The following is a 72,089-nucleotide window of genomic DNA, read 5'->3' on the forward strand; positions in this document are numbered from 1 at the left end:
ATGGTAATGAAGCTAAGGCCCAGGGATGCAAGATCCAAAAAAGAAAGCCACTGAATAAGAAGCAGGCAAATGAAATTGACAAGCAAGCCAACCAGTGGTAAGAGATGAGCTGATCCAAAATCCACTCGAAGTATGGGTGTTCTGCACAATATGCCTTTGACAACAGGCAGTAGGCAAGACCTGAAAAAGAGGTTAGCTATAATCTACTTGTTCAGTGGACTGTGATATAAGTGGGGTAGTGAGCAGGATAGGTCCAGTGCTTAATTTGATCCAGTGGTTGCAGGTGGTGGGCGCTGGAACGCAATTTTGAGGACCAGGGCTTATTTTTTAACATCAGACTCCGAGTACAGTATTAATAAGAGTGACATGTAGAAAAGGGAGAAAGGAAGAGATGGAGAAAACGGTGACTGATGCGATTGATTACTCCAAGACTGCAGGAAGGTTCCAATTATCTTTACTTGCAGCCCCATACGCTGTGTCTCATATTGTTCCCCGTCCAACCTCCTCCTTTAACAATCCTCTCTCGAATATCATCCTCATCACATTCCATTCCGGTATTGCACATATCGAAGCCTCATGAAATGCTGGAGCATAGGATGCAATTACATCTCACCGTTCTATAAAATGTATATATGTACATTATAACACCTCTCTCTTTCACCCAGTTAACATAAATACATATACAAAACATTTATGAAGCTGAATGTCAACTAATCAATAATGTTATCTATTCTGCCATAAGAGTGAACTGTAAGAAGAGTTATGAGTGGAACAACCAGTAACAAACAGTAATAAAACTCAGTCTATTTAAAATTTACAAAGTCTTCATAGTTTTTTGGTTTAGTGATAATCCTACCAAATCTTCCTGTTTTTATTGTATTATCAATAATCACATTTCTATTAACATTGGTTGCAATTGAACTGGTAGTGTCACCCATCCCTTCTGTGTGCTAATCATTTTCAAACTTTCTCTTCTCATCAGCATCAAGCCAATCATATTTGTATACTTCCTCTCCTTCAACTTGCTTAGCAATCCCACGCTTTGCAATTCTGCTCATGTGCCACACCTTCCCATCACTCAATTGAACCAAATTACGGAACATTTTTCAAATTGGCAAGGGTTTGGAAAATTACCCTTCTGCACCTCCTTTTCTTTCTTCACTTTGACCCAATCGCCACATTTCAACTTGAATTGTTTTGTACCAAATGTTCCATCACACCATGTTTTGTATGCTTGTTGTGTCTCTGAAATCCTCAACCTCACCTGCTCTGGTGACCACTTCACCTAAATAGCTCACAACAACCAGCCTAAGTCTTTGCTTATAGGTTCACATCCCATCATCAATCAAAATTGACATTTTTCAGTTACACAATGGGGGGTGATTCTATTTACCCATATCAATTTACTAATCTCATTTTCCCATTTTGATTTAATACTTTTGGATAATTGAATGTTTCCTTTTATCACCCTATTAAACCGTTCGAGCAAATCATTCCCTTCAGAATGACATCCGGAAGTAATTTTATGAGTAATGCCATTTATTTTCAAGAACTCCTTAAACTTTTCTGAAATAAATTGTGGTCCATTATCGTTTATAATATATTTTGGTAACTCTCCTCTCGTAAAACCTCTCATAAAAATGTTGTCCAAGAATGTGAAGTTCCCATCAGAATCAGCTTTACAGACAATTTTGATCTCTGACCATTTCGAGAAATGATCTATTAGTACAATAATATACTTGTAATCATCATCTAAATCAACTGGACCTATTATGTCCAAACCAATTCTGTGATATGTTCCATGGTATGTTTGTACACTCCATGGGACTCAAAGGAGGTTTGACAGTCTTGAGGCATTTATTGGAATTATCACATTCCACACACGCTCATTACAATACATCTATTTCTCTATCCAGACCAGGCCACCAATATTTACATTTTATTTATTGTTTGTTTTTTGCTACCTCCAGATGTCCTTTGTGGCACAAATTAAAATTTGTTTTCCCTACGTTTTACTGGTGGTACCACTTTGCCACATTTTACCAACATGTTATCTTCCACACACAATTCATTCCTCACTTCCCAGTACAATTTTTCATCATCTTCTAAATTTCTTTGGTTGGGCCAGCCTTTATTAAGGTATTCCTTGATCATTTTCAAAGTATCATCTTTTTCACAAGAGTTCCTCCATTCAGACAGTGTAATAGCTTCCAAACTACTATCAATCAATGCAGCCACACACATTTATCACATAATATGTAATCTTTATTTTTCAAATTGGTAACGGCATTCTGCTGAGGAAATCCACAACTTTGTTCTTAACGCCTGGCCAGTATTGAACATCATATGTATAATCCAACAGTTTAACTGGCATTCTACTTAAGCTTGGCAAAGCATTTTGTAAACCTGCATTTGTCAAAGTTTTGGTTAAAGGTTTATGATGGGATCTTAAAATCTGAAAATCCCATACATATTGAGGAAAATGATTTAAAGCCCACACACAGGGCAATCTCTTGCGTTCTATTACTGAATATCTCTCTTCAGCAAGAGTCAAGGACTGTGAAGCAAACACAACTACTCATTAATTTTGTTCTTCATCACATTGTGACATAACTTCCCCTCGCCCTTTATTACTAGTGTCAGTTTTGCATTTGGGATCGAAACTCTTGAGAAACAGCGCATTGCAGATATTATTTTTCAGATTTACAAAGGCTTCCTCACAAAATGCTTTGACCACACAAATTTGACTTTATTTTTAAGTAACTGATATATGTTGATATATGGGGTATGTTTTTGAAACTTTTCTTATGAATTTAGAATAAAATTCTGTCAACCCCACAAAGCCCTTACATCATCTTTAGTTGTTGGAATAGGGGCTTTTTTATTTGCTTCAACTAAATCTTGCTTGATTTTATACCCCCCTTACTAATATTGTGTCCTAAATATACTACTTCGTCCTGTGCAAATTTACGTTTGCTAAACTCAACAGTTAAACCTTTACTTTTCAGAACTCCCAACACTTGTTTTAAGCTGTCATCATGTTCTGTCCTGTTCTTGCAAACCACCAGGATGTCATCCTGAAAAAGCATTACCCCAGTGATGTCCCTGAAGATGTTGCTCATGATTCTTTTAAATAATGCAGGGGCTGATGCCAATCCAAATGGCCCCCTGGTGAACTGAAAACAGCCAAATGGTGTTACAAACGTGGTCAATTTTTTACTATCCTGGTCTAAGAGAACCTGATGGTATGCTGATTTGAGGTCTAACTTTGAAAACAAATGTGCGTCTTTGGTGGCAGCAAAAATTTCATTTAACCTGGGTAGCAGATACTGATCAATGAAAATGTTTTTATTAAGTTCCGTGAGATCCACACACAACCTAACTTTGTCATTCAGCTGACTTACTACCACTAATGGTGATATCCACTGCACTGATTCTACCTGTTCAATTATACTTTCCTTGACTTATCTTCCTAATTTCATCTGTACTTCTCTTTGTAAAGAAAAGGGTATTTGTCTAACCTTAGGAACAAATGGAACCACAGATTCTTATAATGTAATTGTGTGTCAAAATCTTTCAGTAATCCTACCTTACCAGAAAACACCCCAGGGGAAAGAATCTAATAATTTGTTGCTTACACCCTGTTTATCCCCTACTGTCATTCAGGTGCAGGACTGTTTGGATTTAAAATAATTCCCAGTTCTTCTTGATCTGCCCAACCAAGAACTGAAGGTCTCTTTTTTGATACACACGTTTTACAATTTGCCTTCCTTTCCTTCAGTTGAAATTCTAATTCATGATAACCCAAGAATTCAATTCTGTCTCCAATGTAACTTCTACCGATTTATCTAGATGAGTGCCCATTTTTTAAATAAAATTGATCATTCCAAATCTCTTCTCTCACAATTGTAAAAGGTGATCCCGAATCTGCCATGATATTAATGATTACTCCACCCATACTCACTTCACGCATGGGTTTTTTCTTTTTCACTTGAGTAATACCAAGAATGTCAGTCAATGCAGAATACACAGTTAACGTCATCATCATCCTCTGGAGCATCTAAATTTGTATTATCTTCTACTCTTACACACTTAATGTTACTTTTCTTAATTCCAGTACTTTTCCTACGTCCACTTGCATAATGACCTACAATTCCACATTATTAGCATTTTTGGTTTCTGGGGGGACATTTTTTATAAAATTCCAAGTGCTCAGCACTTCCACACCTGTAACATTTTCTTGTACCTGAACCTGAGTTAATTAGTCTATTCTCAGCTGCATCCTTTTGTTTTCCGTCTTTTTAACTTTTTTGCGCTTTATTAAATTCTTTACTTTTCTCGTTTTTGGAAGGAACAATTTTATTCATCACAGTAACTTCCTGTGCTTCGCCCATAACCACTTTAGCGCATCTTCCTGCGAGTTCTGTTTTTTTCCACTAAAGCGACTACTTCTTCTAAATGAGTTTCTCCATTAACCCATAATTTATCATGGATGTTTTGGTTACTTGTATGCATTATAATTTGATCCCTTATGAGTTCCTCCTGAAGATCACCAAACCTACGTCGTAAAGCTAGTGTGCGTAAAGCAGACCCATATGGTCACGGTGGCGGTCTGACCGCCACCAGAGCGGTGGTCTGACAGCCACATTATGACCATGGCAGTTGTGCCACAGTCGGACCACCAGCACCACCAATATACCTCTACAGGAGGGACTGGTGGTGCTGGCGGTCCTAATCCACCAGGGCAGTGCTGCAAGCAGCACCAACCTGGGGATTACAATCTTCCTCTCCGCCAGCTTCTACATTGTGGTAGCACAGTCATGTAAAGGCTGCCAGAGACGGGGTGCAGGGAGCACCCATGGCCAGCCCCATCACGATGTTCACTGTCTGCTTTGCAGACAGTGAACAGCGCGACGTGTGCTAGTGCACCCTACACACCGCAGCATTGCCGCCGGCTCGATTTAGTGCCGGCATCAATGTTGTGGGCCGTTTCCCGCTATGCCAGCGGGTGTAAACTCTGTTTCCACCTGCTGACCCAGCAGGAAACTCTTAATGGGGCCCGCAGGAAGGCAGCCGCACTGGGAGCAACCTGACCGCGGACGTTTGGCGGATGGCCTTTTCAGTCCGTCAAACTCTTAATGGCCCCCATAGTCATTCACACTCACTGATTTACCTTGCTTTCCTTTGAAAATATTTATTCCACCTCTACAAATACAATAGGAGGAAAAATTAGAGTCTAAATCTTCCAATGCATGCATGAATACATCCCTTCCTTGCTGAGGTTTCTTCTTTGCTCGGTTGTATACCTCAAGTCCACCTGGACCCAAACAATATAGTAAAACTTTTTTTTTCTTTTCTGGAGACAATTCTTACTCATCAAATGTATCGATGTATTTACAAAAATTTGGATTCATCTCCTACTATGGCATTGAAGGCTCACCTTTTATTTGTAAGAAAGGTTGTGGGGCGGTTAAGTTCAATGAATTTAAAGCAGACATATTTGAAATATTTTCCAAAATCTCTACTAATGTTATCAATAAATATATATCCCACGGATTCTGTTGAACTGTGTAATACAAATATACTATATTAGTAGTAAATATGAATACCAAACTGTGTAGATAAGTTTGAATAAATAACTGATATAAATGTGTAAATCCAGCTGTGCAGATCAGCGCAAACACCAACCCCAACAAAAGTACAATAAGCATGAAATAGGCTGTGCGGATCAGCGTGAAATCAATGACTACCAACTTGAATATGTAAATCAAGCTGTGTGGATCAGCGTAAAATAACATTGAACTGCACCAAATATTTTTGCTTCTGTTCTAAGAAATACTGTTGTGCGGATGAGCGCAAAATGCAACTAGTCCACCATCATCAATACCTGGATATCGCACCCAAAACTTCCTTTACATTATCGCAAATGAGAACATATGCCATGCAGTTCAATGAGTATGTTCGGAATAGCATAAGTGGTAAATAGTAGGGACAAATGCACAAAATGAATTACTCACAATGAACTTATCAATTGGTCATTGGTAATGTATTTAAATTGCAACAAACATTTTACAAATATCCAGGTCAAAAAAATCCTAAGCGAAGAACAAACTTGAAAATCTCTACATGAACTTATATACAAGTATTTACAACAACCTATATACACACTTTTTGTATCTTCATCAATCTCCATCATGCTTTAGAAGAGTGGTTAAAGATATATTGAAACTCTAATCCACATGGAAAAAAGATGGTTGCCAATGAGATCACATCCAATAGTCCTGCTTTTCTTAAGCACTTATTACTGGAGGAATGTGAACTGTAACCCTAGTCCATATGTTATTAATTTCTCGTTATATTGCAACCTCCTTATGTAAAGGTCAACGCGTTTTGGGCCCATATAAGTGTGGGCCTCCTCAGGAATTACGGAAAGATAAAGACCTATAAATATTATGTAAACATCAATTAGACTTAGTAAGCTGTATTAAAAAAGTCTGAAAATGAGACCCTTCACCATATCTGAAAGTTGTCTGTTGTGTAACACCACTGTGAATTGTTACCAGAAGACTATTCAACACGTCTACGAATAGAAGGAAGAGAGTACCAACTTAACACCGAGAGTGCTGTAATTCTGAGCATAAAACCGATATCTAGATATATGCCCGTATGAACCGAATGCTATTTACTGAACAGTCAAGATGTAGTAATTAGGTGTTTTAATAGCAGAGGCACACAAGTCAGGCAAATTTAATGTGGACCTACCTAATTATCCTGTACATTTCATAATCAAACTCATCTTGTAGTGTCACGTTTTACCATGTCGCCTCATGAATTCTATAAGTCAGACAAAGTACACCAAAAGGTATGTCAAACTGAATTCGACCGTCACTGCTTTGAAATGGTGTGCCTGCTGTGTAAAGTCTAGTATCCAATGAAGACCAATATCAAATGGAGACAAATATCTTAAAAAGCTTACTTGTCTTACTGGGGGAAATCTCGCTTGCGTCCTGTAGGCCGGAGTTTCATCCCGCGTTTCCTGTGTAGTAAAAGAAATGCGGCACCCACCATCTTTAAAAAGGGGGGAGCTGACTATGCGGTGGCCGTCTTTAGTATTGGCGCCAGTCTTAAAAAGGTTCCCGAATTAAAAGACACCGGTCACACCTGTGTCTCAGCTATATTATATACTAATGGGTCCACGAGTACCACATAGAGGCCAACGCCTCTTCAATGGAGAAAATATCAAAAGTATTCAAAGGAACTGCCATATAATAGCAGAGTCAATGTCTTGTTCAGAACAACCTTATATGGAGACAATGGCGGCCATCTTATGTACTGGCAAACTGGGGAAAGCCACTATTCCCAAACAACACGATGGAATAATAGAGTAGTTGACTGCCTGTCTACTCTAAACCAAATCTTTGTCACTTACTAAGTTAACTAACAAGAAATTGAGAAAATATCAAAAGTATTCAAAGGAACTGCCATATAATGAGGCCATGCCCAATCCCTCAAAATGGCCGCTATGTGTGCTCTGAAGGATTAAGCATTTTTCCCGGGTGCAGGTTGGGCTTGTTTTTTCCCCATAGCCCACGCTCTACTTCCGAGCTCTCTGCCTTCACTGAAATGCATTCAACATGTGTCATTGACCCGCATGAAACAGGGTAGGTGCCTGTGTCAATCCTATTTTAACCCTGTTTAAATTGTGTGCGCAAACCTGGCTTCTCTACCAACTAATAGGTTACTTGCTGAATGTGCCATCAAAAATTACCTTTAAATAGTCAGCTTCAAAGTTTATTAAAGTCTTTATATCCGCACGCTATACCTCCTGCACAGCTTTACTGCTTCTAGGGCTGCAACCAACTTTGTTGACAATTCTGTTGTGATTGATTACTCCAAGACCACTGATAGGTACCAATTAACTTTATTTGCAGCCCCATACAGAGTGTCTCATATTGTTCCCCGTCAAACCTCCTCCTCTAATTGTCAGAGGTATGGGACACCCAGGAAATAATGTTTGGGGTCAAGGACCACAAGTTTTCATGCTTTTTGTGTTCTTGGGACAAGTATGCCCAATCCCTTGCAGCACAAACCCTTTGGCTGCCAGTTTATAGTACCACATAATGAAGCAAGAAAGGGAATCGTGTGCGGTTGAAGTAATATTTCTGCCCATTTGTTAATGCTGTTCTAACTTGTATTTATTGTTCATTACTGGAAAGCTTTTAAGAGTGCTCAAAATTAAAGTTGTAAGCTCGGACTGCACTACTGATAGTGGTTCCTGTAAAAAAATGTGAACACAGGTTTGCAAAGTCTAACAATATGATGCTATGTATAATGCTCCCAAAATGCTCTCTGATTTGATGCAAATATTTGTATAAACTTGAAAGCAATATTGATTATTCTTTGCCTTCAAAATAAAATGTACTCAAAAAAATGTAACTATACAAATGTTTGGTTAAATTTCTGTTACATTTTAGGTACCATTTCTTTGAAGTATCATTTAATAAACTGTTAATGCATTCTAATGTTTTGCAAAAAAATATTCATAATGGAAAATCAGTGTAACCTGTTTCAACAAGATTATGGGAAACATAAATAAACAAACACTGGCAAAGCCAATAGGCCTGACACTGGTGGTCAGTCTTGGTTTTGTGAATGTGTGCCTTGTTTTGACATGGCTTTTGTAAAACTTTATCATTGTGGGAGCTGCTGAGCCTTTACCATTGTAACAAACATTGGCAAAAGCAAAAATATTATTTTTCCTCAAAAAGCAAACATTGCCAAAGTAGTTCCTGGCACTGAACAAAACTACTTTGTGTGCCGATATGCGCCTTGTGAAAGAGCAGATTGCTATCACTCACAGTGAAACCAGCCAACAGATTGATAGAAATAGAATTGTAATAAAAACAAAAGGTTTTGATTAACCCCAGACCTAATTAGAGGCTGAATTCTTAAAGAAGTGCATATTTACATGTTTCATGAATTCACAAGAATGTACACCCAGAGACCACAACATTGTACTCCTTGAAAATATTTGTGAACTGTATTTTAGCACAAGCAAATATGTGTGTTTAGATTTGCCATGTAAAAATCTGTCGAGCACTTGTAAGTTGGCTTTCCCTCCAAGCCCTGGAGGACATTTTACTTCTGCTCTTTCTCAGAAAGGAAAAGATTACCAAATAGCGAGTGGAAACCCTTAAAACATGCAAATTAGGTGTGCACAGACTCAAAAGGGCATTCTAACCCTGTAACTATTGTTTACTGCTACCCCCAGGCAAAGTATGTAATATGTAGATCTATGGAAGGGTGGCGAAGCAAGAGAAATGCTAGTATTCCAGCCCTACTATAGTAGTAGCCCTTGCATAATCAAAGAGCCTATTATCAGAGCTCTAATATAATACAATTGCTGCCATAATTTGTCGCCGTACTACAAGGACCATAGAGACAAGTAGATTTTTTTACTGGACAAGTAGATTCATGAAGCATTTTGTCACATGGACAAGTAGATATTTTATTAAATTCCACACCCATGAACCGTCCACTCAAGAATCCCCCCCTTCATCACATGCCATGCATGCATTGTACATATCGAAGCCTTGTTCAATGCTAGGGCTTAGAATGCAATTACATCTCACCGTTCTAGAAAATGTATATATGCACATTATAATAGTGACAAAGAGTGAAAGGTGGGATGAAAAAGAACTAAAAAAAAATTAATGAAAAGACAAGATGAGTAGGTTGATGAAGAAAAGACGCATGTGTTGGAATCCGGGAATTGCGGTCTTGGTGTAAAACAATCCCGCTGGACAGATCAGTGCATCACCTTGCACTCTCTACTGTATGTATACCTTCTCAACTCTCAGTGCATCTTCCACCACTATACCGTTTTCAGTCTTTGACCTGGAAGCGTGGTGGCTTTAGAACTTTGCTCCTTTTTTAACAAAAGAATTGTACAGGCATTTATTTTAATCAAATCAGTTGATCACTTTTTATGAATTGTCACAGAAATTCTTTTCACTTAGCTGTGACGTTTCCCAGAATTGTGTGCACTTTTCCATGGGCACTTCAAATGTAGAATATACATGTTAGTTACTTTCCACTGGCCTATAACTTTATTTCCTCTAGCACTGCAGAAGTGGATTTAGGCCCAGATTTATGGTGGACTAGAGCCATTCCAGCGCCACATTGGCATCATTTTGCTTACACTAATATGGCATTGGAAGGGCAAAAATGCCGCACCATATTTACAAAGTGGTGCAATGCATGCATTGCGCCACTTTGTAAGCCCCCGAGTGCCACATTATGCCTGTGCCAGGCATAATGTATGCAAGGAGATCATTCCGGCACTAGGGGGACTGCAAAAATGGCGCAAAGGAATCTATGAGATTCCTTTGCGCCATTGTTTTTTTTTGCATTTTTTAACACCTGCTAAGTGCAGGCATTAAAAAGAGGCTCCCATTGTGTTCAATGGGCCTCTGGGTGCTTTGCAGGATTTTTTACGCTAATCCTACAAAGAGCCCAACTAGTGTAAAAAATTATGATGCTAGTCCCCCTTACTCCCGCCATGGTGCGCCGTATTTTAAATATGGCGCACACATGGTGGCATAAATCTGGGCCTTAGTGCGTAGTGGTGTGGAAAATGAGTGTTTATGTGAAACAGTTACCCAAGTGAAAGTACATCTTCAGCACATAAACTGACTTTTGAATTTGACACAGAATGAGCACTGAAGTCAACGACATAGGTTACCTCCTATTTGCATTTTCTGGCATGACCGATGATATCTCTGAGAATCGGAAAGCTGTTCAAATTCAGACTTTTCTATGAAGCACACCTTGTAGTGTGTTTTGTTTACACCTGCGCTTTATCGTGACCAAAACCTTGAGTTGTGGAACATTTTCATGTGAGAAAAAGGCCATGCCTCGTTCCCTGATAAGAGTTCTAAATAAGGACTCCCAGTCTTGCATGCGGAAGGCTGGGTATATAAAAGGGAGGGAGCCAGGGACAGAGAAGCTGTGTGGGCTCTCAGAAGAACCTCCTAGATCGCCAAGATGTTCCAAGCCCTTCTTGCGGCAGTGCTGGTGGTCGGCGGTGAGCACCATATTAATCACAGACTTTATAGGGTGTGGTAAGGGGTTAGAGTGAGTGAGTGAGCAAGGATTGTGCCTAGCCCATGGAAGGAAGGCTTACAAACGGACTGGCCCTGTTGTGAAGGCACGGTGGGGACCAAGCTCGGGGGACGTATGACAGCAGCCATAAGGATATCATGCATGCCATTACTTAAGCAGAGGAAGGTGGGAGACTTGAACTAAAATCGGGAAAATGAATTTCCTCCATTGACTTCTATTTGTGTTTGGAAGGTCCTTTGGTTAATCTGAGGACAAGCTCTCCTGTGGTAGAGGGAAATACATGTTCAAGTAGCCAGTTCTAGATTCTGCAACAAATGGGGTAGTGAGTGGATACCAGGGCAGTGGCAATCTCTGTCTTAAGCATCCAAGAGGAATAAGGAAACAGTGGGTGTTGGAGAAACAGGTAGAAAATAAGCGAATGGCAATTCACCCATGTTTCAAATTACGGTGAATGGGGAATACACCCACCTGATGGTTGACTGTGGTGACAATAGTGGAATAAATAGGATCTGAAGTAAAAAATATAATATAACCAGAAAACTACGTTAAATTTCAGCCAGGGTTTCGAGGTGAAGCTTTGAACCCAGAACCCTGACTGAGGAGGTCAGGCGTGAGGAGGTCAGGCGTGAGGTTGCAGGCCTTCTGACGTCAGGTGACTTTCTCTGCTTCCACAGGGATGTCTGAGTAATATGGTTGACAAATAGTATGAGGAACACAGAGAAGAGATGTATTATTGTGACACCCAAGTAAAACCTATGACCTGCATTTAAGGTGTATTTGGTGTAAAAGTATCTGTTGCTTTATTCTCGTGTGTATGCCAAGAAAGCGGGGTCAGACATACCCCATTTGTTAAGTAGGCGCTGGGGTCAACCACTCCTTGAGTCTAATTTTCCCTGTTTGCTCTGCAGCGCTGGGCTGTGGGAAGCCGGCCTACCCACCCGCCGTCTCTCGAGTGGTCAATGGCGTGGAAGCAAAGGCGCACAGCTGGCCATGGCAGGTTAGTACCTTGGTTTGATTATGTTTTTATTGTCAAAATCAGTGCTTTAAATGGGCCGGAACTCTCCGGTACTGAGTACCGGCACTTTTTCTTTTGAGAGGGAGAGTACCTGCACTTCTTCAGAAAAACGTAACACTTCCAATTGGAGAGTACCGGGACTTCTCAGAAACAAGCAGGTACTCCGATACAGAGTACCTGCACTTCTATTTTTCAATGTCAAGCACTAGTCAAAATCGAGTAACGATTTTAAAGAAAGACTGTATTCAATGAGTTATTGTAAAGAGTATCTCCCAACTGCCCGTACAACCTTAAAGCGCAAATTCTAAGTCTCCAGAAAACTTGAAACCTCAGTTTTCCATAAACCCGCCACGCTTTTGAAACCCAAAGACGCTCTGTAGTCCGAAGACTTTTCTGAAACCCTAAGGCCTCCTGAAACACAAAGACACCTGTAGACTCCTTAGGCACCACCCGAAATCTAAGTGCTCAATGAAACGAGCTGTACTTACCCGAGGAAGAACAAAAAAAGGTTTTGTGTCAAAATCTATTTCCCGTCTTTTTCTTCTGGGTAACGTAATAGGCACTGCAAGCACACTTCTGTGTGGGGCGGACTGGCAGTATCTTTACATATTATTAAAAATTATTCACATAGAAACCGAAAAGCCGCTGGTTGTGCCAGAATATAGAGCACAAAAATATTGTAAAGGTAAACATATACAAGTGATCATAGATTTAATGTTCTTAACTCCAAGGGTGTATGTATGTGTGTGTGTGCATATATATATATATATATATATATATATATATATGTATATTGTTACGGTACTCATATGTGGAGTTAAGAAGAGTAAATACAGTTAATATGAATAACAAAAAAAGCACACGCAGAAATGTATGATATGCGCAATACTTTGAGTTCTCAACAATATATTATTTTATTATAACTGAAAACCAGCTAACATACGGGTATGTCAAATATGAATTAATATTTCTTAATACATTATAAAGTGCATCATATAATCTGAACACTTACAGATTAGCCAACGTCTTCTCAGCCACTCGTGGGAATCACTTGCAATTGTCTACTTCCACTGCAGATAGCAGAACAAGTTTAGTTCTTCACATACACATTTAAATCTTGCATTTGAGATTTTCTTAACACGTGTGTAACAGATTCCAAGGATTTCTGCAATGTGCCAGTGTAACACAAACGTAAAACAGGATCAGTGGGTAAATATCAATTACCCTACAGGTTTGCTTCTGGACATTTGGGATCTGATCACAGTTATGTTATTAAGAAAAAACATCTAATTCCCATCTGATTAAGAGGAGCAAACTGGACTGAAGTTGTAACATATAATTTGACCTGAGTTTACGTACTCCCACTGAAGCAAATACGGAGCTTTGCTCCTTCTGGGGTCAGAACTACATCACAATTACTGCATACTTTCATCTCCTTCCTGTCCAGTGACTAGCCAGCATTATTGACACACTTGTAACTCAGATACCATAGGCCCCCCGGTGGGTATATCTTGGATTCTTCAAGACAGGAGTCTAAAAGCTTGTCCAATCCCTCCAAAGGTAAGATAGGCGGCCTGTACTTCTTTGAGCCATGAAAATAGGAGCCTTGGCCCCTCCACAGGGGTAACATGAGGGGGCCCTGGAATCTTCCTTTAGTTTGTGGATCCTACACAGCACAACTGTCAGGTGAAATGGTCCTGCGCCTCCTGGTCTGTCCATGGCCACAGTCATCTCCAAAATATCACTTCCTCACTCAAAATACAGTCTACACTGAACATTTTAATGTGGTATTTGGAGGCATCATCCACATGATGAATTAAGTTCGTGGCAGAGGCATATCTTTGAAAGCTCTAACACAGAAAGCATGAATGCTGCCTCCTGGAAAGTGACTTCACATAAACAATATATCCAGCATTTGTACAGTGAAGATTTTGCCAGCAGAAAGTGCCCCCTCACTTTCACTAGAAATGCCCTTATGTTGTAGAATATTGCATCATCAGAATGGGAAATTCTGGGACTAACTGTACGGGGCGTTGAGGAAGCAATAGAACCTACATCTGCAATCCTAAAGACAGGGCTCCCTCCCTGGTACAGACAGCTCGTGGTTCTATAGCAGAAACACCTTGCACCTCATTGGGAGCCACAGAAAACTCACTAGTAGTAACAGGCATTGCCTCTTAAGTGGTGACACATGAAAACTTCAGACATTAACGGAAAGTACCTTTCTAAAGGTGTCATGCAATGCCTCTCTCTTAGTAACAACCTGAGACTGAGGCTGCCTACTGCTAACCAAATGTTGCTTACTGGTAGTGTCCACATAAGGCTTTCTGGTTGTGACACAGGAAGACTCCCTGATTTTAGCAGAATGAGGTTCTCTGCGGGTAACATATAAAGGCACTAATGGTAATATAGTGCAATCTGGTAGTGGCAATCGATCCCCTGCTGGTAAGAATTTCTTGTTAGTAGAATCATAAACACAGATTGTGCCTTTGTCTTTGTGCAGGTCTCTCTTCAGTATCTCTCTGGAGGTTACTGGTATCATACCTGTGGTGGAACTTTGATCGCATCCAACTGGGTACTTACAGCTGCTCACTGCATCAGGTAAACTTTCTCCTGTGTGTGGCACTATATGACATGAGTGATCGGCCTCCTGTGTGGTACTATGTAAAGTTAGGGCTCAAGCTCCTCACCTTCCTGTGCAGTGCTGTGCAAAGTTAGGCCCAGATTTACACACTTAGCCGCAAAACTGCGCAAATGCAGTTTTGCGGAAAAAGTATAGTGCTGTCCTGCACCATTCCACAGCGCCAGCCAGGCGCCACTTTAAAGGAATGGTACAAGCCGGTGCTAAACTTGGGCTAGCATCTTAAAAAAAGATGCTCGCTGAGTGGGGGTGGCGGTTGGGAAGGAGAGGGTTTTGCGTCAAAAAATGATGCTAGCCTGGTTAGAGGCAAAAAAATGCCTCTAACCAGACTAGCTCCATTTCCTGGCGCACAACCACCAAAAACATGACTCCTGTCAGAGGAAAGACAGGAGCCATAACCACCACCCCAATGTCAGCACAAGGGAAAGGTGTCCCCTGGGCATGGCCATTGCACCCTGTGCCATGAAGCAAGCCCCAAGTTAGGGCCCCCAAAGGCTCTTAAAAAAAAAAAAAAAAACATACTTACCCTACTCACCTGCGATGGGGTCCCCCATCCTCTGGTGTCCCTCTGATGTGGGTAGGGTGTTCCTGGGATTTGCGGAGAGATTCTGCTGACCCATTCCATGGAGTTTAACCATTGAAATGGGTCCACAGGTCCCCTAATGCCTGGTCTGAATAATTATTTAGCGCCTCCTCCCCTCCATGCATCATTTCAGCATGGGGGGATAAATATGGGGCTTTGGTGATAGCACCATCCAAAAAATGGTAGAAACTTCTATATTTGTATGCTAGACGTGTTTGACGTCAAAATATAAATATGGAGTTAGGTTTGCCGAATTTGCGTAAAAAAAAAAAAAGACGCAAATTTGGAGCAATTGAAGTATAAATATGAGCCTTAGTGCTTAGCCTCCTATGTGGTGCTATGAAGTTTTAGTGCTCATCCTGTTGTATGGTGCCATAGGACATGATTATTCAGCCTCCTATGTGGTGCACTGCACCTTTGGTGTTCAGACTGTTGTGTGATGTAATGTATGGGTTAGTGCTCAGCCTCCTGTGCAGTGCTAAGTAAAGTTAGTGCTAAAGCTTTTCTGATGAGCACTTTAAGGTTAGGGCTCAGCCAGCTCTGGTGCTAAGAAAAGTTAGTGCTTAACCTGAAGCATGGTTCTATGTAAAATTAGAGCACAGTCTATTGTGTGTTGCAATGTAGTTAGTGCTTAGCCTCCTCACTGCTGCTTTGCAAAGGTCAACCTGCTACATAGTGCTTTGTAAAGTTAGAGCTCAGTTTCTTGAGCAGCTTTAGGGTGGTGCGGCCGCACCGGGTGCTGACCTGGATTGGGGGGCGCTGTGTTTAGCAATAACTCATGAAACTTGTGATTTAAAAACACCTGCTGAAAAGTTCCTTGTACATCCAGACTTCAGGAAACAATTAAAATGTCAAGATAATTCTTGTGGTTAATGTTCGTGCTAGAAAGAGATGGAATTTTGTCCAGCAGCAGTTTTGACGCCATAACATAGTGCAGAGGGTTAATATGCCTGATGCAAAGAACATAACGATATTTTATGTGGATAGCTGAGAGGATTAGTAAAGTCAGACTTTACCAGTGCTTTAAAAAATAAAGTAAAGGCATGCGATAGAGGGGCTATGGAGAGATGAGGGGGCACTTTTGCCGGGTGGTAGTAAGGTAATCCGAGAGGTAGTCATGGGGTGGGGGAGCGCCAAAAAAGATTGTTGCAGCAGGCACCACCAGCGCTAAAGCCGGCTCCTGAGTGGTGGGATATATGATTAGAGCACAGCCTCTTCTGTGGTGCTATTAAAGTTAATGTTCAGTATCCATGCTCAGTCTTCTGTGTGGTGCTATGAAAAGTTGGTGCTCATCCTGCTCTTTTGTGCTAACAAAGTTAGTTTCCTGCCTGGTGCATGGTCATAGCTAATGTTAGACCTCAGCTTGCTTTCTGGCACTATGATGGATGGTGCAAAGTATGATTAATGCTCAGCCTCCTGTTTGGTGCTATCTAGGGTTAGTGCTTAGTCTTCTGTGTGCTGCTATGTGTAGTTAGTGCTCAGCCTCTTATGTGTTCAATTTAAAGTTAGTGCTCAGCCTGCCCTGTGGTGCCATGTGGAGGTAGTACTTAGCGTGATGCATGGTGCTAGGAAACGTTAGTGTTCAGCCTACCGCGTAGATCTCGGTACATTAGTGCTCAGCCTGCAGTCTGGTACGATGTAAAGCTAGTGCTCAGCCTGCGCTGTGGTGCCATGCGGAGTTAGTACTTAGCGTGATGCATGGTGCTAGGAAACATTAGTGTTCAGCCTACTGCATAGATCTCAGTACAGTTAGTGCTCAGCCTGCTGCCTGGTACGATGTAAAGTTAGTGCTTAGTGTGGTGGTAGTGCTGTGCCTGCTGTGTGGTGCTAAGAAAAGTTGGCGCTCAGCTTCCAGTGAGGTGCACTGCAAAGTTGATGTTCAGCCCTAGTGTTGTGCAATGTAAAGTTAGTGCTAGGCCTGCTGTGCGGTGTTAAGAAAAGTTAGTGCTATGTCTCCAATGTGATGCAATATTATATTCGTGCTCGTCCTGGTATGTGGTACTCGTTAGAGAACTCAGTGTCATATGTGGGTCTCAGAAAAGTGTGTCCTCTGCCTCCTGACCGGTGCTTTATAAACTTTTTGCCACTCAAGAGGTTGAGCACCTAGGGGCATATTTATGAGCTTGTTGCATTGCTTTTGCACGATATAATTAGTCTGCACTAGGGAGGCATTTTCATGGGTGTTGTGTTCGTGGTTCCACACAACATCCATAGAGTTTAACTTATTTCCAGATTTACCAGAAGTGGTGGACCTGGGAATGTGCCAAAAACCTATGCCTCCCAGGTGAGGCATAACAAGGAGTGTTATCCTTATATCTATGTCCACTGAATTCTGCAACACACACAGAGAGGAATACGCCTCATGGGATTGTTTTTGTGCAGGAAGATGGTCGCTCCTGCACAAAAACAATACTGCATGCAACAGAGGCACCCTTGCACCATGGTGCAAGGATGCCTGCAGGGCCGGCTTTAGGGCAGTGTGGCTGGTGCAGCTGCACTGGGTGCTGACCTGGGGAAGGGGCACTGACCACAGTTGGGGAGGAGGGGTTGTGTTTAGCAATAACGTAGGATTTAAAAACACCTGTGGCAGAGTTCCTTGTGCATCCTGCGTTCAAGCAGCAATAAAAAAATGTCAAGATAACTCTTGTGATTATGTTCCTGCCAGAGAGTGGAGTTTTGTCTAGAGACATCTTTGACTCACCATAAAACAGCGCAGAGGGCTAATATGCCTGCTGCAAAGAACATGTACCATACAGATCACAGACCTGTATTTTATGTGGAAAGCTGAGTGGATTATTATGTTTGTCACAGATCCTTTTGTTAGAGCAGTTCATAAGATACAACCCTAATATATGAAGCCTAATATATGAAGAGTAACTGTTAAAATCTGTCATCAAAGAGCTGCATACAAACTCCATAAAGCAGGATAGGACGTTATGTTTTGTTTCCCCTCATTCTTTTAACATATATTCCTAATGTTGCCATAAAGGGTTTGTTTGGATATATAGACTTTCTTATTAGTAAAGCCAGCCTTTACCAGTGCTTTAAAACATATGAATTGTATGTGCGAGAGGGGCTATGGAGAGATGAAATGCACTTTTCCCCAGTGGTAGTGAGGGAAACCGAAGTAGCTATGGGGGGGGCTCAAAAGTTGTCACACCGCGTGCCACCGCGCTAGGCTGCAAAAAAGGCGCCAGTGCAGGGGACAGGCAGGATGCGCCATATTGACTTAAATACGGAGCATTCCTTGCCTTTCCCTGTCACCCTTGCGGTGCAGCACGTTGACTTGCTGTGTTGCGCTGCGCTGCCTAACAATCTCGTAAATATGCCCCTCAGTGTTCATACTGCTGGTGGTGCTGAGTAAAGTTAGTGCTCAGTCTGCTGTGTGGTGGCAGTGCTCAGCCTCGTGCGCTGTAATGTAAGGGTAGCGCTTAGCCTTCCCGTAAGGTGCTATATAATACTGGTGCTCAGCCTCCTCTGTTTTGTTATGATATCAGCGTTTGCCTTCTTGAACCACGTTAGTATTCAGCCTCCCTTGAGAGCTGGTATATAAAGTTGATGACCAGCCTCCTCTGCGTGGTCTCTCGTGTGAGTGTTGCGTCTCTCGTGTTGCCGTCTGGTTAAGTGCCCATTCTGCTGAGTGACGCTGTCATGTACGTCTCAGCACTGAGTTGTGCAGGTTCTAGCTTCACTGCTCGCTGATCCGCATTGGAAAACTTCCGGCCTTTATAAACTGACACGAAACAGCAGAACCATCTGATTCTGCTTTATTTCACCATGCGTTCTTCTTTTTACAGTTCTTCCAGGTCTTACCGAGTGCTGCTTGGAAAACACAACCTCCGGGTCTCCGAATCCGGCTCCCGAGCCATCCAGGTGCAAAAACTACTCAACCACAAGCAGTGGAACTCGAGCCAGCTCTCCAACGGGTAACTCGGGTCTTTGAGTGGGGCGGGTCTTGCACCGGGAATCCGGGGCGTATATTGGTCAGTAAGATTTTAGGGGGGGGGGGGGGGGGGGAGGGAGTTCTTCACATTTCCACAATTACGCGCAGGAATGTAATGTTGGAATACATTATACGACATGCAGGGTGAGTGACAGAGGCTAAAGGGGAGGTAGCAAGGAAGGTGAATGCGGATTGGCAGTGTGAGAAAACAATATTTTGTCAAACAAACAACATTTTTGAAGACTTTCAGAACAACTATGAAGAGAGTGTGTTTTTGTCTATGTGAATGTAAAATTGCTGGGTAAAAACAACAGACCCCTCCGCCATACCGACTGAAAGCACCTGTACCCAACTATTACCCACCCTTTTACGTACAGTTATTGAGGGGGTGTAACGCCCCACACATCCCCCTGAAGCTACGCCCCTGCCGGCAATAATTAAAACAGACTTTGGAAAGGGTCCTTACTGGGCCCTGTGTATGTCCTTAAGTTTAGAAAAATTACTTTTTTTCCCCAAACACTGTGCAAGAATCCTCCCGGTATTCAATGCCAGCATTACAGTCCATGTCGCCTTTCACGGTGCGTAGTATATGTGTTTCTATTTCCCAGCTTTCTCAAACGTGCTTCTGTAGTTTTTTTTTTCCATATAACGTAAGTCTTGCACAGTGCAGACTGAAAGCCGAGGCTCCTCGAGGTATCTGAGCGAGTTCAGTTTCGAGTAAGCGCTCATGAGGGCACAATGGAGCACTCTGGAGCTAAGGCTGCAGGCAGTGCGACTTCCGTAAAGCACCCGTCATGAAGGTGTTGTAACTAGATGCTGATCCAGTCGTTGCCCGAAGAGCACACAACGCTATGGACACGGACGTGACAACTGTAATTGGAAAGTGTGTGAAGGAAGTATCAAGCTTTCGAAATATGGAGAGTTTTAATGGAAAAGAAAATTCAAGGTGTGCTGGAGAGGTGACATGTAGGAGACAAAAGAAGGTGCATACAGAAGGAGAGATGAAAAGACAACATGGAGTAGAATTGTAGGACTCGCGGGTGGAAGGACTTCAGAAAGATGTGTGGAGAAAAATGTCAGGTCACTAATGCAGAGAGAAACACTGCAGAGGGGAGATTTTACTCGTTTATATGGTACTGAATAAAATTCAGTGCTAACAAATATTGTTAAAGGCAACAGGCCCTACTTGCTTAGGTGTTTGTTACCGTGTAATGTGTTTTGATACACGAAAAGAAAAGCGGTAAAATCACCAAAATAGTGACAATGTGGCAGACTGTCAAAAATAAAATTCTAGTTCATGTTTTATGCCACACCGACATTTACATGGGACACACTTCTTGCGAAGGATAAAATATTTCTAGCTGTGCAACAAGAATTTTCGATTCCATTAAGGAAACGGAGGCAAGGATTATGCATTCTCCTTCTCTGCTACTCCAACAGCAGCCAATGAACAACTTAGAAAAGTAAAAGCCCAACACTAAATTTACAATGAGTCAAAATGCCACTCCCCCCCAACCACAGTCCTCCACTCATGTAATTATATCTCTCATAAAACAGTAAGGCACCATCTCACTGCCTCTTTCTTTGTGAATCCAAAGTACAAGTTAACCCAAACGAGGAGTTCCCGAAACACCAATAAACTGGGCACACTATCTGCCAGGGAGAAGATTTGAACCCCTTCAGGAGATTAGAGGTCGGAACGACTTACACCTGCTCCTGATCCTGAAATCAGAATGATCAAGAAACAAGTTCAAGCATATCATGAACAAAGCATTCAACAGATGTCATTAACAAGAACATTTGACAACACCCAGAAGGGCTGGATAATCCTCGCCTCTGTCTCCTTGACAAAATCGACAATTCTTGTTGCAAAGCTAGAAAGATTTTTATTCTGTCAGGACTGGAGGCTTCAGATTATGCTAGTTTAAAGATGATTAACAACAGAAGAACCATGAACGACAGGTTTATAGTAAAATTGTTTAAACATTGAATGAGATGATTAATCTGCCGCTTGCAAAATGTCCTCCAATCTAGAACCTAAAACAAAGGCTTTAGAAGCCATACCTGCTTTTGCAGAATGAGTACCAGATCTAGAAATATCAATGCAAGCTTCTCCCATGACCCATCTCAGCTATCTAGCTAAGGTAGCTGCTGATACTGGTTTGAAAGGTTTTTTAACTGACAATAGCAGCTGACCCAAGGGATTGGTTCGATGACTCAGAGCACACTTCCTGGAAGCAGCGCATTCCGAGAGAGAGTTGATGATGACTTTTAAATCTGTCCGCACTGGATCCAAATCCCGTTGAAGGCACTATTCCTCCAAGTTGAAACGTACCGCTTATGGGTGGATAGAGCCCAAACCTGTTGTATAAACCGGGCAGCAGCTTCCGAAATTCCATCAATTTGGTCATGTCTCCTGATATTTTCGAAGCCATGAGTGCTAGTTGATGCTGAAGAAGAGGTGGACGCAACAATCCTTCAGGATACGAGAGACACTCCGGGAACACAGGAAGATGAATAGGAAGGTCCGTTGACAGCACAAGAAGGGCCAGGAACCAAGATTGAGTATCCAAATCGAAACCAACATCGCCCGTTGTCTCCTGACTTGTGCCGCCATTCTAGAGATCATCACAAATAGAAATGCATAACCTATCTGCTTCGCCCAATTCTGCAGAAACGCATCCGTTGCCAAGGCCGCTGGATCCGGCCTCCAGCTGTAGAAGTTCTACTGCTGATGGTTCAATCTGGATGCAATAAGGTCGATTTGGCAATACCCCAGCATTTGTTGACTCAAATGGAAAACTTGGGAGTGAAGCTGCCAATCGATGTGGTCTACTAAGAAATTGGAATTCCAATCCCCAATGTGAATGTCTTTGCCCAGAAGATACTCCATTACACCGTTATCGGTTGCTGAAGGCAAAAGTGCCAAATGTTTCTGGCTATCTCAGCTAGCAGACATGACCTGGTGCCCCTCCAGCTTGTTGATATATGGTACTGCGGAAACACTGTCCGTCCAAAGGATGCAACATTTGGACTTCTTTGGTTAAAGAGACTTGATTACAAACAATCCCGCTAACAGTTCTAGACAGCTGATGTAAAGTCTGAGCTCTTCGAAGGACCAACAAACTCCTGTGGGGAACTCTTCACATCTGGTACCCCATCCCAAATGGCTGGTGTCTGACTCGATAACCACATCTGGGACAGCTCTGAAGATGGCCCTACCATTGCATGCCTCCATGTGTTGAAGCCACCAAATGATCTCCGCCGTTGCTTCTTCATTCAACGGCACTTGACATTTGTATGTCAGACCTGAATGTTGGGAAACGGCTCTTCAACCTCTTCAGAGCCCTGTAATGCAGGGGACCAGAAAAGATCGCTTGAATAGAAGAAGCCAAGAGACCCACTAGTCGAACAATCGATCTCAAGGAAACTGTATGTTTGCACAAAGCAGACTTGAGTTCTCTTAATTGATGGGCTTCACCTTTGAAGTCTGAAGTAGCAGTTAAGCCTTGACAGATTCGATCTGGAACCCTAAGAACTCCATTATCTGAGATAGGATCAGCATTGACTTTTTGTAATTGATCTGTACACCCAGTTCTCTCAACGTTTCTGTCACTAGTTTCAACAATTTTGTGAAGACCAATGGGCCAAGGAGAGCCCGAAAGGAAGGACTCAATGCTCAAACGTTTGGGATCTCCACTGGAACTGGAGAAATCATCTGTGAGGGGGAAAATGGGCACCACTGAGATATGTGTCTTTCAAATCTGAGCAAGCCATCAAATCTTTTTTCCTGAAGGAGATGAATTCCCTCCATTGTGAAGTGGTGATAAACCACCCACTGATTGAAATATTTTAGACTGAGGGCCAACCTCTGACCCCAGTCTAAGGAAATAGTGGCAGGTTGTGAATGAAGTGACAAAGCTTACCTCACCAAAGGAATTTCTGGAAAGGGGCTTACCTGAGAATTGGGAAGTTCAGGAATGAGAACCTCTGTTGATGCCTTTGTTGAATCTACCCTGGTAGCCTCTGAAGTGGGAGGGGAAGAAGTCAGCTTGGGAGGTATCCTGACTGGAACCATGGCGTCTGAAACCGTAGCTTCTTTGAGTACCTTGGGTAGAGGCCCTCGTCCTCAATTGGCCCACCCAAAAAGTGGTTGAAATCCAAGGCATTAAATATGTTGATAACTTTACCAATGTCTTTTACATTTCGATCACTAAAGAGTTTGCCCTCGGCCAGGGGGTCAGACGTGGCTAACTCGTACAGTTTCGGGTCAGTACCCTGGCCTTAGAGCTATGACTGAGACCGGAAGGGGGGCAAGGCGTGCAGCAGGGCCCTCATCAAGTTTCAGGAGAGGGGCGCTTGCAGCGGGCCCCCTTCAAGTTTTGTTACACCACTACTTAAATGGACAGGTAATGTCTTGTACTGAGGGCCTGAACTTCTTTAATTTAAAGGTTGAGTTCCAGCAGTTCGTACCGGTGCATTAGGATCTTTAATGGGAATGTACAGAATTTCTCATTAACAAGTAGGTGCTCTGGGTTAGTGAGCACGTGCAGTTCTAAATTTACATTTCAATCACTGTATATTCTGAATATTTGTATATATGTTCCAAAGGTAATAGAACATATGTACAAATACTGCTCTGTTGAGAAATAAATGTCTCGTCCAATGTCTTCCATTATAAGTCAAACTTGTGCTCTTTCTATGTTTCCTGCAGGTATGACATATCTCTGCTGAAACTGGCAGAGCACGTGACCTACAGTAACACCATCCAGCCCGCCTGCCTCCCAGTTTCTGGATATGTCCTTCCAAATAGATTTGCCTGTTACGTAACCGGATGGGGGCGGCTGCAGAGTAAGTAAACACCCTACTCTGTCTTCTGTAATGAAACTAGCAAACGCCAGGTTAGTTTGAAAACAGTTCTAATAAAGTTTAAAACAGATTGCAGCCTGTTCATCCTTTCTTCTGCTGAAGCTTGTTCAAATATTAGTTAGCAAAATAATAATACATGCATGAGCCCTCTGAATGACGTGGTCGCCAAGTATCAAGGCTGCCTACTCTTGATTTCACCGGCCTATGCCCCTTGTCACATGCCCTCTTTACGTTGAGCGTGCAAGCGCTCTGATGTGTTGTAATCTATTTCTGGGCTTTTAACCATGCCCACTGCACGCCCATCGCTATCACTCGTTCATGGGCTTGCCTTTCAAAAATCCTTTATCATTGGCAAATGTTTTACGTTTGTCCCTCCTTGGGGCAGTTTTGTTACCGCCTTGGCAATCGACCCTGTTACATGGATAATCACGTTTGCTGGTATGTTTGACTGCAAGCAAAATTCTTTTTACTTTTGTGTCTCTCCTTTGTGCTCACGCTCCTAGCGGACGCTGCTCTTTGAATTTACTTGCTTATGTCAACTGTTTTAATTTATGTGGCAAGAAAAGTTCAGTTAGGAATTTACAACGCTAATGGCTCTAACTCCAGCAAATGCGAGACCCACTGCATTGCAAATGCTTGTTTATCCTTGCATCTGCAATTAGCACTGCTTTCCAATCTTTCCACTTCTCCCCCCTTTCCCTGCATTTCTGCCTTTCTCTTTCTCGACGCTGATCAAAGTCTTATGATTAACAAATACGTCAAGGTTCTCAAAAAGGACTGCCAGTGTCCACCACCTGCAACCACCAGCACAAATAAAGAATTGGTCTTATTTCAAAGAAAGGCCTAACTAATATTATGTAGTACGTTGTCAGTATTGTGCTGTCACAAGGGCAGAAAGAGCAAAGAGGGCTCCTAGCCCTAGGCCCAGTACTTTTCACGGACTGAGCTACTAAGAAGAAGCAGGTCAGAACGAGTAGACATTTATAAACAGGCAGTCAATGAAGGCTGTAGCACTAAATAGTAGCAGATGCTAGAGCTACATGGGAAAGGAAAACTGACTTCATCGTTTGGTAGAACTTTTTTATACTCTGAACAATGTGGAAGTCCCCACTTGAAGTTTTGCACTAAGGTCCGAGTATGGGTATCAATGTCTACTTTGTGTTCTCTTCCAGCCAACGGAGCTTCTCCTGATAGGCTGCAGCAGGGACGTCTGCTCGTCGTGGACTACGCTACCTGCAGCCGCTCAGACTGGTGGGGAGGCACGGTGAAAACATCCATGGTCTGCGCTGGTGGTGATGGCATTATCTCCAGCTGTAATGTATGTCCACAAAATGAGTTCCCATCTTAACAAATCAATATCAAAACAATATTGCTTATCATGCTCTCTACAGAATAGCATATTGTCAACTTTGTTCGCAGTAGTTAATCTCTGTTGTAGGCATTTTTTGTAGTAAACACATATTTCTGTTCCTGTAAGGGATTTCAGAAAGCTATCTCTCCTAGCCTAAGTAATTCCTTTGCACTCTTTTAGAGAGATAGCAATGTCAAAACAGCAACAAAAAGAGGTTTGCTCTTTCTGGTAACGCAGGTGGTGTTACAGGTCAAAGAATTACAGGAGGTATAACACTCCCGAAGGACATGCAGTTCAGAAGAGTCATCTCTGCAGACCCTGAGAACTCTACCTGAGGCATATCTGTTCGTCCTCGGGCCTAGCATTATCAATGCATGATCATTTTGGTTTGTTAAATAGGACAACCCAAGAAAGACCAATCTAATCTATAGAGTAGCATAAACAGAGCATGATCTGTCATTTCTATGCAAACACCGATCTGTCTAATGTACATGGAGGTACAGATGAGCATGACATGTTCTGTCTCTAACAACACTGAATCAGAGCCTTATCAGTCCAATCCACACACAGGTTCACCCACACCATGATCTTTCCAGTCTACAGAAACACTGAATCACAGCACGATATGTCCAGTCTTCAGGTACACAAGAGCACAATTAGTAAATTCTATAAAAAACATATACTCATTGGATGATCTACCCTATCTAAAAAAAACTCCAACCAGTGCAGGATCCATCCTGCCCACAGAAACACCTAACCAGAGCACGACCTGCTCAATCTGAAGGAAAGTTCACCCAGAGCAGGATGTCTCCAATCTTCAACAACACATAACCATAGTTCATAGAGGTCCGGTCAAAGCATGACCTATCCAGTCTACAGATAGATTTGACAGAGAACATATGGTCCGTCCTGTAAAGTATGTAGCATAAGCAGTTATGAGCCAAGTTAGTCCTATCATGAGATTAGCACAATTCACCCACAGTTTCTCCGATCTAGAGAGTAGCACAACACTATTGATCAATCTTTAGAGCAGCATCAACCAAAGGTAAGTCCAACCTGGTGAAGAGCAAAACCTGAAAACTAATTTATGTGGTGGGAAATAAAACTGGAACACACAATTGCGGTTCTAAATTAGCATAACGAAAGTACATTTTACAACATGCAGAAGAGAATATCTCTCCTTAATTACCAGCTTATGAGTAACACAACCAAAGCATGTGCTTGACCTGCTTAAGCCTGATCTAGTAACACAGTCCATGCATGAGCAGATCTAGAGACTAACACTAGACCATCTAACAACACATCACAACCGACACCAAGTTAGTACCGATACACAATTACACCCAAAGAATATTCCTCTAGCCCAATCTAATGAGTAACATTATGTGATGCTACAGTGGCACAAGGGGCTTGTATGTAGGATCCTAAGTTCCTTTTTCCGATGTGGAGGTGTGACTACAGTGCCTTACAAGACACATAGATGGATGTTGGTTGGATCCTAATGGTTTGACGTATCTACAGTAATCCCTCTGCTTCCTATGTGTTTACAGGGTGACTCTGGTGGCCCACTGAATTGCAGAGCTACTGATGGAAGCTGGCAGGTCCACGGTGTGGTCAGCTTTGGTTCCACTCTTGGCTGCAACTATTCCAAGAAGCCGTCTGTGTTCACTCGGGTGTCTGCATTCAATAGCTGGATCAGTCAGGTAATCATTCACAATTGGGACTGTCACTGCAAGGTTAGTGAGGGAAGGCAACAGCAGGATTGGCATAGCACAGAGTACAGCTGCATCTGAATGAATGATTTACAATTACCAGAGGGTTAGTGAAGCACTGTAACATCTCTACTGGGAAGGTAAGAGCACAGATGAATTAGAAATGTACAACCACAGCTCGATAGCTGATGTGGAGTCACTTTTTGAAACATGAGATTCAGTCAGGAATGGATTAATGGGTACAGTCATCATTGGATAACAGCTGTACAGTCACAGTTGTGTACTTGAGGGTCAGTCATGGTTGGGTTTGTAAGTCAGAATTAAGGCTAGGTTGGGAAGGCGCTGTCACAGCAGTGCCTGTAAGGTACAGTTCAAGCTGGGTAACGAGAGATGCATAGCAGATGGACTTGAGAGTTAAGGTGGCACCTGCATGTCTGAGGGTCCTGCCAGGGCTGCAAGGTACAGCCTCAGCTTCACTAGTCAGCTAGAATGAGAAAGTAGTCGGGGCTAATTACTTCTGCGTTGCTTCTAGTCTGCCCTGAGCACATCAGTTATAGTGTTCAGGCTGGGAGATCCCTCTTGTGGCAGGCAACATGCGGGTGGCTCCTACATGCTCGCAAACTACTGCACTCCTGTGCCCAGACTGTGGTGAGATCTTACACTCTGATTCCTAGAGTGCAAAGGATTCCTGCGGTGGTCCACAGTGGGGTGGTCCCAGGAGTATGGGCATATACTTTGTAGTAACAAACTTCCGCTACAGGCCAGGTTTGGATAGAACAAGTTTGGTAACTGTGCAAGACTCCTAGTTTCCCAAACGTATGCATTTATTATTGTGATTTTTATTTCTCCAAGTTTCTCCAAGCATGAATGAATAACTAACCTGAAACTAAATGTTTCATTTTTATAGGCCCTTGCATTATTTGGATGCTCTCTTTAGTGAAAACAACTATACTGTACAAATAATTTGACACACACTGTGCCACACACAGCAAAAAATGAAACAATGGGTTAATTTCACTATACTTCCTGATCTTTTTCAGACAATGGCTGCCAATTAAACAGAAAAACATGAGCGATGACCTGCTCGAGTTGAAGGGACATGCCGCAATGTATCACAAAAAGAAGATATGAGCTGTAGAGACATTAAATAATAATAAAAATCTAAAAAATGTATTTGTGTTTGCTTTCTACTCTGTATATAACGAAGGCCAAGATGTGCGCACATCGACAGGAGGCATGGAGAGTGTGCATGCACATCTGCAAAACCCATACATGGAATGCCAGTCTGTAGGAGGCTATGCAGGGAGTGCCTGTGGATTGTTAATTATCTAATGTTTATTTGATATTCGTGTACCTAGGATAGTCATGCCCACAAAGAACAGATGAAATAGAATCAGTGTCAGAGCTCCCGTCGAGAGGATTTCTGGACAAGTGTTCGGAGACTGCTAAGCAAGGAGATAATTGGTTTAGGAGTTGGGGGACCCTGGTGAAACATACGTCTGATCAGTTGTTTAATTCGTGTTTAGGAATATGAACCTTGATGAGCGTTGGGTTCCCTCAAAGGAAAGTGAGAGATCTGACTCAGCCTTAGGGCTCCTGTGATCAACGAGAAATCTGGACTAATGTTGGATTCTTCCTTGAGAAAGGAGAAATCTGACACAGTGTCTGGGGTCCAGGTGATGTGGTTTCCAATGAAAGGTTAGCCAGTGGCAGTGAGACCTCTGACCAAGTGCAAAACAGCTGAAGTCTAAGAAAGTTCTGTGTGTGGAGGTCAATCGTGCACTCTCTGGTCTGTGGATATAACATTTTGACAGTGTAATCATGAGAAACCCCAGCTAAGTTGCACTCCACGTCTTCCATAAAACACAAAGGCTGCGCCTCGGCTTAGCACAAGTTATAAGGTTTTTCTTATATGCTGCCACAAAACACACATATACTGTTTATAATCTTTGTTGGTCTTATGGATAAATAGACATGTCACAATTTGCTTAGAGTGCTCCTTTGTGTTTATAAACAACCACCCAACTACATGACATACCACTCACCTCTGTCCATCAGTTCAACATGTTTCAGGTCATGAAGGGGCTGCTTTCTCATAAATTAATCTGGCATTAGAGCTATGCCCACAATGTAGAAGTGCCAACACGATGTACTATACTCCACCACCGTGGTTGCCGTAACCTACAAACATCCACTGAAAATGTTTTTGTACTTTTATGTTTGGTTTCAACAACTGTAAATCTGCTCTAGAAAAACGTAAGCCACTGACCATAAAATAGGAAATACAATTGATAAAGTCATAGTGTGCATAACCACACAATTCCATGAAGCCTTAATGTGTTCCTGTAGTTTCTAGGTGGACGCACTAAACGCCCCCTCTTGGTGCAAGCTAAAGGGAATTGGTATGAGGATTGTAAAGGAGTCCCTTTGGTTTGTCAAGCCGATTTAGGTGTCAGCTCTCGATGGCAAAAAGGAGAGTATAAAGTGAAGCACTTGCCAAAAGAATAGGCACTATCTACCAAAAATGCATATGGTAAAAGTGATCACAATTTGCACATCAACTTTTACCGGATGTATTGATATTTTGCAAACCAACCTATGTACTCTGTTCACAAAATACAGAATTGTAGTGGGTCGCTGTTCAGCCTGTCTCATGAATGTTAATAAGGTAGGTCACAAACTGCTGCTGAGTATGATTTGCTGCCATCAAAGGAACATGGCCTACTGGGGTCAGCCGACCACCATGTTTGTGACTGCTTTTAAATAAAGCATTTTTTAAAAAATTCAACACATTTTCCTTATTGAAAAATAAGATTTGTTAAAAAAACACCTTTTACCAGTGTTTTTTTTTTTGAGTAGACAGCAGTCCCATGGACCACTGTCAGCTTATAACATCCTTTTGTCAACAACCCCAAAGGGGCAAAGATCCCTTAGGTATCGCTTCCATTAGTTAACGTGTTACTACCTCCTTTGAGTTGTCAGTTAAATCTTAATGGCTTTTCAATTGGATTTTAGTTTTAAAACATTATTACATAACATAGGTAATCGCTATTGATACCCTAAACCTGTCACTCCTACACCCATTTAACACCTTGGTAAACTTTTCCCACATCTCTAAATGGGCTTAGTACATTTGATAAAGAGTTTACGAAGCCCCAAACCCTTCGATTTACCAAATCAGACGTTTTCTGAAAGTTAAAAAAGGGGCATATTTACAAGAAACTGGTGCATCAATGCTGATGCGCCACTTTTCTTGCGTTGCCCCTACCCCACCTAACTACACCATGGGTGCGCCGTATTCACAATGTGGTGCACCATGGCTGTCATTAGGACAATAGCGTCAGAATTTTTTTTACTCTATTGTGCTGCTATTCTGCACTAGCATAAAAAATGTGCATGAAAGCCGATAGGTTTCTATGAGTGTGTCATTTTAACGCCTGCTTTGAGCAGGCGTTGAAAATGAAGACAAGAATAGCGCAGTGAAATCTTGTAGATTCATTGTGCCCTTTTTGTGCGGGCCTCCTGGTGGCGGAATGCCCCTCTTGCATACATTATGCCTGGCACAGGCATACTGTGGTGCAAGAGGGTGCAAAGTGGTGTAATGCGAGCATTTTTGCCAGGCTGCTTTTGGTTCCTCCGTCTGGGTCTTTAACACCTCATTTCAAAATGAGGACAGAGAGCATGGTCACAAAAAGTCTTAAAAATGTAACCTATTCATCTACATCAAGGGATCAGACGGGGTGCTGCAAGTATTGCTTATCCTAATGGCAGAGCGGCAAATGAAGAGTTATACACAAGTTACTCCACTGAATGAGTCCTTAGGACAGCATCCTTCTCCTGTCCAATGAGATGCCTCCCTCAGTATGGGATAGGTTCTGATCCTCACTACACAGAAGAGGTCTCTTATTTTAAGATTCCTAGGAGCAGGTGGGCTGTCATGTGTTTGCAGTTAGGGTCAAGGTACCCTATGCTAGCAAGACAACCTTCCTTGCGCCCATGAACATTAGGGCCCTTAGTGAAGGGCAGTCATTGTTTTGGAACGAGTAATGACTTTGCCATTTCCACTCTCATGACCATATCACAGCGGTCTTCAAACTGGTGGGGGGACCCCGAGGGAGCCTGAATCGCTCTCAGATGGGCACCAGGCTTTGGACAGGAGGAGCATTAACTTAGCTCCTGTAAAACAGAGACAAACACCATACCTAAAAAGTGCAATTTTTTTAGTGAAATAGAGGATGTGTCAGCGATCTACTTTGAAATGGGTATTGTCTATTTTCCCCTGTGTCCCAACTGGATCTATGTGTCAAAGTGGAGGTGAGAGGGCTTCAAATAACTTAAAAGTCCCACACCGTCTATTGTTGGACCTGGCCCTTTTTTACAAAGCCATGTACAATTTTTTTTGCTTTCCTCCTGCTATGTTTTCTGACCCTTTTTGTTGACGTTAGGACTCTGGGCACTTTACCATTGCTGATCAGTGCTAAAGTGCATGTGCTCTCCCTTCTAAACTTGGTATGATTGGCTTGCACCTAATTAACACATTTAATTTACCTGTAAGTCCTTGAACAGTGGTATCCCCTATATCCAGGGCCTGTAAATTAAATGCTACTAGTGGGCCTGCAGCGCAGCTTGCACCACCCACAAAACTAGCCTTTCAAGCTTGTCTCAGGCTGGTTACCACAGGGCCTGCATGCACAGTTTAATACCACAGGGACCTGACATCTTAATTTATTTGCCAGGCGTGGAACTCCCCTTGTACTACATATAAGTCACCCATAAGGTAGGCCCTAGCTAGCACTGGGGGCAGGGTGCTATGGATGTAAAAGGTAGGACATTTGTCTTTATGTACTATATGTCCTGGTAGTGACAAAACAGCCTATCTACTTTCTTACTACTGCGAGTGCCTTCTGTCTCCTAGGATTGCATTGGAAATACCCTGCCTTATGTCTATGGGGTACTGTCTGATTTATGAGGGGTAGTGTAGGCATGTTTGGTATGGTTGTAATGGTAGTGAGAAATGCTGCTTACTGGTGTAGGTGGATTTTTTATTACCATTATAGAAATGCCACTTTTAGAAAGTAGGTATTTCTCTGTGCTTATGACTCTGGTGTTTTTCAGCTTGCCTCCAATCCATATCTGGGGCAGAGTGTCAGCTGGGCTTTGTGCATACTTTTCAGACCGCCTGTACTCAGGGAGGGTGGAGGTGTCACAAGAGTGCAACTGCATACTGAATGGTCTCCCTGGGCTTGGGCACATTTGCATTTATAAAGGCTGTGCCCTGGCCCCACACAAAGGGCTCGTTTACCCCCCGCTGAAATCTGGTGCCAGTGCTGGAGGAGAGAGGGAGCATACCGGGAACCGGTTAGGGCTGGTTGGAAGCCCCTCTCCCCCTTTTGTGGAGACTGCACAAAATGAGTACAAGTACATGGGGTTTCCCCCACATTTTTAGGGTTGAGGGCACAAGCGCTCCGTCCCTGTTGTAATCTCTCTTTGGGCTTTTAACCACACCCATTGCATGCCTGTCACTTTCATTGGTCTGTGGGCTTGCCTTTTAAAATCTGATTGATTTCATTAGTGAAAGGCATGCATGCGTCTTGCCTTTCTTGGTGTTTAGCCATCCTTGAGTGCACCGGCCAACTACTGAAAACATACGAGGCTCCATGTTTTCAGCCTGGTTTCGGTACTACTTTATCTTTTTATTTTCCATACAGCACGATTGTCTTGGTTTTCTTGTTTTCAATTTCAGCGCAATCGTGCTGGGTTTTACATAGCACAATTGTGCTTGTTTCTTTTTTTTTTCAATTTTTGTGGCAAGAAAAGTCCTGTTAGGAGTTTACAACGCTAATAGCTCTAACTCGAGCAAATGCAAGACCCATTGGATTGCAAATGCTTGATTAGACACTGTATGGACGTGGAACCAGAAGCTGCTGGAGGGAGACTATGACACTGCCAGGACTCACCACTGGACTTTCTTGTGATTTGTTGGCCTGGGGTCTGGTAAGCCCTAGAGAGACTGCCACTTATTCCCCATTAACTCTGGTGAGCTGGCCTGGGTTTGCCCTCTACCCTGAGTTCTTGCAGTGTTCTCCCAGGGGCCAGCAGAGTATTCCCGCTATTACCAGAGCTGCCCCTGCTTCCGCAACATTGAACAGCTAGGGATCGCTGTATTTTGGGCCTGAAGCGGGTGACAAGCTCTTATTCACCCCAGCGTGTGCAGCATGCCGTTGTTGGACTGTTGCCTACCTGGGGGCCAGGAAGTGACCTGTGTTCTTGTGTTTATGCCCTGGTATTCCTCTGTGTGCAGCCCCCCTACCTCTGATGTGGGGGAGGTCAAGAGGAGCCCCTCGGAGGCCTCTAGTGAGGTTGGACGAAGCACGCTTTGGTTGGTGCCCCCGGGGCCCAGGCAGGCTGCCCTTTCTGTGCCAGCAGCCCCAGAATGACAACCCTGCCTTCAGGAGATTCTGCGCACCTCATTAGGTGTGGTCATTGGCGGTGGAGGAATCTGGGGGCAGAGAGAACGCCCCAATGCAGCGGAGTGCAGGAGAGGACTCGGGAGGCCTTGCACAGGTGCTGGGTGGCAGACAGAGACTTGCCCATCAGACTCGGCCTCCTCCGGCCTGCCGGACTTGCCTTCTGCCCTCACTATCCGACGGAGAGTGCCACCAGGATGTTGAGTGGCCTCCGGGTGTAGGGAGGGGAGAAGTGGTCCTAGGCGCATGCCCCAATGGCCCTCAGGTCGTACTGAGAGCAGCTATAAGGAGGGGGGCCTGGACAACGGGGAGGACCAGACGAGGTGCCCCGCAGAAACTAACCTTGGCTCAAGAGGGCCTCTTTACCCTCAGTTGGCTGACCAAGTAGAAAGCCTTGTCAGAGGCGGTGGTCTGGCCAGCGTTAAGGTCACCCCTCTAAGCATGGTGGTGGCAGCCCTGCGCTTACCGTGTAGGTCTTGTCCCCCACCGGGATGTTTGGAAGCGGAAGCGCCAGGGGGCAGGGACTGATAGGCACATGCCACATCTGCCCCCTGCACTCTCCCGCGCCTGCACGTGCACGTCCCTTTTTTGTTTTTTAATTACCTGATCTCCGGGTAGGTCATGCTACTACTGATATGGGCACCAGTACTATATCCAGGGACTGTATCCTTTGTGCAGTAATGTGGAGTTTATGACAGATGTCATGTGGAGATGCTTCTATGTATGAGTCCTCACCAGGATATTTTATAAACCTGTACTTGTCCCTTTTATTGGCAAGCAGGATATTTTATATGACTTATACCAGGTTGGAATGTTTAATGTTAGGTGCATTCATGATGATATCTTGACATTTCTGCTAATGTGTTTATTCTGACGTGCCTTTTTGGAGGTCATGACAACCTGACTACTGCTTGTGTTGCAGGATATTACTAGTAACCTCTGTGTTTATCTGACTACTGCGTATGTTCGCAGCATCCCAGTAACCTGTGTAATGTTCGGACAACTGCTCATGTAGCAGGGTATTACTGGTACATGTCATGTTTGGTCTAATGATGTTTTATGCAATACAGTTTATTTGTATATAACTTGTGTTTCCTTTGTGGTGTATTAACCCCTTCTGTGCTGGATACGTAATGGTTACGTCGACCGGCACAGTGCTCCTGTGCTGAGGACGTAACCATTAAGTCCTGGCACATGAGCTAGGCTTTCCTCCCCCCCCCCCCCCCCCCCCCCCCAAAGGCAGGGACAGAAGGGGAAGCCCTTCCCCTTCGGCCCCTCCCCCCAGTGACGTCATCAGAGGCCACCTCCCATCCCAGCACGATCGGAAGAGAAATGCAAAGCATTTTTCTTCCGATTATGTGATGGGGGCCTGAGAGGCTTCAAAGGGAAGGAAAGGAGGGGGGTGGAATTTATTTTAGGCCATTTCTGCCTATTGTTATTAGGCCGATCTGCCACCCGGGGGGCAGAAACCACTTAGGCACCAGGGATTGGTGTGTGTGTATGTGTGTGTTTTGTTTGGGGGACAGCCCCTTGGGCAAGGGTCCCTCCCCATGGGGGCACATTACTGTTGGCCATATCTGCCCCTATTTTTGGAAGGCCCATCTGCCCTCAAGGGAGGGCAGAAAGCCCACCAGAGACCAGGGAAGATTTTTTGTTTTCAAAATAGGAGGGGGGTTATGGTCATACCCCCACCCCAGATAAATGGGGCCAAAGTTGTTCTGCCAGTGGGCAGATGGGGAAATTACCGCCGATCCACACCCAATTCTGCTGCACTTGTCAACCTAAAAATGTTTTTTTTTTCCAAACTGCCCTTTTGGACCCGCTTTGGTTCCCCCTCAATTTCGACATGTTTTTGGCTCTTCCGTATCACAAGCACTTAGCCCACCTACACAAGTGAGGTATCATTTTTACTGGGAGACTGAGGGGAATGTTGGGTGGTAGGAAATTTGTCCTGGTGCGGTGATTCCACACAGAAATGTGGGAATTTTTTTATTTTTTAGCTAAATTAGAGGTTTGCTGAGGATTCCGGGTAAGAAAACATTGGCGGATCCACGTAAGTCACACCTCCCTGGACTTCCCTGGGTGTTTAGTTTTTAGAAAGTTCTGGGTTTGGTAGGGTTCCCTATATGGCTGCTGAGCCCAGGGCCACAACGCAGGTGCTCCCCCCCCCCCCCCCACCCCCGCAAAAACAGTTTTGTATTTGATAATGTTGATGTGTCCATATAGTGTTTTGGGGCATTTCCTGGCGCGGGCACTAAGCCTACCCACACAAGTGAGGTACCATTTTTATCGGGAGACTTGGGGGAATGCTGGGTAGAAGGAAATTTGTGGCTCCTCTCAAATTACAGAACTTTCTGTCACTGAAATGTGAGGAAGAGGTGTTTTTTTAGCCACATTTTGAGGCTTGCAAAGAATTCTGGGTGACAGAACCTGGTCAGAGCCCCACAAGTCACCCCATCTTGGATTCCCCTAGGTGTCTTATTTTAAAGAATTTGCACGTTGGGTAGGTTTCCTCAGGTGCCGGCTGAGCTAGAGGCCAAAATTTACAGCTAGGCACTTTGCTAAAAACATGTCAGATGTCAATGTAAAAATGCGATGTGTCCATGTTGTGTTTCCTGTCGCAAGCATTAGGCCTACCCATGCAAGTGAGGTACCATTTATATCGGTAGACTTGGGGGAACACAGAATAGCAAAACAAGTGTTATTGCCCCTTATCTTTCTCTACATTTTTTCCTTCCAAATGTAAGACAGTGTGTAAAAAAGACGTCCATTTGAAAAATGCCCTGTAATTCACATGGTAGTATGGGCACCCCGGAATTCAGAAATGTGCAAATAACCACTGCTTCCCAACACCTTATCTTGTGCCCATTTTGGAAATACAAAGGTTTTCCTGATACCTATTTTTCACTTTTTATATTTCAGCAAATGACTTGCTGTATACCCGGTACAGAATGAAAACCCATTGCAGCTCATTTATTGGCTCTGGGTACCTAGGGTTCTCGATTAACCTACAAGCCCTATACATACCCTCAACCAGTAGAGTCCAGCACACGTAATTGTATATTGCTTTCGAAAATCTGACATCACAGGAAAAAGTTACAGAGTAAAACGTGGAGAAATATGGCTGTTTTTTTTACCTCAATTTCAATTGTCTTTTATTTCAGCTGTTATTTTCTGTAGGAAACACTTGTAGGATCTACACAAATTCAGAATTTTGTCTAAATTTCAGAAATGTTTAGCCTTCTGGGCTCCAGCATTGGTTTCACACCCATTTCTGTCACGAACTGGAAGGAGGCTGAAAGCACAAAAATAGAAAAAATGGGGTATGTCCCAGTAAAATGCCAGAATTGTCTTGAAAAATTGGGTTTTCTAATTCAAGTCTGCCTGTTCCTGAAAGCTGGGAAGATGGTGATTTTAGCACCGCAAAACCTTTGTTGATGCCATTTTCAGGGAAAAAACCACAAGCGTTCTTCTGCAGCCCTTTTTCCAATTTTGTGAAAAACACAACCATTTTGCTGTATTTTGGCTAATTTCTTGGTCTCCTTCAGGGGAACCCACAAAGTCTGGGTACCTCTAGAATCCCTAGGATGTTGGAAAAAAAGGACACAAATTTGGCATGGGTAGCTTATGCGGAGAAAAAGTTATGAGGCCCTAAGCACGAACTGCCCCAAATACCCAAAAAATGGCTCAGCACAGGAGGGGAAAAGGCCTGGCAGCGAAGGGATTAAAAGATTTGCTCACTCACCACCACTAGTGATACACATAAATAAAGTGCAACATCTTGGTTCATCAATCCAGTTAAAGGAAAGCACACTCCAAAGTATAAGAACAGAGATTCAAATATCCATAAAATCCTGCTTTATTAACCATCCAAATCTCAGCAAACATAAAAAAAAGCTAACACGTTTTGTTCAATTGAATGTTATTGAACTTCTCCAGGAAAAAAACAAACATCAAAGGTTCATTTGTGGTAAAGAGTGTTACCCATCCTGTTTTTTTTAATGGTCAGTCATTTTGATGATTCGTCACATGATAATGACACCGTGTGCCCGCATGTTCTAGATAAGGAATCAAACACAAAGGAAAAAAACTTCTTATTGAACTTTAGAGTGTGCTCTCTTTGAAAGGGAATGATGTTCTCTCTCTGCACATGGCTGCAGTGGTGCCCATAGCAGCTGAGTATCAGGAGGAAGTCCACCCAGGGACACATTAATATAAAGGATTAATCAGGGGTGTGCTGGGTTCTTTGCCATAGCTGCTCATTTGTGGTGTATTTGTTCATAAGGTGGCTGTTCTATACCACTTACCAAGCTTCAATTAATTGTCCACCTCTATTGTCTGGGGGCTATATCTATTGCACTGTCATGTTTAAAGAGTTTTGCTATATATTATTCTGTAAGGCTTGTGCAAGATGACTCAAATGTATGTGGCTCAATCTCCCCAGTCAGAATAATTTCATGCAGTAGACAATGAAAGATTTGGAGACAGGCTTTGTGTTAAGGCAAACAGGTTTATTTAATTTTTTTATAAAGAAATGTATTAATTTTGGAAGAACACAGAAATAAAACAAAGCGAAAAGGGGAAACAAAAACACATTACAAAAACCAACTGGTGATTGCAGACGGTCAGAGTTGGACCACATCTGGGCAACATAGGAGAAATGTATCCAGCCAACAATGATAGTCAAAAGCCCCATGGTTTAGCCACAGGAGGATAACATCTTTTCCAGTCACATCACTCCCCCCTATGAGCCTGTCGCTTCATCCCACTTTCCCCAAACTTTGGTGTACTTGTTGGGGCAGCCTCTGGCTTCATAAAACCAGTTTCACGCTGTGCGCACCAATCCACTCCTCGTCTCCATTTACTCAGAGCCGGTGCCACTCCGGCTTTCCACTCTTCCATTATGTCTCTCTTGACCACCAGGTATACCACTCCAGAGAAAATCTTGTCTGCTCTCCTCAAGCCCAGTTCTCCCATGACCCCCAACAGAAGTGGTAATGGGGCTACTTCAACATCTTCCCATAGGATCGTGGAGACCTCCTCCAGGACCGCCCCCCCAATAAATCGCTATCACTGGGCAAGCCCAGACCATGTGGAAAAAGTTGGCATTTGGGCCAGTCCACCGTGGCTCAAAGGCCCGCTTTATACAATCAGGAGTGAGGTATGCCATTTGTAAGTACAGGGTCTGAAGTAGCCGGAATCGTGTGGCCATTGTAAATGCCCGGGGGGCCATCAGTGCCTTCGACCAGTCCTCTTCCTCCATTTTCCCACCCAGGCCTCCCATCTCCGGCATAGCCCCTTTAGGGGGCTGGTAGTGTTGACCAGCAAGGAACGATATAACTGCGAGATTCCACCCCTGCCCAAGTTACCCATCAACACCTTCGCTTCCATAGGGCTACATTCAGGGACACAGTCTCCCTCTCGTATGTGTACGAACAGAGCATGGCGAAGCTGAAGGTATTTGTGGAATTGTGTCCTGTGTAACAAGAAGAGCTCCTGGAGCTCCGTGAAGGACCTCAGGTGTGTCCCCTCCCAGACAATCCCCAGTGTAGAAATCCCTATGTTGTCCCACCTCTGAAATCCCTCCAGTCCCACGACCTCAGCAAGAAGTTTCCCCGTGCCAGAGCGGAGTTTGCTGGGTGAGGCGTCCCCACCAATCCGACATCTTTTGGGCCTTGCGCCACCCCAGTATGACAACTCTTGTCACTTCCGGGACAAAGAAATTGGCGTGCTGTCGAGTCCATTTCTCAGAACCACTTTTTAGGGACTTGGTATGGGAAATCTTGTAGTAGATAAAAGGAGCCTGGGAAGGATCATCATCTTGTAAAGCGCTATTCTCCCTAATAGGTTAAGTGGTAGGGACCGCCATCGTTGTAGGTCGTCCTTGATTTTCTTTGTGAGAGGTGTGACATTGAGTTCCCAGGGTAGTTCCGGGATGATTGTAATAAATACGCCCAGGTATTTAAAACTGTTCCTACGGATAGGGCTGTTGTGTTGCCACTCAGTACATTCTCTAGAAGGGTGTAGGGGGACCAATAGGGATTTGAGAGGGTTTAGTGTAGGGCCTGAGGCCTCAGCGAAGAGACCAAGGATCTGCAGGACACGCAGGCCGCTAGTAGCTGGGTCAGCGATATAGAGGAGAACATCATCTGCGTAGAGCGCCACCCGGTCCTCCAGTCCCACAGGCCAAGTCCACCCCCTGATCAGAGGGTCCTCTCGCAGCAACTTCGCCAATGGCTCAATTACCAGTGCAAAGAGCAGCGGGGACAGCGGGCATCCCTGGCGAGTACCTCGAGTGATCGGGAAGGAATCAGAAACCACACTGTTTACCTGTACCCTAGCGGTTGGGTTAGAGTAGAGCAATTTCACGAGGCCACAGAACTTGGGCCCAAGTCCATAGCCTTGCAATACACGGGTGAGGTAAGACCAGTCCACTGAATCGAAGGCTTTTTCGACGTCGAGTAAGAGCAGTGCCAGAGGAAACTGAGTCAGTGCACCCCGGTGTGCTAGGGCTAGATGCAGGCACCTAATACAGTGAATAGTACTTCGGGAGGACATGAAGCCACATTGGTCAGGGTGTATCACTGATGGGAGCGTTTTTTTCAGCCTCGCGGCAAGGATCGAGGACATCACCTTGATTTCAGGAGGGAGATAAGCCTATACGCTGAGCAGTTTTGTGATGGGGGTTGGGTCTTGGGGATCACAACAATTGTGGCTTGGTCAATCCCTGTGGGAAACATCCCTTTCCTTCTGCTTCTTTATAGATGTCTTGTAGGTGGGGGCTAAGAATATCTCTGCATTTACTGTAGAGCTGTGCTGGGAACCCGTCTGTGCCCGGAGACTTACCGGAGAATAGGTTGGCTACCGCCTCAGTGATTTCTGCCAGGGTGATAGCCTCGTCAAAGTATTCCCTTACTGACTGGGAAACTCTAGGCAGGGTAATTTCGTCTAGGGGGGGGGGGGGTCTCTCTCCGCCTGTGGCCTGGGGCGCTCCGCGTAAAGTTGTGCGTAGTAGGAGGCAAAACATTGTGCGATTTCAATGGGTGTTTTGAAAAGGGTTCCCGAGTCGTCTCCTATTTCGGGGATCACCCTGTCGGCTAGGGGTCTAGTTGCCAGCCAATGTAAGAGTTTCCCGTTTTTATCTCCCCAGCCATACACCCGGGCAGCCGACGCCCTCCAGATGTGCTTTGCGGATTGTTTAATCTCCTCTCGCACCCCAATTAACTGCCTCAGGCAAGAAGCTGAAGCAAAGTTTGAGTGTGAGCGTTCCAAGCGCACTGCTTCCAGCTCTGACACTTTGAGGTTGCGGGCCTGCTCACGAATACGGAGAAGATGCTTGGCTTGTCCTCTGAGGGTGGCCTTACATGCGGCCCAAACAGTGCCTGGGGACCAGACCGAACCCACGTTTTGTTCAAAGTATTGTGTAAGGTGGTCTCCGATCGCTAGGGTATAGTCACCGTCTTGCAAATACCAAGCGTTCAGGCGCCACACCGGCGCTGGGAAGGATTGGTACCGCCCATCTGGATCTGAACTGGTGCATGGTCAGAGACCCCATGGGCTAGGATCTCTGCCTCTGTCACACCGATTATGTCCAATGACGGCATGAACATTAGGTCGATACGTGCGTGGGTTCCGTGAGCCACTGAGGTGTGAGTATACTGCTGCGTCCTAGGATGCCAGGATCTCCACACCTCACACAGGCCCAGACTTTCAGCCCAACCCCTCAGGGTCGAGGCCCGACCAGATCTGGAGGCAGTGACGTTACCGGACACATCCAATCTGGGGTCCAGGGCGGCGTTGAAATCCCCTCCATTAACGTAGTTCCGTTAGGGAGTCCGGTCGACAAACAGGTTTATTAATGGCGATGCACCTGGCATATTCCCTGGTCATGAGTGTTTTCCTTGCATTATTAGTCTTCACAGTTGGAACTGTAGCTGTGCTTACAAGTTTTAGTTCATAACTCTCAAACTCTAAGCTTGGGCTTCCCTGTGGTCAACTTTCATCCTGTGCTTGAATAGTGCCCCATTCCACATAACCCACAGGCATTGGGCTCCTCCTCCTGGCTTCTCACTCTCAGTAGTGCCCAGGTTTGTGGAGATTTAGAGTCTTTCACCTAAACAGGAGGAGGAACTATGGTAAGGAATGGTGGTGTCATTTAGACAATGCTTTTTCTGCTGGCAGAAACCTGGCCTTTATAGATGTACTCCTCACACCTTCCTTTCTCTGCCCTTTCTCATTCCTGTCTCATTGGGGGGAGGCACTTTCCAGCCAAATCTTGCTTTTATTTAACACTCCCATATTGGTCATCCTCCCATGTGGCTCAAACCCCTACGAAATTCTAAGCCTTGAACCCTGTTCACCAACAGTTCATGGCTTTTTGGTGCCTGAGAAAGGCTTCTCAGAACTCTGCCCTTGCACAGACTACAGGGAGTTAGATTTAGTATCTCTCAAAGATTTAGTATCTCTCAAGGATAGGTATCCCCTGTCCCTTTTTTCTGGCACTCTGCAAGCAGTTCAAGGGGCTTAAATATTCACTAAGTTACTTCTGAGAGAAGCCTATGGCCTCATTTGGAATCAGTCAGGTGATGAGTGGAAGACAGATTTTAGAACACTATTTGAGCATGATGACTATCGGGTAAAGCCTTCGGCCTTTGTTTGCCTCAGCTATCTTCAAGCACTTTATGAATGCTATATTTTCTGACATAGGCCCTCATTATAACCCTGGCGGTCGTTGATAAAGTGGCCGCTAGGGCGGAAACAACAGCCACCACAGTGGTAGCCGCCTACAGCCAGGCGGAAGCCAATGTCCCGCCCATCATATTGAGACCCTGCAATCCACCACCTTCTCCTGGGCAGTATCAAGGACATCAAAAACCAGGTGGAAACACTGCACAGAGGTGAAAAAATTCATTGGAGACACAGGGAACAACCACGCCGCCAAAGAGCCAGAGCTGCATGTCTTCCCAATGATTTTCTACGTGCTGCTCCACCACGAACACCAATGACAGCGAACACGACAATGGTGAGTACAGCCGCCTATCACACAAGGGAGGGGGAGGAAAAAGAGTGACACACACACGCAACACCCCCACCCTCACCCCCAACACCATACACACAATCAGCTGCAGTAATAAAACATATATACCCCGGACCTCGGATAAATAATGCAAGGACAACAGGAATGTACTAAAGTGAGTGCAATAGGATCAACACAGTATAAATCAGAAATATGCAATGTAACTGGTAAACACAAATGTACAGTTCAAGGGACACTGCCCAGTCCTCAGTGTGAGTGGGCGACAGGGCCACAGGCCAAAGTCCAAGGCCCCACTTGTCACCTGCATCAACAGGGAGAGAACACTGCAGGGGCATCAGTTGGAAAATAGGCAGGCACCTTAGGGGGACAGGGAATGGGGGAGCACCACAGCCGGCAGATGGAACAAGACCACTGGTTCTGGAGGGAGCAACATGCCCAGTGCTTGGTCCTGGGGAGTGCAAGGCCACAGTCTCTCAAGTGGGTGACTTGCCCACATGGTCTGGAGGGGGCATTGTGCCATGTGCTCTTGATCCTAGGGAGGCTCAGGTAGGTGGGTGTCTTAACCACTGGTTCTGGGTGGGGGCATTGTGCCTGTGTTCTTGATCCTTGGAAGGCTGGGGTTGGTGGGTGTCTTACCCACTGGTTCTGGAGGGGGCATCGTACCCTGTGCGCTTGATCATGGGGAGGCTGGGGAAGGTAGGTGTCTTACCCACTGGTTCTGGAGGGGGCATCGTGCCCTGTGCTCTTAATCCTGAGGAGTGCAAAGACACAGTCTCCACAGTGGGTGTCATACCCACTGGATTTGCAGGGGGCAGGCCACACAGCAGCCCATGGACGCAGGATTACACACCGTCCGCTGGCGGTGACGGCTGCCCAGTGGTGGTAGTGGTGCTGCTGATGGGGGGAGGCTCCAGCCCACCATCTGCAGCCTCGGACGGCTGCTCAGTGGTGGTGGTGGTGCTGCTGCTGCTGGTGGGAGGAGGCTTCAGCCTATGCCCTGCAGACTCGGACAGCTGCACAACCATGGTTGGTGAGGGGGCTCCATCTGAGTCCCTGCCCCAGGCCCCTTGTCCTTCCTGCGTACTGGTGCTGGCACCTTGCCCTTCCTGGCTGCAGCTGGCCCCTTGCCATTCCTGGCAGAAGCTAGGGCTGGCTCCTTGCCCTTCCTGGCAGAAGCTGGGGATGGCTCCTTGCCCATCCTGGCAGCAGCTGGGGATGGCTCCTTTCCCTTGAGGCTGCCTGGTGCAGGGTCCTTCACCCTCTGCCCAAGTACCCTGGATCCTTTCCCACCACGAGTGGGTGTGGAGACTACTGGGCCCGTGGACTGATTGGCTGAGTTGCTTGCCTGGGTTTTTCCCACCCTGACCAGACGTGAAGGATGAGGGGCAAGGAAGAAGTCAATGATGGAGAGGAAAAGCTTCTTAGGGACACTGGGGCAGGAAGAGGGAGAAGATTTGGGAGTGGAGGAAGAGGGAGTGGTTGTAGGAGGTGTCTGCTGAGTTTGAGTGCAGGTGCATGGGCTGGATGCTGTTGTGAGGTGGATGGCTGTTGGGTGTCTGTGTGCTTGCATTTGTTTACTTTAGGAGGGGGGACAGACACAGTGGGAGAGGACACAGGGGACGTGTGCATGCCTGTTGTGGAGGTGTCTGCCAGTGAGCTGTGTGTTCTGCTAGCTGTGGTGGTGATGCTGGTACTGGATGAGGATGTAGTGCATGCAGGCGTGAGTGTAGATGCAACTGGGAGGGGGAGGAAGGTGGAGGAGGAGGAGGGGGAGACAGTGGAAATTGTGGATGTTGGTATGTCTGCATCTGGGTTGTGTTTGTGTGAGTGCCTGTGGGATGATGTGTGGTGCTTGTGTTTGCCAGTGCCATTCTTGTGTGTTGTCTTGTGTGCATGCTCGTCTGCCTGTGTGCTTGGGACAGGTTGGGGTTGAGGGGAATGGGATTGGAAAGAGGAAGTTGGAGGGGGAGGGTGGAAATAGGGACTATGGATGCCATCAGAGAGGAGGCCAGAGCCTGGATCGATCTCTGTTGGGCCACCAAGCCACTGTGAATGCCCTCCAGAAATGAATTAGTTTGTTGCATTTGGGCTGCCAGCCCCTGTATGGCATTCACAATGGTTGACTGCCCTACAGAGATGGATTTCAGCAGGTCAATAGCCACCTCACTCAGGGCAGCAGGGCTCACTGGGGCAGGGCCTGAGGTGCCTGTGGGAGAAGAAGATGCCCACCCTCCTGGGTGAGCGGGCACGGGCAACTCAATGAGGGGCTGCTGGGAGGGCGGTGCTGGTATGGGGGTGGCGGATGTACCTGTAGCTGTCACAGAGGTGTCCGCCACAGTTGTGGATGCCTATGAGCTAGGTAGCAGGATTATCCCTTTAGGACCCTTGCCACCAGGGGACCTACTCTGCAATGTCAGGCCTGGGCTAGGAGCACCCACTGACCCACATCCCCCACCTGGATACCACCCTACCATGAGGGAGTTGAAATGATGGGAACTGTACTCACCCCCTTGTGGCTGCTGTGATGCCCTCATGCACCCATCCAGCTCAGGATAGGCCACCGCCAGAATGCAGGCCATCAGAGGGGTGAGGGTTCGACGGGCACCCCTACCTAATTGGGAGGCCATTCTCAGCTGGGCCTCCGCCGTCTTCTGTGCTGAGCGTCTCAGGTCCTCCCACTGTTTCCGACAGTGGGTGCTCTGCCTGCCCTAGACCCCCAGTGTCTGCACGTCCTTGGCGATGGCACGCCATATGCCCTTCTTTTGGTGGGCGCTGACCTACAGAGGTAATACACACAGGAAAATAGTATCAGTCAGACAGTTCTGCCTGTTACACTTATGGCCCACCATATCCCTTCACATCACCATTTGCACAAACATGACCCAGCACACAACCAATATGCTGCCCAGAGGACATCTACCCAACCCCCTTACATGAGGCCTTCACACACACACACACCACTCTATGTATTCATACCACATGCATCGTGCCCACAGTGTACTCACCTGTTTGGTCTGGATGCCCATACAGCAGTTTGTATTAGGGTAGGATTCCATCCACCAGTCGCTCCAACTCCACCGAGGTGAAGGCAGGGGCCCTTTCCCCAGTAACACGGACCATGGTAGGTTCCAGACACAGGTCACAGCAGCACATGCAGTGTAGGTCCTCTCCTGTTGAAGGTCAGGTAACAAGTGAGTGATCAGATAGAAAAGGGTGTCCATGGCAGCATCACCGCCGGCATAGATCACCATTAGCCACTGTACCCCATAGGGCCCAATTTTAACCAACGAGGAGTTGTACGACGGTTCCCGACCGCCTCCCGTAACGGCACACATCAGCGGAATTACCTCACTTCCACCTGTCCCTCCACACAAGACAGGAGGATGACATTTCAGGGGGGAGGGAGAGGGCAGGCCCTGTATAATAACTGCATCACAGTTAAAATTTGGACATACAGGACAAATCCCACTTACCCATTACAAATTGACATCATCCATGCATTGTACTGTTGTGGCTCCTATGTTCAGTTTGTGACCGGCTCCTCACTCTTTTGTCCCTTAGATTGATACCGCTCTGGATGAAACGAAGATGGAGACATACTCCCTTGTACAGACCCCTGGTGGACTTGGCAACACTGGAGGACAGGCACATCATCCTCACCTATAGACTTGACAGGGCCACAATCACAGAGCTGTGTGCCCAATTGGAGCCTGACCTGATATCTGCTATCCGTCACCTCACTGGGATCCCCCCTCTTGTGCAAGTTTTATCAGTGCTCCATTTCCTGGCAACTGGTTCTTTCCAAGTGACAGTGGGCTTGGCAGCAGGAATGTCACAGCCAATGTTCTCAATAGAGTTGACCAGAGTGTTGTCTGCCCTGATTAAACACATGTGCAGCTACACTGTTTTCCCGCAGGTGGAAGATTTGGCTATAGTGAAGGCTGAATTCTATGCAATGGGACATATCCCCAACATAATTGGGGCGATTGATGGAACTCATAGTGCATTTTCCCCCCCATCACAATGAACAGGTGTTCAGAAATCGTAAGAGTTTCCGCTCCATGAATGTACAGATGGTGTGCTTGGCGGACCAGTATATCTCCCATGTCAATGCTAAGTATCCCAGGTCTGTGCATGATGCCTTTATCCTGAGGAATAGCAGCATCCCAAATGTGATGGGCCAACTACAGAGGCTGTCTAATAGGTTAGCCCTGGTCCCCACTCTGTAGATGTTGATGTATGGGTATGGTGTGGGCCATATGAGATGGTGTGTGGCTAAATTTTGTCCCTCGATATTTGCAGGTGACTCTGGTTACCCCAACCTATCATGGCTACTGACCCCTGTGAGGAATGCCAGGGCAGAAGAAAGTTACAATGAGGCACGTAGATGAATAAGAAGGATAATCGAAAGAACCTTTGATATCCTGAAGACCAGGTTCAGGTGCCTCCATCTAACAGGTGGATCCCTGTGCTACTTACCCAAGAAGGTCTGCCAGATAATCGTAGCATGCTGCATGTTGCGCAACCTTGCCTTGAGACGCCATGTGCCTTTTCTGTAGGCGGAGGAGGCTGGAGATGCCTGTGTGTGAGTTGTGGGGGAGAAGGTGGGGGTCCACCGCCAGTACTCGGTACAACAAGCTGGTGTCTTGCTGCAATGGAACGTACCTTCCCCCGTTGGTCGTTCCACCTCTTCCTGATGTCATCCCTAGTTCTTGGGTGCTGTCCCACAGAGTTGACCCTGTCCACGATTCTCCGCCATAGCTCCAACTTCCTAGCCACAGATATCTGCTGCACCTGTGCTCCAAATAGCTGAGGCTCTACCCTGACGATTTCCTCCACCATGACCCTTAGCACCTCCTCTGAGAATCGGGGGTGTCTTTGTGGTGCCATGGTTGTTGTGTAAGGTGTGTAGGTGAGGGTGTGTAGAATAATTTGTTAGGGTGTGTGATGTGGGGTGCGTGATTGGTGTATAGGTGTGATTGGTATGTGGCTCTAGTTGTGTCAGTGGTCTTGCTGTCTCTCTCTGGTGGCAATTATTTGTAGTCGTAAAGGGTTGTGGGTAATCTGGGTGTGTGTTTTATAGTGGTGTGAGTGGGTGGGTGTGGTGTGTGTTATTTAAATTGACCAATGTAATGTGGTTTTGTATGTGTGTGTGTTTATTTTGAGCACGGCGATATGTACCGCCAATGGTTTACCGCGGTTGAATGTCCGCTGTGGTGATTCATGGGTCATAATGTGATGTGCGTAGTGCTGTTGGCGTAGCAGTGTGGGTTTGGATATGGTCAGTTTATCACTGATCTTTGGTGTGGCAGACTTGTGTCTGTGGCTGAATAGTGACAGATTGGGGTGTGTATGTCATCATATGGTGAACGGATATCCGCCGCGGTATGTTGGCAGCAGTCAGCATGGCGGTAAGTGGGATATACCGCCAATGTCATAATTAGGGCCATAATGCTTTAGACAAAGGTCATCTCTTTGGACAACATTCACATTTTTTCTAAAGACCCAGCAGAACACTCCACTCATGTTAAGTAAATAATTTAGCGTCTCAGGGAGAATAAAGTGTTGGCCAATCCAGAGAAATGCCTTTACACAAAGATTTCACCTGAACTTTTGCTTTCCTCAGAGATGGTAGCTATGGACTTCCAGAAAAATGTCCAAGGGATTTGAAAGTGGCACACTCCTTCTTTTATAAAGGAAACTTAAAGTTTCCTATGTTTAGGGAATTACTACCGGAATGGTCTACTAAAAAAAGAAGACATTTGTAATCTTTGTGCCACTGCAGGTTTCAAAAGGCTTAAGGAAGATTTAATTTGAGCTTCTGTCTTACAACAATTTGATGCCTCAAAACCCCTTACTTTTGAGACTGATGCCTCAAACTAAGCCATGGGAGCTGTCTTGATTCAGCTCTCTCAAGATGGTAAAGAACACCCGATCGCCTTTTTTGCTTAAAAAATTCTCTCCAGCACAGAGAAATATTCTGTACTGAAAAACAAACTTCTTGCTATTGTCAGTGGAGGCTTTTCTGCTCAGGGGCCAATTTAGAGGTACTGCCTGCGTCAACCATAGCAATCTTTAAGTCCTACAATAGGCTGAATGTTGGAATCATAGACAAGCCGCTGGGCATTCTATCTTCAATATTTTTATTTTGTTTTATCTTACAATGCTCACTCAGATGTGTTCAATGATTCTCTGTATAGGTGATATCCTTATTCAGAGAATTCCAAGATAATTGAGAAGATATTTCCTCTCCTTGTTAACTTTCTACATGGCTCGAGACTATCCAGCAAGAAACTAAAAAGTGTTAAGCTTCAAGAGAATGTTTCTCGATTTCAATTGAAGAATAAAGACCCTCTGATATTTTGTTCAAATTTCACTCTTTAGCCCTTCCAAATCACAAAAGATAATACTACTGCTTTGCCATCGTGAATTATCCTCTGGACACCGAGGAAGAAGAGTCACTCAAGACTTAATCTTAACAAAGGTTTGGCAGCCAACTCTTCATTACGATGTCACACGTTTGTCAAAATGTGAGCAATCTGTGCCCACAAAAATAGGGAATATACAGTAAAGCAAGATTAAGATTTGGAATTTCCTCCAATCCTGGGGAAATTGTTTATGCTGACTTCATTGTAGATGTAACCCCATCTCAGAACAGCACTGTAAAAATGATCACAATATATTCATACACAAAGAAGGGAAATTTTTCAACTATTTCCAAATCACAAACTGCGTCTAAAACTACTAGATTTGGCTACTCTGACATACTCTGACTCTCACGAATTGCCCTTAAAGATAATTTTTGACAGTAGACTCCAATTTGCTGTTAAGATTCAGAAATCCCTGTCCAAGAAACATGGCATTAAAGGGCACTAATGTCTGGGGTCCACCCTCAAGCCAACGGAAAGACTGAAATGGTAAATCAAACTCTTGATGAATGTTTAAGGTGTTACATTTTTGCTACTAAAGACAACGGGAAATCTCTCTTACCTGCAGCTGAATTTGCTTACAATAACTCCATCCACACTTGTACTGGCTTTCCTCTCTTCTTTTTCAGATTCCTTGGAAAGAGATGACCTTGCAGTGCAAAATTAATTAGAGAGGTTGAAGAAGGTCTAAAAAAAGTAACACAGACTTAACAGCTCGCTAAAACTAATCAGAGATAACAGGACAATCAGCTTAGGCTACCAGCTTGTACTTATGAAAAAGGAGTCAGATTAATGTTGTCTTCTACCAATCTACCTCACTCTATTTGTTGGTCAAAGTTTTCACAAAGGTTTTATGGTCCTTTTGAAATTTCCAAGATCAAAAACTGCCATTTTACGACTCAAGCTTCCCCAGTGCAGGAAGGTTCATCCTTCCTTTCACGTTTCCCATCTAAAGCCCTATTGGCGTCAATAAGGACATCACGTTAAAAAGAGGCCAGTTCCCATATTTGATGACAGCCTGATTATGAGGTCTAGGAAACCTATGACTCCCAAAAGGGTAAAGGAAAGCTTCAATACCTAATTGACTGAAAAGGGTATATTCATTGTGACCATTCATGGGAACCAGCAGAAAAGGTTCCCACCCCCATTTTAGTTAAACAATGCTTCTCGAAATTCCTCCTAAAACCCCATAGAAGGCAGAGTGTAAGGGCTTTTCCCTTATCTTACAGACCCTGTTGCGTGCAGGCTCCACTCCTACGGCACGGCTGATATCGTTCAATACATTTTGGGGTAATTACCACTCTGCATGTCAAATGGTCAGTAACACTGCAAGGAGAGAAGAAAGAATTACGACTTCCTTGCAACATGTCCTATAATTTAATTGTGATTTAATTAGCAGAATATTTTTTCTATAGTCTTGCCTAATAGATATTGTCTACTTATCAAAGACTGTTTTGTTTAATTCTTCCCCAATCCAAGATGGTGAACCACTTCCTAAATTGAATCACTTCCTTTATTTACACTATAAAACGAGAGCCCATTAGAGTCCAGTTATGTTGCAATTTTTCCTGATCAAGTGCTAGCTCTCTGGAGTCTGTGGAGTTTTTGCTTTCTCCTGTACCTGCTTGTTTTTTCGGCTTGTTGCCTTACTGCTTGGCCTTAACATCTGAAAGGCTTTTGGACTCATGTTATTCCTCTTCCTGCTGGATATTATTTTCTAGAGCAATATTAGACTCCCGGTTACAATCTGGTGCTGACCCTGGAGATAGTAGGATGTTCTTAAACAGAACCTGCAACCGTCACCAAGAAGACCCACCCTTGACAGATATATTGGAGTTCTAAGTAATTGTCACCTCTTTCTGTTCCTGTGAAACCTTGCTTACTGTTTACGAAAAAAAAAACTGGAAGTGGAGCAGGGGATACCTAAATTAGGAAAATATGAAGATTTTACCACTGAGACTGAAGGCATTCTTGATTTAGAGCTTTCCAAAGTAGCGAAGTTGGTGGCTTGCTTGATTATTTGAAAGCTTCTACCCGATTACTACTGTTAGTCACTCGTATCACAGTGCTTGCTTGCACGTTAACTCTTTGTGCTTCTTTACCAGCGATCCTGCAGGCACTCTCCATTTTCAGGTGCATCTGCAGCTGTACTTCAACACCATAGGCGTGCATGGGGAAAACATCCAAAACAGCCTCCTCCCTGGGGCCCTCACTCTCCTTTTCTTTCTCTTGTGGTACACTGATCTGGGGGAATAATTAGAAAGGGGGAGGAGCCGCAGGACCCCTAACTCTGCCCCTACGGTGCCTTACTTCTTATTCCAGCTTTTTCTGGATATTTTACCAAACATACAGATGGGACCACTCATTGAGGCATATTTGTAGTTTTTTTTATTTTTTTTAATTATGCTTTCTCCCTCACATTCACTTACATTAATACTGTATAAATGTAACACCAAAATGTAGGCATTTTAACATTACATTCTTCACCTGATTAGAGGATAAGCTCTGCCTTTTGATTAGGCAACAGCCTTCCTTAGTTTTGAATGCTTGCTGGCTATTTTGTATTAAACGCCTGCTCGAGGTCTATGCGCTGCCCTGAGTGTTTGTTTTTGATTCTATAGAACATGATGCATTGTGTGACGTGAAATGTCTCTACCCAACATGGATGGCGAGCTTTGGACGTCACTCCACGAGAGGTAAGGGAGATTTTTCTCTGGGGGAATTGAGGTGGAGCACCCATTGCTGGACCTGTTGATTCAACTGGGCAGTGTAAACATACTGAATCCAATTTAAGGTGACGAGTAACTGTATTTACAATGTTGTGCTTGTTTGCAGTGTGCTAAAGGTGCAGCAAAAGTATTGTCCGTGTAGGAGAAGATGGGATTCTAGACTGCTTGTGTTGGCAGGAATGGGAGGAATTTAAAGGCAAAGATTGTGTCTGTGTGTGCAAATCCACCATTTTGAGCAAACAGGCACTAGAAAGAGAGGGGATAGCGGAGATAGTCAGGAGTGCCATGGCACAAAATGCACCCTCCCGAATCAGGAATAAGGTCCACTGATCCAGCTACGCCAGCTCCTCCGAGTCCACAGCCTAATGTTGGCCACATGCAAAGGGATCTTTGGATGCATGTTTTTAAAACCTTTCATCCCCCTTCACAAAATCCATTAGAAATGTAACTGAGGTAACCCTTATGCGCCCTGTTTTCTTTCCTCCCCCTCCATGGGATGTGCTGTGGGTACAAGGCATGAGGAGAAGCCCTTGGGAAGGAGTTGCAAATTTCATCAGGAAGAGCTGTCTACTACTTTCTGAAATCATCTCTTTGGTGTATCAAGTTTAAAATGAGGCTACACTTACCAGAACAGGCTTAGCTAAAATGTGCAATGTACAAGATAAAATGGAAACTTGTTTAAAATGTTCTAATATGGCTGTTCGGTCCCATTTGTTATGTTATGTCAACAGTGTTTTTATAGCACACTAATCAACCATGAAGGTATCCAGGGGTGCTCCATAGCAGGTGTGTGAGGCCAGCCCTTGAGGGCTTATTCGAAATGCCAGGTCTTCGGCTTCTTGCGCAAGTCAAGAAGAGAGAAGTAGGTTCTGGTGTGTTGTGGGGTGACCATTCCAGGCTTTAGGATCCAGGTATGAGAAAGCACAGCCACCTGCTCTGCTTTTGTGTTTGCATGAATGTGTGCTAATGAGACTGGCAGAGCGGGAGTGTTTGACTGGTCGGTGGAAGTAAATGCAGCTGTTCAAGAAGTCGAGGCCTGTGTTGTGGAGTGCTTTATAGGTGCACATAGGGAGTGTTTTAGTGTGCGTTCAATGGTGTACTGGAAGTCAGTGAAGTTTCCTAAGGTGTGGTATGATGGGGGCTCAGCGTGGGAGTGAGGACTAGTCTGGCTTCTGTGTTTTGGACGATCTGCAGTCTTCTTGAGCGCTGGCTTGTTATCCTCGAACACAGGGTGTTCCCATAGTCTAGTTTGCTGATGATGAGGGCTTGGGGGTCGTTTTGCTAGTGTTGTCTGTTGGCCACTTGAAGATTTTCTTCTGCATCCTTAGGGTGCTGAGGCAGGACTTGACAACTGCGTTGACTTGTGAGGTCATTTCCAGTTTGTGGTCGGATGATGATTCTATGATTTCTCACTTTTGAGCAAGGCATGGGGGCTGGGTCCAACGTCTGTGGGCCACCAGGTAGAGACCCACCTTTGTTGCGATTTTGATTAGCTGTTAGCTGTTGTAGGTCTTGTGTGGTTAATCTGATCCTCATTGCTTTTCCTTCTTTTTCACACAAACAAGGAACTTCCTAGTTGGGTCTCACTTGTGTTAAAAATCTGCCAATGGCAATTTATTATATTCTTCAACTGGATTGAAAGGGTAGAAAAGGTAGTGATACATGGGATTCTGGCATTGACAGTCTTCCCAATAGTGTCAGCGTCATTGTTGCCGTTCTACTCTGCGACATTTATGAGAAGTCAGGGGTAATGTAATTTATTGTTCAGTTGTTCTACTTGTACCTCGTACAATTGTAAGCATGAACAATTCCGAAATAGTTTAATAAAATGACCTACAGGTGGATTTTCATTGAAAGGATGAGGTTGGTGGCTTTCAAAACTCACTACTGATGTTTTGTTTCTGTTTTTTGTAGGGGCAGTTGTGTCTCATTCCTTCTTCAGATGAAATGAGTATTTCAAGTAACAATAGTTATATTCTGTTGGATCAATTGTGTCAATCCACTGTAAAGATAAAGTAACTTTATCCTGCAAGCCTTCCCGGCTTAATGGTTAATCGTCTATGTAACAACACCATGTAGGGCCACTATGTTTCCCACAGTAATTCCAGAGAAACAGCCTTAGCTCATTGGAAGCTATAAGACCCACCTTTTATCTGAGGGTTTCCATCATTATCGCATAACGTAGTGAACTCTTATCTGTTTTTTCTTTAAAGCAGATAAAGCATGTGAGTCAAGTTGACTTGATGCTTGAATGATCTTGGGATCACTTAGCAGTAGTGGTCCAGCTTGGATGATTTCTACTATCTCCTATGAACAGGACAATACACTTTCTTCAGCCATAGTCCAACGACATAAGGCATGGAATTAAGGTGTTTTTTTTTTAATAACAATATTCAGAGGTCAAGAAATCCTCTGATGGGGTGGCTCATGTTTATTTTACGGAAATTCAAGTGTACAGAGAGAACACACAAATTAGTGCAGAAGAACTGAAAGTATTTAGTAGTAATCAGTGCTAAGGATAAGTTTGCATGCGCATGGTCAATAACAGTGCTACTCTGCCATTTTGTCTTAGTTATGCAGTTAACCCAACACATGTGCCACTATATCACACACGCACACAAATCCAAAAGGGCACCTTAGACACATTTCACATAGCCCCAACACAGTGCACGTATGCCCTACAGCGAGTGATCAAATTGCTCCCCAAACCCTTGACAGCAAGACCCTCCATGTAAAACATCTACAGTCAGCAAACCCAGACAATCTCCAGATAATGTTTATGCTATCTTCCTACGAGATGCTAACTGAACGGCAAAAATTCTCCTGAAGGCTTCTCAGACAAAATCATACAACCTACAGCTCAATGAAGTTGTCAGGACCACACAATCAGAAGCCGACCAGAAAACATGTCCCAAATTGTATTATCACAGAACAAAGACTCTGGTCTGGGATTGGTACCCTGGAATCCTATGTTGAGAAATACCTAGAGAGCGGAAGGTGTTATGAGGCCATTCAAATGTCAACATGCCATAATATCACTAAATAAAATATGAGTTGCCTCTGGAAAAATGCACCCCCTTCCTTGGCCACTAGTCATGCCTCCAATTAGGCAGCGAATGAGAAGTGGTTATGCCATGATCCTTCCTGCCGTAATACTTCTTTTGCACATTCAGGTTTGTGCTTTTGAAGGGCATATCCCATAATACTTCCACCCCAAGCAAAGTAATCCACTACACATGGTGTAGTATGGAGAAAAGCATTGGCATTTCCCATTTGCATGTTCGTGTGAGGGAAGGAACTATTTTCATGTAGTTATAGTGAAAAAGACTTCAAAATGCTTTTTCTAATTTCTAACACCTCTACAGATGGATTATCCAAATGCAGAGACTGTAGAAGTCATATTGTGGTGGATTTATAGATTTAATGCTGTAGTGATATTTGTGTTTTGACCACTGACTTCGTGTCGCACCACTTTGCACTTGGCTTAGCTGTCCACCGTCACATTAGTGGTCACCAGTTACAGACTCCATTTTGTATTCAGTTTAGCCTTAGCTTCATTGCCACATTAAAGCTGCAAGTAGTTTTCCATACAAAACATGTTATGCAAAGTGTTTTCTATTCTGCAGGTTCTTTTCTCACCAAAGGGCTAGGACATCACGTGGAGGAGTCAGTCAGTCAGCAAGATAAGGTTGTACTAGAATTATGTTTATGGTGCAGCATGGAACGGCTTAGGTTTGGGAGAGACCCTTGGGAAACTGGCCAGTTACAACCGGTTTCTTTCAAAGCTTAGCTAATATAGCCAGCATTTTTTAATGCTTCTTACCGGGCAGGAGTTTTTTTTCCAGAAAGCTCTTTCCTCGTTTGTTTAAGGTATATAAGAGACCCAGGTCGACAGTGGGAGATTCAGAGACCTCAATCAGGATTTAGACGTCGAATGCCTGATATATTTACTGTGAGGGTAGAGATCTCTCTTTCTTGTTGTAGTCAAACTGGGGTCAACGACTTGCTGGCAAGAGAAAGATAAAACACCAGACAGGCCCTACAGTGATAGTAAACAAAAAGAGGTGAAGTCCCACTCAGAGAGTTCTTGATTTTATTGTTGTGCAAACATTAAAGTCCCAGTTTCACAGTCAGTCACTGGTTAATAGGACAGAGAACAAAGTCCAAAATCCAAATATGATAAACATAGGATGAATAGAAGATCAGCCAACACGTGTATCGCCCCCTCTGGCTATATATAGACCGGGGCTTTCTCAAGGCTGAAAATAAAAAGAGATGACAAATTGCAATTCAGAAATATTCATGTGAGTAGATGAAATGTCATTGAGAGGCACCATCAAGAAAGTGAACGAAAAGGGGAATCCCATGCAAGGATCGAAGGGAGTGTGGTAAGTCAGGATGTGAGATCATTGGAGCCCAATGCTAGATAAAAGGAAGAAACGTTGATGCGTAAGTGCAATTAGTGACTACAGTCAGACCCCGACGTATTTGAAAGACCAAGAAAAAAGAGAAACAACCTGTGGTATTTTCCAAGATAAAGTAATGATAAGAGAAATGGTGACTGAGGCCCTACAGTGATGCATTTTTATTAATTATTTGTTTTGCATTGTGAATGAAATATATATATATATATATATATCTCAACAACATTCATGAAATACTTCACGAACGACCGCACTCCGGGATCTCTTATGTCACAAAATTCATTTATTCAGGCTCCGTTAACTTCGTTTACAGCTCAACAATCACCTGCCCTACGCGCGTTTCGGTCTGAGAGACCTTGATCACGGGCATTTCCGGTAGGGGGTTTCTGTTTCCACATTTATATCTACAGATAACAATTCATTAAGACTCAACATATTTCTAAATGCACTTAGAAACTACTTCTCTCTGCTTGTTAAGTTTATTAACTGCGGTCTACACAACTAAAACTCTCCCATAATTTCCAAATAAATTCAATTATTAACTAGTGCACTATAAACTTATAATGCTGCATTCTGGGAGTTGTAGTTACCGCAAAACAAAACCAATTTAACCAATATGTTGATACACCTCATAAATGTGCATATGTGACATACTGTCTGCGTCTCCCCCATGATAAAAAAACTAAAATATTAACCAAACTGAATATTAGCTGCAAGTGCTACAGAATAGAAAATAGAAAATAGAAAAAATGTTGTTTTATGATTATTTGCAATGGCTGCCATGTAAAATTACAAATGTACAAATAACTCCTCATCCCGATTCATCCCCAGAGGGGTCAAGGTTCGAATCTCCAAGATGTGTTTAGACTCCAATTGTCGTAGTCTCTTTTCTCTGTCCCCTCCTCGTTCACTTATGTGGACATGGTCAATCGCATAAAAATTCATTGTTTCCCATTGGCTATCATGTGCCAACTCCATGTGCTTAGCCGTGGCAAAACTTCTGTCTGTGTTGACGATGGCACGAATATGTTCAAGGATCCTTTTCTTTGTTTCACATATGGCGCTCCCAACATACTTTAAACCGCAGGGGCATTCAATAACATATACTGTGAACCGGCTCTTACAAGTGATATGTTGTTTAATGCTTTTTGTGACACCATTACCAATGGTGTATTCCTTAGTGTTTTTCGCAATTTTGCAAGCCTTGCAATTGCCACATTTCCAAAAACCTGATTTTTTGAGCCAGTTGCCCCTTTTCTGAGAGCTAAAGTGACTTTTCGTGATTCTGTCCCGCAAATTTGGTGCTCTTCTAAAAGTCATTCGAGGAAAGTCTCCCATAATCTCCTTTACTATAGGATCCAATTGGAGAATAGACCAGTGTTTGGTTAGAATCTTCCGTAACTGGGAGACATTATTGGAGTATGTTGTGATGAAACGTATAGGATCCTCCGATTGACCTTCCAACACAGAAGTTTTTTTATGAACTAATTCTGTTCTCGAAATCTTTGCCACTCGCTGTTTTGCCTTATTAATACATTTCCTGGGATATTGTCTGGAGATAAATCTTTCTTCTGAGGCCTTCATATGTTTAGCAAATTCTTCAGATTCTGAACAAATTATTTTTACCCGTAAGAATTCGCCATATGGTATGTTCCATTTAGTATTGGGTGGGTGAAAACTATTGGCATGTAACATGTGTAATGTGGTATGTATCTCTCCTTCTCTTCTATAGATTTCTCTATCCAGGAATGTCACTCGTGTGTCACTGATTTTATAAGTGAATTGCAGTTTGGCAACAGTATTGTTCAGAACGTTAAAATATTCCTTAAATTTAATTTCTGTGCCATCCCAAATTAGAAATAAATCATCAATGAATCTTAACCAGCTAATGACTTTCTGCTGGAATCTTTCATTTTCTTCTGCCCATGCTATTCTCTGTTCAAACCAGCCCATTGTTAAGTTTGCAAAATTTGGAGAAAAGGAAAAGCCCATGGCTGTTCCTTTTATCTGTAAAAATAACTGCTGGTCAAACTGAAAGACATTATTGGAAAGGCAGAGATGGATCATTTCTAAAAGCATTTCATTATGTTGGGCAAATTGAATATTTCTTTGGCTCAGAAAGTGCCTACATGCCTGGATGCCAGTCTGATGTTCAATATTGGTGTATAGTGAAATGACATCCATTGTTATCAACTTATATGAGTCCTGCCACGGAATGCCATCCAAATGTCTCAATAAATCCCCTGTGTCTTTCAAATATGAATTTAAGTTACATGCCACTGGTGCTAAAAAGAAATCAATATAATTTGATATAGGTTCCAATAAAAATTGATTCGCTGAAACTATTGGCCTCCCAGGTGGATTTTTGGGATCTTTGTGAATTTTGGGAAGAAAATAAATTGTGGGAGTGACCGGATGTTCAACTGTCAGGTATTTAGCCCTCCTCTTGATTAATGAGGCCATGTTCTATCCAATTTTGTAAATATGTTTGAATCTGAACTGCCACATGTTTTGTAGGATTGCTATTTATGGGTTGATAATAAGTTTCATCTGATAGTTGTCGCATTGCCTCCTGTACATATCTGTTTTTATCTTGAATTACAATATTCCCGCCTTTATCTGCGGGTTTAATTATTAAAGTTTCATCTTTTTGTAAATCACGCAAAATTTGTACTTCAGTTTTTGTCAAGTTGTTTTTGCCACAAATCCATTCTGTTTTATACAAGTCATCAACAACAATTTCAGCAAATAAATCAATTTTATTTCCTGCTGCTAATGCTGGGCAAAACTTGGACCTAGGTCTTTTTTTAGTTAGGCCTGCTCCTAATGGTATTATCGCCTGTGATTCGCTAATCGGCTCTTCCTCTTCCGTGCAATCCAGATTTATTAAAGTCATTAAGGTATCTTTATCTTGTACTGTTAATTCATAAGTTGGTGTGGTGATACTTGTTTTACTAATCAGATTTGCATCTCTGTGAAACTTTGCCAATTTGATTTTCCGTATATATTTGTATAAGTCAATCCGTGTCTTTGTACATGGTCCTACTTCATTGCTACACATTTTAAAAGTACACTTTCGACTATACAGGCCTTCCTTCATTAGCCTTGCAAAAAGATATACTAAGTGTCTTCTTCAGATTAAGAGGTGCATTCCAGAGAATCTTTACGACTCCTCTCAGTGTGTGTATTTTGGCTCAGTCGGCAGTAAAGCAAAACACTTTGGCGTAGGTCAGCAAGGAGAAGGTATTATAGGTTGAAAGTGTACATTTAAAAGTGAAAATCTGTAGGAAAACCAAAGCATCTGCTTCTAAAACATATGTGAATAGAGGGTTTTTCAGATTCCTGGATGGTGCTGGGCACCTTATGATGTTCTAGCTAATGAATTTCTACATTTGGCTGGTTTATCAGAGAGTTAGGATGAATGTATGAATGAAGCATATTCAGCAGACCTTTTGTCTTGCTTTAAAAAAGTACCGGTGAAAGGGAATCATCTTTCAGTTCTTGGCAGACGGGGGTGAATACTTTTGTCTGCCTACAGAAAAATGCAAGAAAAATGTAAACAGTTAGAAAGGGTGAATGAACAATTGGAAAAGCAGCTTGTGGATTCAAAGAATAGTGTAACCATGTTGTCTTGTCAGAATAAATTATTGCAAGATAAAGCAGACACATATCAAACCATCGTAGAACGTGCTGCAATCAAAGTAGCTCAAAACAAATATTGTAAACGTAGAGGAAGGATTAATCAGAAAAAGGTTCATTTAGTCATTGCTAATGCTGGTTTGGACTGGTGTGCAGATTCATCTTGGGATAGTAGAGTTTGGACCAGCAGGGATCCGTCAAACTCTAGTGATGAGGAGAGTAAAAAGGTGAGGAACAGGGGGACTTAGAAAAGCAAAATGTGGTGCATGCACAGCCAATATTTAGACGAAAATTGCAGCACACACCACAAGATCCAGCAGGAGTTCCACTAGATGCTTTAGAAGATTACACTCAGCAAGAAGTAAATGACATAATGGATCGCTTTGAGCAGAGAACAGGGGAGTTCAATCTTGCTTGGGTCTTGAGGTTGTTTGAAACTGACGCTTCTGGTGTTATGTTAGCTATTGGGGACTCTCGCAAGTTCTGTACTTTAAGTTCTGACCCAGTAATACAGGAACAGTTTAGGGGTTTTCAAGGACAACACCAGACCACTTTGTTACAAATAGTTGTTGATGGATGTAATCTGAAGTACCCCACTGATTCAGAGTGGCCTCCCAATGAGAAACCCTGGTATACCTTACAAGATGCAATGCAAAGAATTAAGGAGGAGGCAATGAAATCTGCCATTTTCTTGGGCAATGCACACCATTTGTTAGATGGACCGCTTACTGTGCCAATAAGAAACTCGCCCTGCTCCACCTGCCTACAAGCAAGTATTTATGACTTTATTAATCAATCAGACAGGACAGGCTTTGAAAGATGTACTAGAGGCGGTCAGAGAGTTAAGTGAATTAGGAATTTGGGATAAACCCGAGAGATCTTCAAGGTCTGAGGGTCACACAGATAACAACAGTGTCCAGGAAAGACATGTTTACGGTGCTACTAAAAGATGGCGTCACGAAAGAACAGGTTGATGGGATAGATACCAAAAGATTGCGGGAAATGTACCACAAAAGAGGTTTGGATCGAAAGGAAGGCAGTAGAAATGTAAACAAGCAAGATAAGTGTGAAACGCAGAGCCAGTCACAGTTATCAGGGAAAGGAAAATAAAGGGAGACAAATGTTTCCTCACAAGATAGAGAGGAAAACCTGTACAGTGACTGGTTAACTTTTAAGGACAGGGACGGGGGTGAGCCTGCTCGCAAACATGAAAGCATATATCTAGACCTCACTTGGGCAAAAGTTGACGGGTTTAAAATCAGACTAGGAAATTGGCCATGCTCTGGTAGAGTTGGGCTTGTCGACATAACAGGCCACAGGTTGAATTAAAAATACAATGGAAACACAAAAATGTGCAAAACGTCCAAGCCTTAGTTGACACTGGGGCGGAGGGCTCTTTGCTTTATGGAAACCCCAGGAAGTTTAATGGACCGCATTACACCATCACAGGATTGGGGGGGGGAGGTAGACCCCTGCCATACAAATGAAAATAGGGAGAACAGAAAAAAGAGGATATACTGTGCAGATTGTACCTTTTTTGCAATACATACTGGGAACTGACATTTTGAACGGAATGACTTTGTATTTGAATGATGGTTGTTATCAGTTTGGAACAAAAAGATACATTTCAGTGGCAGCCATGAGAGTGGATCGTTTAAAAATTCCCCCCAGTGAAGGTGCCCCTGGCAACTAAAGTAATTCATTTGAAACTGTACCACATTCCTGGAGGGCATGACTAAATAAGTGAAACTATAAAAGACATGATTGAGGCTGGTGTGATTGCTCCAACTACTACTGAATGGAACAATCCCCTCTGGCGGGCGGTACAGAACGACAGTTGATTACTGCGAGCTGAATAAACATACACCCCCTTTGACAGCCGCAATCCCAGATACCATCACTTTAATTGAATGAATACAGAAACATACAGGGTCATGGTATGCCACCACTGACATTGCCAATGCCTTCTTCTCTATACCCTTGGCGCCAGAATGTCAAGAACAATTCTCATTTTCCCACTACGAGAGACAGTTCCGAATGTTATCTGGGCCTCAAGGGTATATACATAGTCCCACTATCTGTCTCCGGCTGGTGGCAGCGAACCTGGGTGAAGTATCTGTCATTCTAGGTGTGCAATTGACCCACTACATTGATGATGTGATGATTCAGGGAGAGACAGAAGAAAAGGTGCAGATTCAGTTGGAGAGAGTGGTGGAACTCTTGCAGAGTAAGGGGTGGATGATTAACACAAATAAGACACAAGGACCATCTCAAAATGTGATGTTTCTAGGCATTCACTGGAATCAGGGACACAGAGAGGTGCTACCGTAAGCAAAGAAAAATATTCTCGAGTTTGCCACACCCCGCATTAAGCAGGAGACACAGATTTATTGGATTGTTTGGTTTTTGGAGACAGCACATCCCTCATTTGAGTCAGATCTTGGCTCCTCTGTACAAAGTGACAAGGAAGAAATATGGGTTTAAATGGGATGAAGAGCAGCAGTGAGTTTTTGATTTGGCAAAGGAAGCAATTCAACAGGCTTTAGACTATAGGCCTGCGCAATAAGGATACATTGAGTTACATGTAACTGTTCAGTGACAATATGCACATTGGAGTATGTGGCAAAAACAAGGAAGGACGAGTGTGCCCCTGGGGTTTTGGACTAGAAAACTACCTGACTCTAGGAGCACTATACTCCTTTTGAAAAACAGCTTTTGGCCTGTTATTGGGCTCTAGTGGATACTGAGCAAATAACACTAGGTCATAATGTAATTCTGAGATCTGAAATACCAATTATGCAGTGGGTGATGAGTTCACCTAAATCTCACTGTATAAGACATGCACAAGAGGCTAGTATCATACGCTGGAAATGGTACATACAAGACAGGGCTCGAGTAGGACCGGCAGTCACTGCAGCCCTACATGAACAGGTGTCACAAGACCCTGCACAGGATGAGGAGAGGGTGCAGAAGGTACCACAGGTAAAAGAGTCACCAGTGAGTAGGGGTGCACCATTTGAATCCTTGTCCCCTGAGTACAGGAAGCACATATGGTTTACTGATGGTTCATCCAAATACGCGGGTACCAAAAGACATTTGAAAGCAGTGTCATACAATCCAGTTACAAAAATGTTGTTGACCACCACAGGAGAAAGAAAAAGTAGCCAATATGCAGTGGTGTACGCTGTGCATCAGGCCCTAAAGCAAGAGCTGTCTGGGACTTGTCATATTCATACTGATTCTTAGTCCACTGCCAATGGGATAACTACTTGGCTTCCCACATGGCACGCACATAACTGGTTTCCCCACTCAAAGGAGGTCTGGGGCAAAGAGTTGTGGCATGAAATTTGGGAAATGAAGAGAGCACCGTTACTGTATATCACATGGATGCTCATTGTCCCACTGACTCACTAGAACGCTGGTTCAATTCTCTTGCAGACGACAAAGCCAAACTTTCAGAGGTAGAAGCGGCAACACAGGATTCTGACTTGGTGGGGATGGCTAAATGGACGCACCAAAAATGTTGACACCTGGGAGAAAAAGCCACTTACGTGTGGTCAGAGATTAGAGGAATGCACATTCCCCTCGATTTGATAAAAACTGTGATTTGGCAATGTCCTATTTGTCAGAGATCTGTTCCGTGAACAGTCAAAGGTCAAATGGGGAGAGGAAAGTTACCAGGACAGATACAGCAAATTGATTACGTTGGACCAGTACCGATTAGTCGCGGGTGTCAACGCGCCTGCTCCGTAGTGGACACTTACTCTGGGTACCTGACAATACTATCAGAACTTTGGACTTGTTAATGGTATACTAGAGTACCACTCCAGGTACAGAGTGACAATGGGTCACACTTCAAAGGCAAATTAGTGCAGGACTACGGTTCTCAGCACAAAATTGAGTGGAAATATCATATCCCTTATTATACGCAAGCATCGGGACTGATTGAGAGAATGAATGGCCTACTGAAAGCCCAATTGCAAACATTATCTGATGGAACTATGAAAAACTGGATAGAGCATTTAAATGAAGCCCTCCAGATTCTGAATAACAGACCATTAACATATGCTGAAACACCTCTGATGCGAATGTTAACTCCAGCTTTGCAAATACAAGCACATGTCCCCACCAATACCATCACGTACTGGGAAATAAAACCTGGAGCCTTAGCTCCTTACAGATCCACACCCGAATCTGCAGGTCTTGACCTACCTGCTTTACAACCTTACAGACTGAAACCATGAGACACAGCACTGTGTGAAACAGGTGTTAGAGAACAGATTCCCACAGAGCATTTTGGATTGATTGCTCCCAGATCTGGGTTGGCCCTCAAAGGTATTCAGATTTTAGGGGGCGTGATTGATGCAGATTACATTGTGTACAATGTATTCCTAATCTGCTTGCAATTTTTAGACTGAAAATAGTTGATTTAAAACCTATATGTTACACGAGTCACTGGTCAAAGGGTAGAATGTAGTGATATTTGTTGTGTTTTGACCACTGACTTCGTGTTGCACCACTTTGCACTTGGCTTAGCTGTCCACCGTCACATTAGTGATCACCAGTTACAGACTCCATTTTGTATGCAGTTTAGCCTTAGCTTCATTGCCATGTTAAAGGTGCAACAATTTTTTCGTGCAAAACATGTTATGCAAAGTGTTTTCTATTCTGCGTGTTCTTTTCTCACCAAAGAGCTAGGACATAACATTGAATAGTCAGTCAGTCAGCAAGATAAGGATGTACTAGAATGATGATTATGGTACAGCAGGGAACAGCTTAGGTTTGGGAGAGACCCTTTGGGAAACTGGCCAGTTCCAACCTGTTTCTTTCAAAGCTTACCTAAAATAGCCAGCATTTTTTAATACTTCTTACAGAGTGGGAGGGTTTTTTACAGAAAGCTCTTTTCTCATTTTTTTAAGGTACATAAGAGACCCAGGTCGACAGTGGGAGATTTAGAGACCTCAATCAGGATTTAGACGTCAAATGCCTGATATATTCCCCATGAGGGTAGAGATCTCTCTTCCTTGTTGCAGTCGAACCGGGGTCAACGACTTGCTGGCAGGAGGAAGATGAAACACCAGACAGAGCCTACGATGATGCATTTTTATCAATTATTTGCTTTGCATTATGTATGAATATATAAACATATATCAATATAGGTGTTTGTATCCTTGCATGTATATATTTGCTGTTAATAGATTGAAGATTCTTTGTACGTGGTCTTACTTCATTTCTGCACATTTTAAAAGTATACACTATACATGCCTTCCTTCATGAGGCTTGCAAAAGGATATAATAAATGTCTTCTTCAGATTAAGAGGTGCATTCCAGAGAATCTTTTCGACTCCTCTAAGTGTGTGTATTTTGGCTCAGTGAGCAGTAAAGCAAAACAAATGCTCTGCTTGTCTGAAATCATGTATTGAGCAGTGAATTCATTAATTTATTCATTGCCTTCTGAAAAGTACTGGCAACATACAGCTATCATCCAGTCAATAAATGCCCGGTACTTTTCAATATCTAGACATCCCATTTATAATTCTCGTACTGAATCGTTAGCAGGTAATCTGGGCAAAACCATAAGTGCCTTACTTTCTCAAGCAGCTCTTTGGTCCACCTCGCACACAACACTACCGGATCGCACAGCACTATCAAACATGTGCATGCTTCTTCGCCTGTTATATCATTCTGTGAACCTGCCATTCATTATTCTTACATCATGTTTTCGGCTTCTTGATGTCCTCTTGGTGAAGTTTATATGGGGACGGGAATGCTCCCAAGTGCGGAGTAAACTTAGGCTACCGACCAAAAGAGGAAGAATGGGTGCCTCAGATTTTAAAGGACATTACTATGTAGCTCAGCTCCAATGACAAGCTTATTGGCTTGCAGATCACCACCTGGTGGAAGCTCAAGTGAGTACTGCTCAGATCCAAGGAGAAAACTACTCTGACTTGTTTACGACTTCCTTGCCAAATACCGACCAGCACCCCTTACTCAGAACAGCATTGTCATCCTTGAGCGATGTACACGGTATACTCGCCCAACTGCGCAAAACTCACCAGCTACTCCATTTCAGCTTTCCTACTCCGGGAGGCCTTCTCACACGATGGGAGCTAAGGAGCTGGGAGATGGTGGGGAATAACACACTGGGAGACCTCTACGAGGGAAGGGCTCTTCAAACCTTCCGACCAACAAAGAGATTCAAAAGGGCTAGTTTATACTTTACGGTAGGCTCACAAACTTCTCCTATACACAGACTGATACAAACCCTACATACCATAGGACACAAGCATAGAATAATCACCTGGTTTTATACAGCAATACTAGACCATACTGGGTCTTCTAACAGACACACAGCAACTGATGGGAGGAGAGATCGGGGAGGCCTCCCAACGATAAAGAATGGCAGAAGGCCCTAGTCTGTTCACAGATGGTCTCCAGAATTGCACATTTTAAATGCATACAATTTACTAATCTACATAGAGCCTACTTTACATCCTCCAAGCTCCATCATATCTATGTCAGGGTTGCTGATGCTTGTGCTCAGTGCAGACACTTACCAACGGATTTTCTTCACATGTTGTGAGAGTGTACCTCCCTTTGACCGTTTTGGGAGTGTGCTTTGGAAATGCTGTCAATGGTGATAGCACGACTGAGAATGGGCCAGTTGGAGGCCTGGCTTATGGGAATCCATCCTCGACCTAAAAAGGCCAAGTTCACAACTGAATATCCTGCTATACGCTCTTAGTAGCCAAACTCGCTATTATAACGAGATGGAAATCTCACTTTCCCACTGCATTTTTCACATGAAGGCAAGCAGTAGAATTTGGGGTTGAGAGTGGGAGACTCAAGAGTAAGCTCTTTGCAGAGAGATAAAAATAGGTGCTGTGCAAAGGACCATTCGCAACCTACTGGGACACCCAAGTACAAGAGATCAAGAATTACAGGAAAAACGATGAGCAACACCCGAGTTCCCCTCTCCGCTGGCCCTTGGTCACAACTCTATGATTATCACAAGAGTCAAACTGGGCTGCTTTTTGCACCCAAGAGTCAAACTGGCCTGCTTTTTGCACCCAAGAGTCAAACTGGCCTGCTTTTTGCACCCACGTGAGCGCTGCAGATGTCCTGGCAATGATGTTCTCGTAACATCCCACATGCAGGTTAGCAGTTCTCCACACAATAGTCCTGATGGCGACCTTTGTCCACTAAGAACTGCTGGGGGGTGGAGGGGGGTTGCGTTGCCACAGACCGCCATGCACCTGGGAGCAAATCCACTTACTGATGCTCCCCGAGGCCATCTACCCGGGTTGATCCTCATGTCGGTAGTGATCCGACACAGACACGGACTTGGGTGCAGGAGACCAGGTGAGGGATCCCTCGCACAGGGGTGGCCTGGAAGACAAGGGGTGAAGTTGGGCCGCAGCAAAGACTGCTCCTAGGTGGAGGAGCCTTTTGCAGCCCTGGAGGCGACATTCTGGTTGGCAGACTCCAAATGCCATGAGGTGGAAGAGCTGTAGAGGCGGTTGGGTATGGTGGCCCGTCCCCGGGGATGAATGGCCGCACTAGGTCGGTGCGGCGAGCGAGGGGGGCCCAGTGACTGGTGAAAGTGAGATGATGGACGAGCTCCCCTCCTTCTGACACCCGGTGAGTGACAAGAGGGCCCCCGACATTTGAACTTTGATGCATGACGGCGACCGGGTAGGGGGCACCCTACTGATGGCTCGTGCTTAAGGACTGTGTGGGGACGGGCCTGAAAGACCCTTTGTGCCTAAGCTACTTGTGGGCCTGGTGTTCTATGTGGCAGTTGGCCCTCAAGAACAGATAAGTGCTGGGGGCTCCCTATACCTGAGTGGTGTAGGGCAGTGAGCGGGGGAAGAGGGCTCACAGAGCTCTGTTGGCTAAGCCCTTCCCAGAATATTCATCATGCAGGTCCTCAACTATGTGGGTAGGGACGCTGTCCTGAAGGTTGCAAACAAGGCAAGCAAATTGACCAACCAGCCCTGCCTGGAGATATTATTTCAAGACTGCACCTTAAACGTACAGCAACAACATCATTCTATCCAAGAGGCTAAGCAAAAACTGAGGGCCATGGAGATAAATGGCATGCTCCAGTTTCCAGCTCGGCTGAAGGTCATGTGCCAGGGCAGGATCTTCTTCTTCGACTCCCCAAAGGCAGTCCGGGTTTGGATCGCTGAGAGACTGCCACAACTCTAAGTGGAATCTTCAGCTTTAGGGAAAAAGAAGCAAAACAGCAAAGAGGGTGGTACTCAGAGACCCTCCCGGGAGTGGCACACAGCTCTGAGAAAGCCCCTGTGGCGAAGGGATCAGAGGGTTCAGTCGCTTTACCCTGGCCATCCAGCCGCTGCAGTAGGGTCACCTCCACCATGCAGGGACATTCAGCAGCATCTGGTTCTGATGATATGCCACAAGACTTTACAGATGTTCCGTGTTAGGATGATCCTGACAATGGGTGGTACGTGATTCATACTGACTGGGCCTGGGGTGTTGGCTGGCTAAGACCCTCATAATATAATTTGATTGGGAATGGTTTTGGTTGGGGTAAGAGATTTAGGTGGAAAAGGTGACATACATTACAGTAGCTCTGTTGGCTAGGTCCCTAGTTGCACCACAACAGGTACTTCCAGTTCATGAAGTATGGGGCGGAAGTTGCTGGGGGAAGTTGCTGAGGAAGCAGAAAAATAGTTTTTGGTTGTGTTTCTTTTTCAGGTGCGGAAGATGGGCATGATTACACATGGGCTACACATGATTCTCAGACACAGCACACAGACACATCTGGGATATGGCACACACCACTCCTCCAGTGAACACTAAACAGAGGGATGTATCCATGAACACGCTTACACTCTTGTCCTGGAAAGTAAATGGAATGTTAGATAAACTCAAATAAGGGGCAGTGATCAGGGAGGCCGTGGGGATTAATACAGACATAGTACTGCTTCAAGAGACCCAACACTTAGGTAAAGGGATATAACCAGGTACATCAGTCTGGCTTTCATAGGGGTTCCCGTGGCATGGCCATTTTGATCCGTAGCCGCGTTCCCTTCGTGGTCTCCAGGGTTTGTCGCGATGACTGGGGTCGTTTACTTCTTTATGTCTGGTCAGGTGAGTCGTTGAGTAGAAATGGTAAACTACTGGCCCGAGTCCTCTCTGACCACTCACTGGTGGTGATGGAGCTGACGTGGGGCATTGGGAGGGCTAGCTCAAGATGGCGCTTAGGCTGCTGGTAGCTCCAAGAGGAGGACTTTCAGGAACTGTGCCGTTAGGCCAGCAAGCAATTCTCCAGATGATAATAGGGGTTCAGTGGCTTCCAGCATTACCCTTTGGGAGGCTCAGAAGGCTAGGATTAGGGGCATCTTAGTAGCTATACTAAAAGTCAGCAGGACAGGGCTGGGGTGAAGGCCATGTACCTCGAGGGGTGTATTTTGACCTTGTAGAGACAGCACTTGCTAACGCATCAGGAATCTCACATGTAAGACTTGCTTTATACTCAAAAAGTGCTCCAACAGGAGCTCACACAAGAGGCGAGAGAGGTGTGGTTGGCCCTCGTAATAGATTCTATCAATGGGGTGATAAAGTCAGCAAGACATTGCACTGGCTATGCACCCAGAGAGAGGTGCCAGTGGCTTACCTAATAGCAGACAATGGCTCCTGGGTAAATGGGAGCGAACCAATTGCCGGGGCATTTGCGGCACACTATTGCTTGTTACATTGGTTGGATCCCAGGGACCACCGAGAAGACCCTGCCCAATTCGTCTCCGACTTACTAATGCCACGACTGACTCCTGAAGAGAAGTAGAGTGGGGCTGGAAGCTGACGTTCCAGATGAAGAGCTACGGGCAGCCCCGGCACAGCTGCACACGGGCAAAGCACCGGTCCCCAATTGTTTCCCAGCTAAATTTTGGTGCCTCGTGTGGCCTCGGACCAGCCCACTTCTCCTAGAGACTTTTCGTGAGGCCTTAGAAAGAGGTAAATTACCTCTAGACCTCCGTACAGCTGAGATAGTAATGTTGCTGAAGCCAGGCATGGAAGGTACCGGCTGCGAGGATTTCAGGCCAATATAGCTCCTTGTTATAAAGGTGAAAATATGGGCAAAAATGCTGGCAACTCGTCTGAAAGGAGTTTTTACAAGTTTAGTACACCCCGACCGGTGCGGATTTATGCCTCAACAAGCCACTCACGCAACCTCTGAAGAGGCCATAGTGTGACTGCCTTGTGCAGCACCTACCACAGTCATAGACCTCTTCTTTCTACTGACTTTCGGAAAGCGTTCGACTCAGTAGATTAGGAATTTTTGTTCGCCCTCCTTCCCAGTGTTGGATTCGGCCCGGAATTTATAAGCTATGTGCGTCTCCTCTACACCAGTTTGGTGGCTGGGGTGAGAGTCATGGGGGTGGCGTCCAAGTGGTTTCTGGTATTGCGTGGTACCCGCCAGGGCTGTCCTCTGTTACCCATGCTTTTTGCCTTAGTGACAGAACCATTAGCAGCCTGGGTGAGAGTTGATGTGCTATATCGGGGCTTTCGGTGGTCTGATGGGGTGGACAATAGAATTTCGCTCTATGCTGATGACGTCTTCTTGTTTCTAAATGATCTAGAGATAACGGGCCCCAGAGCACTCCAGATATTGGACATCTTCAGATCTTTCTTTGGTCTCCTGATGAACACCCATAAATCAGCGATATATCCCATTGCTTCCTGCCTGATGGACATGCAAAGGGCAGAGGAGATAGCAATCCTCCCCCTTGGCTTTAAATACCTGGTGGTCTATCTTACTAGTGATACAACTCTCTCCTTTGACTGGAACGGCACCACAGTTAGCTGGTCTGGAAGGAAATCAAATTCTGGCCCACTCTTTCCTTGTCCCTGCTGGGTCGCTCAGCAATTTTTAAGGATGATTCCTCTGCTGCACCTACTGTTGGACATGGCCCCTTTGGCAGGTTCATCCCCTGACTTTTTGCCTCCTTCCTCCTATTTCTGTCTGCCCTCTTGCTGTTGGCTCTAGGATTCTAAGCACTTTATCATTGCTAATCCGTGATAAAGTGCAGGTGCCCTCGCTTCTAAAGTTGGTATGATTGGCTTATACCTAATTGGCATACTTAACGTACCTGTAACTCCCTTGTACAGTGGTATCTCCATACCCAGAGCCTGTAATTTAAATGCTACTAGCGAGTCTGCAGTGCTGCTTGCGCCACCCACTCAAGTAGCCTTTCAGACCTGTCTCAGGCCTGCCAGCACAGGGCCTGCGTGCGCAGTTTTCTACCATGGGGACCGGACATCTAAATTTACTTGCCAGGCCCAGAACTCCCTTTTTATTACATTTAAGTCACCCCTAGGGTAGGCCCTAGCTAGCCCTATGGGCAGGGTGCTATGTATGTTGAAGGCAGGACATGTGCCTAGTAGCGTGGCCTGTCCTGGTAGTGACAAACAGCCTATTTGGTTTCTCACTGCTGTGAGTGCTGCCTTCTCATAGGACTGCATTGGCAATGCCCTGCTTTATGTGTAGGGGATATTGTCTGATTTATGAGGGTTAGCATAGGCATATTTGGTATGGTTGTAATGGTAGTGAGAAATGCTGCTTGCTGATGTAGGTGATTTTTTTTATTATCATTAGAGAAATTACACTTCTACAAAGTGACTATTTCTCTGTGCTTAGGACTGTTGTTTTGCAGCTTGACTCCAATCCACGTGTGGGCAGAGTGACAGTTGGGCTTTGTGCATACTTTTCAGAAAGCCTGTACACAGGGAGGGTGGAGGTGTAAGAGGTGCATCTGCATACTGAATAGTCTTGCTGGGCTGGGAGGAGGGGCACATCTGCATCTGTAAAGGCTATGTTCTGGCCACACACAAAAGGATCGTTTACCCCCAACTGATATTTGGAGCCTGTGCTGGAGGAGAGAGGGGGCACTCCCAGAACCAGTTGTAAATGGTTGGAACCGCCTCTCCTCTTTGTGAACACACTGTAAAACTGAGTACAAGTACAGGGGAGTTTTACCCACAATTTGGAGACACTGGAGACACTTTGGAACGTACTTGAAACTGGACACAGAATCCTGGAGGGACTCACCAGGAACCACAATGGACTGCTGCTGCTGCGCTGACCTGTGACCTGCTG

The 72,089-nt window shown here is 44.4% G+C and overlaps 1 protein-coding gene across 1 annotated transcript; it reads left to right on the forward strand.

The window, feature by feature from the left end:
- The first annotated feature begins 10,955 nt into the window (after window positions 1-10,955).
- Window positions 10,956-28,403, forward strand: LOC138300649 (chymotrypsin-like elastase family member 2A). The gene is made up of 8 exons (XM_069240261.1): window positions 10,956-11,086; window positions 12,033-12,121; window positions 14,643-14,740; window positions 19,161-19,289; window positions 24,021-24,157; window positions 25,348-25,493; window positions 27,077-27,229; window positions 28,279-28,403. The coding sequence occupies exons 1-8, from the start codon at window positions 11,047-11,049 to the stop codon at window positions 28,294-28,296; spliced, it is 810 nt and encodes a 269-aa protein (XP_069096362.1). The 5' UTR covers window positions 10,956-11,046; the 3' UTR covers window positions 28,297-28,403.
- The last annotated feature ends 43,686 nt before the right edge of the window (window positions 28,404-72,089 follow it).

Source organism: Pleurodeles waltl, chromosome 6, assembly GCF_031143425.1.
Source record: "Pleurodeles waltl isolate 20211129_DDA chromosome 6, aPleWal1.hap1.20221129, whole genome shotgun sequence".
In the NCBI taxonomy this organism is placed as follows: Eukaryota; Metazoa; Chordata; class Amphibia; order Caudata; family Salamandridae; genus Pleurodeles; species Pleurodeles waltl.

What these genes read in the sequence shown, in the direction of transcription:
- LOC138300649 (XM_069240261.1), top strand. Translation starts at nt 11,047, where the DNA reads ATGTTCCAAGCCCTTCTTGCGGCAGTGCTGGTGGTCGGCG. An exon ending in ACAGCTGCTCACTGCATCAG is followed by an intron (nt 14,741 to 19,160) that starts GTAAACTTTCTC and finishes TTCTTTTTACAG; the next exon opens with TTCTTCCAGGTCTTACCGAG. An exon ending in GCATTATCTCCAGCTGTAAT is followed by an intron (nt 25,494 to 27,076) that starts GTATGTCCACAA and finishes ATGTGTTTACAG; the next exon opens with GGTGACTCTGGTGGCCCACT.